This window comes from Leopardus geoffroyi, chromosome A1, assembly GCF_018350155.1.
Source record: "Leopardus geoffroyi isolate Oge1 chromosome A1, O.geoffroyi_Oge1_pat1.0, whole genome shotgun sequence".
Lineage (NCBI taxonomy): Eukaryota > Metazoa > Chordata > Mammalia > Carnivora > Felidae > Leopardus > Leopardus geoffroyi.
In genome coordinates this window covers 30138956-30211044 of record NC_059326.1, presented here as the reverse complement: position 1 = coordinate 30211044, position 72089 = coordinate 30138956, and the positions used below count along the sequence as shown (strand labels likewise).

General features: G+C 43.2%; 1 protein-coding gene across 1 annotated transcript; it reads right to left on the bottom strand.

Annotated features, from left to right (window-relative positions):
* Nucleotides 1-17326: 17326 nt before the first annotated feature.
* On the bottom strand, nucleotides 17327-60167 carry LOC123598257 (protocadherin-8-like). The gene is given in 5 exon segments (XM_045478346.1): nucleotides 17327-17366; nucleotides 47677-47816; nucleotides 55049-55184; nucleotides 55953-56750; nucleotides 56753-60167. Coding segments are annotated over 2 exon segments (1725 nt in total). The 5' UTR covers nucleotides 58119-60167; the 3' UTR covers nucleotides 17327-17366; nucleotides 47677-47816; nucleotides 55049-55184; nucleotides 55953-56391.
* Nucleotides 60168-72089: the final 11922 nt, after the last annotated feature.

Here is a 72089-nt window from a genome sequence, read left to right as displayed (position 1 = left end):
CAAGAGCACACAAAAGCAGGGGTCCAGCACGTCATCAAGCCACTGGACCCTGTACCTTGGGTCAACGCAGAAGGATCTGGGTAGCATCCAACCGGCCTCTGCCAGTATGCGCAGAGAGCGACAGCACAGCCCTTCAACTCTAAAGAAAACACGAACGGTGGAAATAACATTCTTTCTCCGGCAATTTCATCCTCTGCTAGAATGAAAACCAGCACAGCACCGCACAGCACCGAAAGCAGATTTTTCAACCTCTGTAAGCCTCAAAGACAGGAACCTGATTGCTTACAAGATTCACTTGGGCTCACTTGCACATCCACGGTGGCACTTGAGTCTAACAGCCTCCTTCCCGAGTCGAAGGCTGCTTCCCACGCAGCCAACCTAATGAGTGATATAAGAGTACTGTTAACTATATCACTTCGTTAATTGCTCAATCTAAATTAATCAGATATTCGGAAATTTCTCTTGTTTTTCCAAAGGCTCTTGTTAGAACAGACTTAAAAGAACCAGGGTCTCTCTTAATGAGAGCAATAACAATATTCTGTTTTTATGTACTGCTCTAACGCCTACTAACTCAAAAGCTTACGGTGTCCGCACAGGCAAAGGGAAGTCCGGGGCCAAGCAATTGCCTGTAAATATAATTGCTATAGAGATTTAACCTAGTTCAACCAAGCCGAAGGAATATTTTTCCACAAATAGCAATTTAAAATCTGAATTATATTCATAATGACCTTGGCTCTCAGTGCGTTCCTTGTTTCATTATATCTCAGCACCCCAGAATGATAATGCCAAAGAACCATAATGCTTCTTTTTAAAAGTCCCTTTGCTGCCTCTGTGCCGGCCAAAATCGTATCTCCAGGAAAATTTTTTCTCCTGAAGAGGTGCCAAAAGGAACAGTCTGAAGTCAGGAATAGTCTTCCAGATTTAGGCAATGATTGGGACTGGATTTAAGAACAGGCCAAACAAGCTGACCGTTCATCCGATGTGATGCCAAGGAGACCAGATGAGAGCCCCTGACCAAAAAATTGCTTCCCTTAACTTCATTTGATCCTGAAATTATATAATTACTCGAAGGTGTTGTACTTTTTGCGCCATAGAATGTTAGAGGAAAAGCCTGGGTGAAGAATCAAAAGACCTGGGTTCAAGTCCCGTCTCTGTCACTTACTGGCTGTGTGACATTGGCAAGCTGCTTCACCATGCTGAGCCTTAATTTCTCATATGTAAACAGCAATCGTACTAACTTCATGCTAACACCATGTCAAGCATCAAACGAAATGTATGGCACTTACATAGCCCTCAGCTAAGTTCACGAAACGTTGGCAACAACCCACAAATGTTAACTCTTTTGTCTTTGATGGTGATGGCATCGATGTCATTATTACAAATAAATGGAGGCAGAGTAAGAGGTTAATCCTTGCCTGCGGACTCACAGGTGAGATTAAGAATAAGGAAAAAGACCAGTGATAGATTACAGGCCTAGTGCCCTGGACAGCTGCCTTAATAGGCAGATGGGTCCGGGCACAAGAATGAAGAGTACTATCCGCAACTATCTCCCGCCGTGAAGGGTTTGCCAATGGCCGAACTTTCAGTACCGTTTCATGGACAGAGATGAACTATTTCTCCCGCAAGTTGCTCTCACTGTCCCTTCCGATTTTCCCGTGTCCTACTCCAAACCAACAAGGACACACTCAGCAGAGGGGAGGCCCTAGTGGACACAGGATCAGAGATCAGGAGGCAGCGGGGGAAGTTGTCATCCAGAGGAGCGGTAGACTGACACAAGAGCCTCCGAGGAGCTTGTAGGGGCCCCACAGCAGAGTTAAGGCGGAAAGTCAGAGGCATGACCCATCTCCCATCTGGCTCTGGGTCAATGATGCACATCTTGGCTTCCACCCCTCTCCCACCAACACACCCTCATTTTGGCCAATTTAGAGAAAAGAAGCAAAGTGGGGGGGGGGGCAGGGTGAAGGGAGGCAGAACATAGGAGAAAAAAATCCAGATTCCATATTCATTAAGTACTCTTCTCTATCACTCCTGTTTTGTTTTGTTTTTTTTAATATGGCATTTATGATTACTTACGCACTGCAACCAAATGATAAAGATAACAAGAAAATGTCACATAGAGAGATATACCAGAAAAGACAATTCCAATAAAATGTTTAAATGCTGATAAAGATGGCACAGGTGCTTGGGCATAAGGAAGGAGCAGTCAAAAAGTCAAGGAAGAAAGGGGCACCTGGTGGCTCAGTCGGTTGAGCATCCGACTTCAGCTCAGGTCACGATCTCACGGTTCATGAGTTCGAGCCCCACGTCGGGCTCTGTGCTGACAGCTCAGAGCCTGGAGCCTGCTTCAGATTCTGTGTCCCCCTCTCTCTCCACCCCATCCCTGCTTGTGCTCTCTCTCTGTCTTTCAAAAATGAATAGACATAAATTTTTTTTTTAAATAATAAAAAAAATCAAGGAAGATGTCTCTGTAAGAGTGATGTATCATCCGGGATCTAAATGATAGGAGGGAGATAGCAAGAGAAGCTGGAGGGTAAGAGTGCTCCAGGAAGATAGAACATATATGCCCAGGACCAATAAAGTTCTTAACAGAAGGACAAAGAGAATTTCATTAGTCAAAGGCAGAGAAATAAGAAATAAGAAAGACCACATAATGTAGAACCTTGTAAAGTAGAAACATGTCATTGTGGGGCACCTGGGTGGCTCAGTCAGATAAGCATCTGACTCTTGATTTCGGCTCAGGTCATGATCTCATAGTTTATGGGTTTCAGCCCCACATTAGGTTCTGTGCTGATGACAGTGTGTAGCCTGCTTGGGATTCTCTCTCCCTCTCTCTCTGCCCCTCCAGCTCCCCCCCCCCCGAGAAATAAACTTAAAAAAAGGAAAGAGCCTATAGAAAACAAATCACAATAAAATTCCCACGTATCAATCAGAAGAGTCTAGGTTTTGCAGTGGTAAAAAAGAATCCCAAGATCTCAGTAGCTTGGTACACAAAAGTTTACTTCTTACTTCTACAAAATGCCCCAACATGGAGTTAAATACACAACACAAGGTGGGAAGGGGGCTTTGCTCAGCATGATCCCTTTAGGCACTCAGGCTGATGAAAGTTCCATCTCTAAAAATTCTTCAGAGTGACTTAGGTAAGGGGAGCAGAAAATAGCCTTTCAGACCACGCTCTTAAAGCAACAGCCTAAAAGTGACACCCGTGTTTCTTGAGCCAAAGGAAATCATATAGCCATATCTGACTTGCAAGAGGCAGAGGTGGGCACCCTACCCTGAGCTGGCAGAGAAAAGAACAAGAAATACAAGGCAAACTGCCCTAATGGCATTTATGCCCCCTTTCTCCTTCCCTGTGGTTAATTACAAACTGATACCTCCTGTCACTGGGGATAGCAAATAATTCTCATCGAGATGCTCTCACAAATGTCCCTGACCCATGCATTGACCCCTGTGAGAGACGGCAAGCATTATCATGCCCACCTGATCAGTAAAGAAAGTGAAGGGCAAAGAGTTTGAGGAGCCCTCGCCAATCCCGTTCAGAGGTAGAAGGGAGCCGAATTCCTTGGCCCCTACCTGTTGATTCATCCACTTGGCAACCACCTTGAAGAGCAAGTAAACAGAACCAAATAAAGCAAATTCCTGCAGGGATCAGAGATGCCCTTTTCCCTGTTCCAGCAATGAGATAGACACCTGGGGCACGCACCCTGGTGTCTACGCCTATACACGGGCAAACAAACATTAACTCCCTGGCTCTGAAGCATGCTAATAAGATGAAGTTCTACAGTGCCACTGGGAAAGTTCTAGGTCCTCCGGGAACGAAAGCAGTTAGAAAAGCTGATTCTTTGCAGATTCACAACCCTGAAAGTGATTCACTGGGGTTTCCCTGTCTCCTTTACAATTGCAAAGTTTGAAATGGAAGCCCGTGTAAGGAAAACTGAACCACAGCAATAGGATTCCCTGACAGAGCACTTTACTAGTGAATGCCAGAGGCTAACCAAGTCAGCCGATTGGATGATTGAAGTATTTTCCAGACATTCAAGGAAACTCACAGCACATCAATCCCAATGGATTGGTTGGGCCGTGATGGGGCTTATAGGATTCTTAGGACCAATGCAGATAATGGACTTCATGCTTCATAAGCTAGTGCCTACCAAAGCATTTCCTGAGCCCCTTTTCACTTCTTCAATCATAGACCCTCTTTGTGGGGAAGCAGGTGCAAATTCTGTAGACGAATATATAGTAACTGAATACAGAATACCATATAATGTAGAATGGACTACTTCCTTTCGAGCACCAAAGTTTGTTCTCATCATTGTAGCAATTATTATTCCCAACTGTTCAAAGCCTGCTGCAGTGATTAACTTAAAAAAAAAAAAAAAAAAAGCAGGTTATCCCAAAGATTGTGTAGTTATCCAAAAGACTGTGACATAAACTCACACATACATGAGCAGGCATTTGAAACATCAGGGGAAAAACCAAATGTTCCAACATGGTTTTCCAAGGAACGAGATAGGCTGTGGCAAACACCACACGCCCACCCAGCACTTTGCAAAGATTTCAGATGGTAAATCCAAGTAAACGTCCAGCGATCCTCCCTGAATAAAACTGAAAGCCAGAATCTTAGGCTGGACCTGAACATTTTACCACTGTTTCCCTATACCAGCTGAACTCAGGGCGTGACTCAGACAAAAAGAAGAAGAAGAAGAAGAAGAAGAAGAAGAAGAAGAAGAAGAAAGAGAGAGAGAGAGAGAGAGAGAGAAATGTGCTCAGCCAGTGGCCTGTTCTCTAAAGTCTCATGGGTGGCTTGGAGCAGTCTTCATTTCCTACTTTCTTCTCAGGGTGATTTAGCCTCAGGTATTTCTAAAGGCTTGGGAGCAGAGATAAAGATTATCTCTCTTCCTGCCCATTTCTCCATCAGTTCTGAGCTATATATCTGGGGTCCAAGACGTATGTGTCCTCATCCTGGATATTGAATTCTGTGTTCACCTTATATATCACTCACTTGCTGCATTTCCTCACCATTTTTTTTCCTTTCTCCCTTCCTTTCTTTTCCTTTTTTTTTTTTTTTTTTTTTTTTCCTCCCTCCATTTGTAAGAGGATGCCAGGCCCTTTTAGAGCACAAAGCTGAAAATGAATCTAACTTGAGTAAGGAGGCTACTCTCTCTGGAATATTTAAATGAGATAAATGATGCCAGTCAGAACACCCGTTCCCTGACATATTGGAGTGCCAAGAGCCATGTAGAGCTGTCACTCAGAAGAATGACTTCCTAGCTGCCATCCTGCTGTCCTGCTCCCCCACCCCTGACACCTTCCCCATGAATGTGTATTTCCTGCAGGAGGTGAGAAAGCAAGCTCATCCACACTGCTTGGGGCCAAACCAAGAAATGGATATTCCCTTAGAATAAGCGAGCACAGGGGCGCCTGGGTGGCGCAGTCGGTTAAGCGTCCGACTTCAGCCAGGTCACGATCTCGTGGTCCGTGAGTTCGAGCCCCGCCTCAGGCTCTGGGCTGATGGCTCGGAGCCTGGAGCCTGTTTCCGATTCTGTGTCTCCCTCTCTCTCTGCCCCTCCCCCGTTCATGCTCTGTCTCTCTCTGTCCCCAAAAAAAATAAATAAACGTTGAAAAAAAAATTTTTTAAAAAGAATAAGCGAGCACACACTTACCCCAGGTGCGGGGGGGGGGGGGGGAGGCGGGGGGCGCAGGGGGAGGAATTGAAACTATGGCAGTGTCCTCCACAAAATGGACGTGGTTTTGCATTTATTGCCAACGCTCCCAGTGGCCGGCAAACCTGCCTAGGGTACGTGAGCCCTCTGAATTGGACTATTGTATTCAAGCTGTCATTTTTCATTTTTAAAACCAGGATCCCTTCAGGTAATCAGTAACCTTGAAAAGAACTGAACTCTAAAGCGCCGGTCTGCTGAAAGTCCTCGGGGAGCCTGGAAAAGTTGGCGGAAATATATAAACATCAGCACCCACACTGCTGTCTTCTGCCTCCTCTGGTGTGCCTCGCTATCTCCTTCCATCTTCGCCTTGAATGTTCCACAAAGTTTAGACAGGTTTAGGTTATCACTCAAACACCATGACTCAAACTCGGGGAAATTGTTCCTGTAATGGAGTTCTCAATTTATTGGTCAATTTCACCTTGATTTTGTGTCATGGGAAGTTTGCTGGTCCTTCAGCTTGTAGTACGGGCTCTAAAAAAGTGTGAAACCGTTTCAAATATTTTAAGTATCACAGATGATTTTATTCAGCTCATAATCGCTCCTTCTGGAAAGATAAATAAAAATAATTTTTCTAAAAGGCAGCATTGTTCTTTCACTGTGCTTTCATAAATAGCTAAAATCTGCCACCTTCTGGATTTTCCAGGACGGCTGCGACCTAAACTAGCCTTATTTTCTTTATCGCCCGACCAGATCTTCTTCAGCTGTGCGGTGACACTGCCATCTAGTGGGTATTTCCCAGGCGGCTCATTCAGCAGAAGTGTGTTGGAGAGCAGGGCTTTCCAAGGGGCGAGCAAATATTCACTTGGAGAAATTTACTCAAGCTACAATTACTAAGAGAAAATGAAAGGTAGACGCTCGATATTTGCATCTAAAAGTCATCACTTATTACATAAATTTGCAACATTAAAATAAAAGGATACGTAGGCTCAAATCCATACAGCCTCGTATGAAAAATGCATTTTGACTTCACATGGCAATACAAATGGAACGATAGCCACGGCAGAACCACGGTAATTTCACTCATCCTCCACGGGCACCTGAAAGAAGCTGAACACATTGACCTATTTCTCAGTCTTTTTATCTCCTTCGTCCGAGGAACGGATTAAAACAAATCGGTTGTGTCATACTCAGCCCTAATATTGCAAGGAAAATAAGGTCGATACTTTCGCATTTTTAACAATTCCTTGGCTCTGCCCTTTAAGCTCTTCCTGGAATTTCTTCCGTGGCTGAGGAGAACGCATTTTGGAGCGCACTGGAGACCCGACTGACATTGTCTTCGTTGCCCAGTCTCATCCCGGGAACCGGGAACTGGGAACCGGCTGCAGGGAAAGCAGAATACGGGATCAGATGCACCCCTGCCTCTCATGTTTCGAAAGGTGTGATTTCATTGCTCTCTCCTCTCCTATGTTTTGAAACCTCCCCCAGAGTCCTCCTTCGGTAAGAGGAAGGGACTTGGGGGGCACTGTCCCCCAGTGTCAGAAACAGTCCCTGCATGCGAGCTCCCCTTGGGAGGTCGTCGGCCAGTTGACGAACTCATTCAGCTGCTGGAAGTCTACCTTGTGCTGAAACACGGGCACGTGTATACTGTGGATTCACAATGTGCTACCAAATTAACTTTCTGAAAATCAAAATCAGTTGAAAGCATTTTACCGACTGAGAGGAATGGGCACCACATGTCTCCCATCCATTCCAGGCATCCGGCCCGCTGCGTCTTCGCACAGCTCTAGCCCGGCACGGCGACCTGTGGGCTTTGCCCCTCGCCCGGATCATCTGATGCCGAGGTGGGCACTTTATGGATGTACAGGTAGCCTCAGGTCAGCCCCATAAAGGCAGCTCCAGAGAAGGCTTTCTCCCTGGTGCCGGCTCATCAAACCTTGTTGTCTGGTTGGTTGGTTGGTTGGTTGGTGTTTATTTGGGGGGGCGGTGGGAGAATTGGGCTTGAACTTAGAAACTAAGTTGATCTGATCACCCCGGAAAAAGAAATTCGACATCTGAAGCCAACCTCCAACCTCACAGCACTTTAAAATTTGGCAATACAAACAGCAGAGGCCTGGTCTGGCCCAACTCCCAAGCTGTTTGGGAACCAGAGCAGAGGATTTCGGTAATGCTTCTGGCCAGGTTATTATTAGTAGGGCTGCCTCCAGGCAGATATTGATCACAGGAACCACTACCTGGTGTTAATCCCTGTCTGTCTCCTCTCTCCCCACTGCAGGTGAGGTGGCCCACAGCCATCCTAGCCAATCCAGGGCCGACTTGAAAGGGGATAAAAGTCCCCACAGCCTGGGGTGGGAGAATAAGGAAGAGGGCACACAGCTAGACAAGCAGCCTCAGGACTTTGGCAACATTTTAATTGCACATAGATGAAGTTTATGTTTGTAGCTTCTGCCTCTGGGGTCCTTCCCAAAATGGCTCTACTTTCCTGACCTCTGGAGCCATAAAGGGCACCCTTACAAATCCGTATGTAATAATAAATTACATACATAACTAAACAGGTACAATTCATAACGCAAAGCAGAGGTCCAAAGATTATTTCAGTTTGCTAAATCTTGAGTGCTACTCTAGCTACTGGCTGGTTACCAGGTCAATTCGCTGTTGTGATAGATATCAGGGGACAAACAGGAGGCATGGATATGTTCTGCAGATAAGGTGCGACAACAGCAGCTACCCACAGTGGACTAGCCTGGTGGCAAGAAGAGGAGTTAGGAGCTTAGAAAGTGCCTTTGCTAACGAGTGCACGATGGTAAGGGTTACCCATTTCTCATGGATAACATAATACGCCCTGACAATTCTACACCAAACCCTGTGCTAAACGGCAAGATGGAAACCTTGCAGGTGCAAGAATGACTGGGGAGATTGCCCGAGATGGCAAGATAAAGCTCATACAGACAAGGAGTTCGAGATAAGGTAGATTCTGATGACCCTAAGCACATGTCTTGGGTTTAAAGGGCTCTCAGGCTAGAAGGAGACACAGCACTTATATAACTAACTATGTAATGATGCAGTAAGTGGAAAGAACAAAGACTATGGAAGTAAAAAAGACAGAGTAATTAATTTTGGTGGAAAGGGTCAGGGAAAACCTCACAGAGGTTCTCTGAAGAGCCTTGGCTGACAAGAAAGGGGGTAAGGGAAGTGATGGTAATCTTGGGAAAGGGCCTGAGCAAAGGCCAGGGGGCTAGGGTGGTTATGCAGGTGCAGAGAGCAGAGGTAGAAGGGCATCCAAGTCTATCGTGAGTGTTGAGGCTGCAGAAGCCAGGTGATCCATTTCAGTTGGAAACCGAATGCCCTGCCAAGAAGTGTGGCAATGGGGAGCTGGCAGAGTTCTTCAAGCAAGGAAGTCATCAAGAGATTAACTTTGACAGTGGTGACGAGCGAAGGAAAGAAGGTAGAGACAGGCAGACCAGGTAAGGGGCCATTGCACTGGTCCAGTGACAGAGGCTGAGAGCCTTACCTGTGGACAGAGAATGCCAAATGGAGAGTAAAAGAGATATTTTGGAGAGACACCCAAGACAAAATCGAAAGAATCTGATTGGAGCTGGAGAGAAAGGAGAAGATAATAGAACGTGGATAAAACTGGGGGGTGATGCCATACCTGACAAGGGAGAGATGGGTTTGCGGTTTGAGTCCAATGGTTTTGGGCTCAAAGGTGTTAAGCTTGTGGGGCTCGTGGGACACCCAGTGGGAAACCAGAACTACAACTCTGGAGATCCAGTGCGGAGCTAAGAGCACAGATTTGATCCCCCCAAAATGTAAGCTCCATAGGGGCATGAATTCTTGAGCATCTGTTCACTAGTTCATCCAAGCCTACAACGGTGCTCAGCACATATCAGATGCTCAATAAATAGTTGTTGATATTTATTCATTGAACGAATTGTTTTAATGTTTACTAATTTTTTTTTCAAGTTTATTTATTTTTGGGACAGAGAGAGACAGAGCATGAACGGGGGAGGGGCAGAGAGAGAGGGAGACACAGAATCGGAAACAGGCTCCAGGCTCCGAGCCGTCAGCCCAGAGCCTGACGCGGGGCTCGAACTCACGGACCGCGAGATCGTGACCTGGCTGAAGTCGGACGCTTAACCGATTGCGCCACCCAGGCGCCCCTAATGTTTACTTATTTTGAGAGAGAGAGCGTGCAAGTGGGGAAGGGGCAGATAGAGAGGGAGACATCTGTGTCTGTGCTGTCAGCACAGAGCCCGAAGCGGGGCTCAAACTCGTGAACCGCGAAATCATGAGCTGAGCCACCCAGGCACCCCTGTCATTGGATGAATTTGATGATCACCAACCCGTGGCAGATACAGCTGAGTGCACGGGAGATGGGCGAGAGCTCTCAGAAAGTGAAGAGCGAGGATGTGGTGGAACCAAGAAGGATGCCCTAAGTATTTAGAGAATGTTTGCAGAAAGTTTGCGGTTAAAAAAAAAAAAAAAAAAAAAAAAAAAGGAGAGAGAAAGGATGGTACCTTGAGGTCTCTTTAAGATGGATGCCTTCGTAGGGTTCATCAGTCAATGTCCGGGCAGGCGACAGACTTCCATCCAGATGAAGAGGCTGGATGAAGGGGCTGTTTGTAGAGGTCTGAGCACAGTGAAGAGAACTACAGAGCGGCAGGGCCCCAAGAGATTGACCACAGCAGGCAACCATTTCCATCCCTAGGTCTGAAAGGGCGATGGCAGTAAATAGTGTTACCAGAGTCCAAAGAGTGCTAGAGGCTTGAAGCAAGGGCCATTAGGCAGGAGCTGTAATGGTGGAGGGATAAAGGTGGGGCCACAGTGGGGAGCTTATGGGGAAAAAAATCCCCCAATCTACCTTCTCTTCCACTCTCTGATCTCTTTCCCATGCCTCCCACAGGCAGAATCCAACTGGAAACCAAAGGGCAAGGGGGTAGGGGGAGACAGGATGTGGGGGCCAGTTCTCCAAGGAACACAGAGTAGGACAGAGAAAGGAAGGAAAGCCATCTGGTGAGGTGGGGCAAATAGAGAATCACCAACACAGAAACTAAAGAAAAAGAGCCAGGAGAGACGGAAACCTTGCAGGTGCAAGAATGACTGGAGATGTGGCCCGAGATGGCAAGATAAAGCTCATACAGACAAGGAGTTCGAGATAAGGTAGATTTTGACGACCCCAAGCACATGACCATCCAGAAGGCCCTTTCTCCAGACTCGAGAAATAATTGCTCCATTGAGGTAGGTCAGCCTCCTTGTGTCCAGGGATGACCCTGAAGCTGTGAGTTTCAGGCATTGGGTCCAACTGGCCCACCCCATAGCCCCTTTGGGCATATTCTAAGAGTCTCTCCTTCCCTCTGGTACAATCACCACCTGCTATCTCTCCAGAGGCCACGCGTGATGAATCTTCAGAGTGAGGCAGAAAGAAGCAGAGACCTCCTAAGGCATTTCTGTTGCCACAGATCCTGAAGCTGAGGTTCACCTAGCATGCCCACTCCAAACAGCTGTCTGTGGCACCCAGTGTGCCAGATGTGGAGATCGGGGCCTTGCTTTAGTTGTTTTAGATGTCCTAACAAGAGTGCCAGAAAATCATTGTATTATCATCCCTATCTTAAGGACAAAAGAACCGCTGTTGAGTATCGCTGAGAAACTCATCCGAAGTCACATTTAGTAATCTGACCATAGAGCCCACGCTTGGAACCCTTTCTGTCGTATAACTCACATTCATGGAGGTTCTGTGATGTGTGTAGACACTGGGAATTAAGCAGTGAACGAGGCAGACAGATCCCCTCCCTTCTAAGTGGGGTGGACAGACAGCAAGCGTATAAGCAAGCACAAATCAATATGATCATCTCCGAAAGCGACAGTGACTTTTCCCAGAGCCTCGCTGTACAGCTTTTGGACGCCCTCCAATGCCGAGCTCCCGAAATCCATGATCACAACACAAAACCCTGATTGTTAAGAAGGCAACACACCCACACAGCGGGTCTGTCTGCTGTTTGTGCGGCACCTTCCCACCAAGCACTTGAAACGTGTTAAATAATCATTGCCATTCCACGGCAAGTGCATTTCTCTTTTATTTTAATCCTATTATAGAATTTTTTGATGGCAACCTGCTGTTAGAGTACATCTAACTATGTTAAAGCTCCCCAGGCCCCGAGCATGAAAGAACCCCTTCAGAACACACGCTAGGACAGGTCTACCTTGTTAGCATGGAAATGAAAATAGAAAGCACCGCTCTGGGGCACGGGGAGGAGGACGGCTGTTCTAATACCAACGCTTAGGAGGTGATCTCTCCTTGTTCTCTCCTTCATGCTTCGGGTGGTAGTGGCTCCATGGTAAGGATTCTTTTCTGTATTCTGTCCCGCGCCCGGTGCTTGGTGTTTGAGCAGCGATGACTGGTAATATAACGTGCAACCCTTTAGCTAAAGGTCATCTCTGTTGCTCCTCATGCCCCAGTTGCTTTTTTGGTGCAAGGGAATCAGCAGTCAGGTCGGCTCCTGAACTTTGGTGGTGTTTCATTAACGAAATGGAAATATATATAATTTAAATATTGCCGGGCGAACCTCTCCCTCCGCCTGCGATTATGCAAAGGCAGAGCAGCCCTGGCGTGGCAGGAAGAACCGCATCCTCGAGAACACAGAGTTCACGTTCCCTCAACACAGTTTCATTTACGGGTTGCCGCAAGAATTTGTAGTTTGATTATTTCACTCTAGAGAATAACAACACGTAGGTAATACTATGTTGGTAGTCAAAGTTAGAAAATACCCAGGACACCTGAGCTTCCTGGGCCTTATGTATGTCCAGCAGAATACATAATGGGTGCTGTGAGTAAAATTAATAATTGAAGCCCATTTGAATAAAAGATAGACACATTCGCTCCCCAGAGTGGTGGTGGCAGAGGTCACAATCGTTAGGCATCCCTCACGTGCTCCGAAAGGCCAGTTCCTAGAAAAACTGTACGGCATGATCAGGATCTCTTGTAGGGATGATGTCTTATTATGATCTTCGGGGCCCGTGATACCATGTTAGGTCTCAATGTTATGGTCAGGAATCAATAGCGTTAGAATCATTAATACCTCACAAATCTTGTTTATGGATTCTTTTGATATTAACACCTCAAGTGGCACTAAGGGGATAAGAGCAGATCATTTTAAAGTGCAATTTTTAATTTTTTTAATGTTTATTTTTGAGAGAGAGAGAGGGAGAGAGAGAGAGAGGCATGAGCAGGGGAGCGGCAGGGAGAGGGAGACACAGAATCTGAAGCAGGCTCCACGCTCTGAGCTGTCAGCACAGAGCCCAATGTGGGCAGGGCTCAAACTCACGAACCACGAGATCATGACCAGAGCCGAAGTCAGACGCTTCACCGACTGAGCCACCCAGGCACCCCAAGAGCAGATTATTTTAAAGAGAGTTTGGGCAAGCCATTCCCATGTCAGCGTGGGGTTGTGTATGCGTGTATGTGACCACAAGATTCCTCACTGATATCGGAGAGTGATATATACTTCATCCCCTTAAAGAACAGTCTAGAAAACCATACTGGATGAATCCCTCAACTCGGGGGTTACATGTAAACTATTGAACGGCCCGCCAGATACGAGAGGTCACAATACCTGACTTTCACAATGCACTTGTCATGCACAGAGGCCCTGGGGTAGCCCACACGAGGCTCTCCTGCAGATGGGAGCATCTATTTACTTACTTGCTAAGTGCGCTCCATGGACGTCAAGGACTCTGGCTAAATGCCAGTGATTCATAGAATAAAAAGTTACAGCCCCTGCCCTCAAGGAGCTCAGAATCTTGTAAAGAAAAGAAAGCACATATAAAACATAATGTACAACAGAAAGCATAAATGTCTAAAGACAGGGGTGTATGCAAAGGGTTATAGGAGTTGAGAAGAGGAGAAATTATTTATACTTGGAGGAAACAGGAGTCTCCTCTTCATAGAAGAGATTGTATTTTAAATGAAGCTCGAAGAGTAGATGGAATTTAGACATGGTTGTGGGCCAAACGTTAGTGTTCCCCCAGAATTTATACCTCGAAACCCTGACCTCCGACGTGACGGTGAACGGAGGTGTGGCCTTTGGGAGGTAACTCGGTTTTGATGAGGTCATGAGGGGGAGGCTGCCATGATGGGATTAGTGCCCATAATTATAGGAAGGGGAAGAGGCTCCCTCTCTCCACCTGTGAGGACACAGCAGGAAGAGGGTCCTCACTGTGGAACTGAGTCTGCCGGAAGCCTTGCTCTTGGACTCGCCGGCCTCCAGAACCGCAAGAGTAAGCGTCTGCTGTTTAGACCGCCCAGCTTATGGTGTGGTTACGGCAGCCCTCGCTGCCTACGACACACATGGACAGTCAGGAAAATGAGCACCCCAGAGGAAGGAAAAATGTAAGTGACTACAGAGGTGGGAAAGCACGGGACAGACTCACGGAGCAGTTCAGCCTATCTGCATCCCAGGGCTCACGAAGCCCGGTAATAAGAACTACAGCTGGGACGGTAGATTGGGGTCAGACCATGACATGCCATGAATGTCCCAGGGAGGCGTTTGGACCTGATCCTGTGGCACGGGGAGCCCGGTCAAAAATTATTTCAGTAGGAGAGTAACACGATCAGAGCCTCATCATCAATCAGCTCGACGATATTTTAACCTTAACAGGTAATGGTGGCAGTGAGCCGGCCCCGGATGCCAAGCTCAGCTGAATAAGGTCAGGCAGCGGGCTGCGTGTGCCTCTTACACCTGAGCCTGGAAAAATAACTGCTTATTCAGGCTGTCAGTCACCAAGTCGCTCGAAGCACCCTCTGTGCGGGACGACGATGAACTTCGTACTTAGCCGCAGGACTTCGCCCTGCCCCACAGCTGTCATCTGGGACCAGGACAAAGAAGAGGCTTTAGAGGATCTGAAAGAGGAGCCTGTGGGCGCTCCCATTTGTACCGCGTATTTCCGTGAGCTTGGCTGATGAGCCTGGTCAGTGTTCATTTTTCTGCATGAAACGGAAAAGCAAAACTCTGTTGATTTTATGTTTTACGGCTGATCGATGGGGGTCAGAGCGAGGGCTTTGAGACACGCTGAGGGGGAGGAACTGCGGGGCTTTTGATGGCCTCATTTGTGTTGTGTCTTCTTCTGGGAAAAAGGAAGGTCAAGGTGAATCCCCTTTCAGACTCAGATGGCTCCGGCGGCATCACCCCTGGGCTGAAAGAGCCAATGTTGGGGAGGGCGGGGGCAGGGCGCGGGCGTCGCCAGCCAGGCCAGGCAAGGAGAGGTGACGCTGAAGGGCTTTGAAGAAAGGCTGCACTTTTGGCAGAGGGACCCCAAACTGCACCTGCGTTTCTGCAGGCTCTTCAGTTGCTTTTTATATCCTCACAGGCTGGCTGGCTCTGGAATTGCTGAAAGGTGGAAAATCTGCACACTCCTTGGGTGCTTGGAGAGACAGCAAGGGCAGGGAAGAAGGCGGGGAGAACTCAGGAGACCTGGCTCTCCAGGAACCAGGCATGTGCAATTCCGGCCCTGGCCATGGTGCCTTCAGCCAAGCCTCGTAATCTGTATTTCTGTAACACTGCCACTGATAATAATAGGTACCAGTTGTTATGAAATGCTTCATTTCTGTATGATTGCATTTAACCCTGGGAATAACCTCTAAGCATGTGATGATTGTCCTTATTTTACAGAAGAAGTCAGAGCTCTGCCAGGGTAAGGAGCTGGTCCAAGGTCACACAGACATAAGCAAGAGAACAGACCGGAGCCCAAATCCTACCCTCTTAGTGATTGGCCGTGCTGTCTTCCTCTGTGTTATGGGGAAAACCGTCATAAGAATCAGAGCCCGGCTAAGCCTCAGTGTGTGTAGACAGGCCCTGTAAACCAGGAAGGGCTGGGCAAATGTAAGACACCAGTGCTGTCCAATCTGCTCGGCCTCCCCTTTGTTAGAGACAAGATTTAGATGCAGATGTGTTTCCAAAGGCCAAAATGTCGCACAGACCGAAGCGCTATTATCATGAAAATTTCCCAGAGCCGATGAGGCCCCGTCATTATGTTACCACTCAGGCATCAGGGAAGTTGAGCAACAGGAGGGGCTACCCTGGGATGCACAGGAAACATGTGACTAGGTAAGGAGGCTAAATGGCCACTTGAGCCCAAGCAAGAGGCAAGAGACACACGCGGAGATACATCTGCTCTATTCCACGGAGCGAAGACGGGGACGTCGTCCCCAACCCAGCCCCCAGCATCGCTTTCCTCTCTTCTGCCAATTTAAGCTTTTTCCCATCGTTCTGCTCCCACCCGGTTTGCGTGTAAAAGCGGCACAGTGTGGACATCATTAAAAGTATCGTGACTGGAGGCTGCAATGAGATGCTGATGGTCCTATTAAGCAACAGATTTCATAAACAAATGCAACTCGTTCTGCCTGCAGACTGACCACTGTCTGAGGAGCACTGCTGAAAATAATGCACCTGCTAGGGTGCTGCTTGAAGTTTCCGATGCCACGGAGCCCCAGCAAGTCACAAAGAACCAGGAGCTCTGCCAAGGGCTTGCTGTGGCCACATGGTGGTGAATGAGCCCCCCCCTTTCCCACCCCGCCCCACGTCGCCCCCCCAGCCCACCCCCAGAAAGCCGGAGCGTCCCAGTTGCTGTTACTGCCTTGGCTACAAAGCCATCGGAGCAGCCAACCGGGGCAAGGGCCTCCCGAGAAATGACAGATTGAAAGGAAGAAATACTGTGCACTTGCTTGAGGCGAGTTATTTTAATATAATGCCGAGATGACAGCTCTCTACATTTAATCATCAGACTCCTGATTTTTTTTTTTTTTTTTTGCCACGACATTCGAATTTCTCACAATTTGGAAAATGTTCCTTTTCTACCCATGCCTGACAGTTGCATGTTTGCAAAAAAAAAAGTCTGTAAACTTCTCCAATTATTTTTAATAAAATGTAGATGATTGTCTACCTCAGCCCTCTGTCTCCCAACAGCCCCCCCACCCACAGCCGTTGGAAGGCGTGGGCCATGCCCCCCAGGCAAGGTCTCTGCCACTCTGTAGTTTGCCCCGAGCTACTAACTTGCCACTCAGAAGGCTGGCCTCTCTCTTAGTCACCTACATTATGACCATTTCTTTTTTAATGGTGTCTATGATCAGCACTGTCAGAGAGAGACTACACATTTGATTATCTGTGCCGACATGGGCTAAAGCAGGCCGGCTGGCCCCCGGTCACAGCGACATCTCAACGTGGGGCAGACATGAAAATGGACATCAGCAGAAGTCTCTAGTTTGCTACTTCCTAACAAGGTGGGGCCGTATTACTTCACACCCATTTCTTCTGAACAGATAAGAAAGAAGCTGAAACAGGGACACACGGTATCTTTGTTAAAGATGCGCGGCAGGGGGCGCCTGGGTGGCGCAGTCGGTTAGGCGTCCGACTTCAGCCAGGTCACGATCTCGCGGTCCGTGAGTTCGAGCCCCGCATCAGGCTCTGGGCTGATGATGGCTCAGAGCCTGGAGCCTGTTTCCGATTCTGTGTCTCCCTCTCTCTCTGCCCCTCCCCCATTCATGCTCTGTCTCTCTGTCCCAAAAATGAATAAACGTTGAAAAAAAAAATTAAAAAAAAAATAAATAAAGATGCGCGGCAAGATGGGACGGCAGCCGGGACCCCCACTCAGTGTGCAAGTGACTCGGCACGTGTGTTCTTTCACAAACTTTCAGGGAGCGTCTCCTGTCTGGAGGCCCTGGGGATGAGAAAATAAATAAGATATGGGTGCTTCTCTAGAAGAGTTAACAAGGCAATAGAGCAGACAGACAGGTAAATAAATAATTTGAGCACAGTGTGGAAGGCGACACAATCCAGAGAAGCTCAAAGAGAAGGGAGGAGGGCCTCTGCCTGCTGCCAGAACCACGCAAGTGACAGGAAAGATCCAGGAGTGTCTCAAGAGCAGGCTGTCTTTGGGGAGGAAAAAGCACAGCCATTGAACGGAGGCGGCATCGGGCAGGGCAGCTGGAAGGGACGATGGCGGTGAGAAGGGAGATGACTTTAGTGGTTTTCTGACTATTGAGGGTCTGACACGCGGCCCAAAGCAGGCTGGATGAAGTTCTTATATGTCCCCAATCCTTCTCCCCCTGGCCTCCACGAAAGGACAACCCCAAATCAACAACCTCTTGGGGCAACACCACCCCACTGTGTGATAAACCAACCGCGGTGCCTTCTACAGGGCTGAGGAGCCCTGAGGTTAAGGAACCCACTGCTGGTGCCCGAGTTACAAGAGTGAACTTTGCTCTTCTAGGAGGCAGCTACAGACACTCAGCCTGTTCCTGGACTCGTGAAATACGTCCCCACACGCCCAGCAATGCTTTGTCCACCTTCAACCACAGCCTTCCCCACCGGGCCACCGGGCTGCACTCATTAACTGCAGCGGGGGCCTCTCAGAGAGAATGAGGCCATCATTAGTCCCCCTTCCCTGTCACCTGAAAGAGAAGTGCTGACATTCGTTCCCCTGGAAGAGTGACAAATCACAGCCAGGGAACCGGTGCCAGGAGAGAGCCCCGAGAAGCCACCTCCCTCCAATCTCATTTTCACCTATTTCTGAAGTGCAAAGCTGCGACTTGAGAATGGGTGGTTGTGATAATAACACGAGGCACTTTGCAGATCTGGGTTAGCTTCTGGATGGTATTCGGAGTAAATAATTAGCGCTTCTTTTCAGAGATCTGAGCTCTGAAGCTCCATTCACTCACCAGAGACAATGGGCGGGGGCACTGGAGTCCTCCCCAGGATGTCCATGGAGATAAGCGGCATCCCCTGCTTCATCCCCAGGATTTGGGGGACTGTATTTGACACTCCGCACCTGGCCCCACAGCACCGGCGGTGCTAAGGGGACAATTCCTGTACTCAGCCCTCTCAGAATTCCTGGGCAAGTCATTGCTTTGTAAATGCAGGGCAGGGCGTTGTTCCCAAAAGGGCGGTGCCTGCTTCTTTGTGAAAGATCTCGTTCCTTCCAGCACCTGTCCTGTCTTTGCAATTTCCCTCCCTTCTCCTGCCAGGTGCTACCTTGAGATACAAATGAAGCTAAAAGAGCCCAAACTCTTTTACACGCTATACACTTCAAAGGGAAACTAAAATCTCTTGAGCTGACTGTATTTATTCTAGCACAGCTCGGTATCACCACTGCTATACCCCCTCGCCCCAGGTTCCAAATGAAAAATTTTGAGGGCTATTGAACACACCGCAAGTTTTCGGAGCAAATCGTGGAAAGTTACTTAGCACAGTTGTCTCCGTAATTGTGATCCATTAGAGAAGCGTGCGGTGTTCAGCAGCCCTCAGCCTTGCACTCGTTCGGGCGGCGGGGCAGCGGGGGTTAGGATTCCGCACCGCAGTCCATTAGCACCAGCAGGGAGACGGCAGCCTGACGGCCGCAACCCAGCGAGGCAGGCTCTGCAGCTTCGTCCTATTTGGTTTAATGGATCTGTTTCCCATATCAGAGGGTCACAAATAGATGAGGATAAAACCACCGCCACGGTGATGATGCCTTTGAACTGGCCTGGCGTGCTCATCGAGAGGGCTGTCTTCCTCTCTTCCACCCACATGCCCAGGATGCTGGACTGCAGGGTCCGTGTGCATCCTCCGGGGTCCTTCTTAGCCTGGAAGCAACTACAGTGTTTCCCCTCTACCACTTTCATGGCCCCGGTCCCCATGGCCATGCCCTGCCTTCTAGCGTCACGATCTACGTCAGCAGCAAAGCCCCCGGATATAAAAAGGGCCGAAGACGTTCTAACATACGCGTTTTGTCTTCAGTTTCTCATTCGGCTATGCACGTGTGTGCTCCCTAATTCACTCATGGGAGGAGCATGGCACGGAAGAACGAGAAGAACCGAAAGTTATCATAAATCCTGTGCTAACTATGGGACAGGCAGACAAAAAGTACAGATTTGTAAACGTTGTTTTTATTCTTCATAACAACCCTGTAAGGGACCTCTGATCATTATCCCCGTTTTGCAGGTAAGCAAACTGAGGCCAGAAGAGGTACTTATTAAGCAGATATTCTTGACTGCAGAACTATGTGTATTATTATAAAAACTGTGGTAGTGGCCAGAGTTGAAAGCCTGGATGTTATCTTCTGCAGCAGAGGAAAGAACTCAAATTCCAGAATGAGACAGGCCGGGGTTAAAATTCCACCTCCCCTACTGATTAGCTATGAAATTTTATGCCATTTTCTTAAGGTATCTGGGCTTCAAGATAACTGTACCTAAGATTGATTTTTGTAAGAATTTCATATAAAAAAATATATCATGGGCTGAACACAGGGTAGGCCCTCAACATAGGCCTCTGTCCTGCCCCTAACTCAGCTGCACATCTCATGAACCACAACATTGGCTGGTGAATTGCTCATGATCACCCAGTGTTACCTTGTGGTTATTTTATTTCTCACCATTAAGATGTACAAATGAAAGTGGTAGGGGCAACATGCCTACCTTCACTTCTACTCAAGGAAGGGCATAAAATAATGACACGAACCACCAAAATACCTAGAATGATTATCTGTGCATAAAAAATGTTTACAGAGAAAAATCTCAGTTAACCAAAACCAAAGCAGGATCAGTTAGCTAGGATTTCTTCTCTCTTGGCCTAAAGAATTGTGAAACAAAGAACAATACAAGCTTTCCTAAAATAGAATGTGCTACCTGGTAAAGTAATGAGGTCCCCGTCACTGGATGTAATCAGGCAAAGGCTGGACAATCAACTGTAAGAGATGTCATAAAGAGGATTCATGCAAGGGCCAAGGGTTTGATGAGATCAGCGATTTTCAAACTTTTTAGCAACAGAGCATAAAAGAGATATAAATGGAATTGCTTGAGGTAAAGAGAGGTGGGAAGGCCTGACCCCCCATGAAGGTGCTGAGGAATCCCTATGAAATATCAGGGCTCAGGCATCAAGCCAGTAAGAAAAGCCAGTATCTGATAACATCTTGCAGTTTGCAAAGTCTTCCTGTGCACGCATGTTATCTCACAGCAGAGTATGTTACAATGTGAGTTCACACATGCTCTATGGGACTATATGCTTGGTAGCCCAAATAAGGTGGCATGAAATGATTTAATTTTAACCGGAGTGATATCATGAGGCTAAGGGAGAAAGATGCTGGAGGATCTGGATGGAGGGGTTGAGGAAGGGACGCAAGACATATTGGCATCCTAGACCTTCTGCCCAGGAGAAGGGGTATGTTTCCAGGAACAACTGAGTCGCAGCAAATACAGCCTTTAAACTCTCTACCAGTTCTGAGGCCTCAGAACAGCCAGGCAAACAGCCCAGAAAAAAAAGTAATGCAGAACACAGAGTTCATTTTTGGCAATAAACACCTGCCACTAGAATTTTGCAACGTGCACCCTATAGGAAACTGAGGTTCTAAAGTCCAACCTTACTGATAAATCTGTGCAATAATAAAGTTGAATTGCAGCGTGGCAAGAATTACAGCAATATGGGGGCGCCTGGGTGGCTCAGTCCGTTAAGCAGCCAACTTCGGCTCAGGTCATGATCTCACGGTCCCTGAGTTTGAGCCCCACATCAGGCTCTGTGCTGACAGCTCAGAGCCTGGAACCTGCTTCAGATTCTGTGTCTCCCTCTCTCTCTAGCCCTCCCCCCGTTTATGCTCTGTCTCTGTCTTTCAAAAATGAATAAATGTTAAAAAAAATTAAAAAAAAGAATTAGAGCAATATGGTTCATGGAAGCTCATACTTGAAGTAGAAATTGTGTGCAACGACCAACAGATAAGCCAAGATTTTTCTGCAATTTGCAAATTAGCCCTTCTTATATAAAGAATTTCTCATTCCTCTAAGAACAGTCCTAGGACTCTGAACCGCATTAGCCCAAGTTCTTAATTGCCATTACAGAATCCAGTAAGAGTAAACAAAAATAAATTTCATACTGCATACACATATTGTTCACAGAATCACTGGGAGGCTGCAGAAACAGGTAAACAGATGATTCTGGGCTGAGCTTTCAAGAATTATCCTCAAAATTCAGAGCCCAGGAAAGGACCACCAAGGCAGCTGCTGTCACAACGACTCATTCCTGAACCATGAAGCCTCCACCATGATCTGTGACAGTAAAAGGGATCGATTCCAAATGAAAGCCTCACATGTATGCATCTAATGAATGGAACATAAGCATACACAGAACCCGAGCCACAAGGGAGTCTGGAAAATGTGACTGTCAGTTTTCTATTCTCTCAAAGACAAGGAGGCACTTTTAGAAGAGGGTTGGAGTGAGTAGAGAGCAAACCAATCCATAGTATCCACCGACCCAAGACAAAAATTAAAACAAATAGGATCTGGGAAAGGACTGAAAACTTCACAATTCCCTTAGCCACATTTGGCTAAGAGTTTCAGTTGTCACTTACTGAAGAGGGACTGGAATTAACATGAAGTCATACTATGGAATATATCCAGTTGGCTGTATTATGTATGTTTGCTCCAATTTTTATCATAAGCTGGAAATATTTTGCTCTAGACTATATGTGTTTATCGATTCTTATCTGGTCTCAAATCCAGTCTGAAATCCTGAATTGAAAGAGCCCTTCCAGATGGAGACAGCATGGTGAGTTTGAAAAGAGAAAGGCCTTCAGAGTCAGAAAACCCAAAGTCTGAGTTCATCATCAGCACTTCTATAATCTAAAGACAGTTTGTTACTAACTCTGTAGAAAGTTCTATTTCCTCTTTCATAAAAATGAAGATGTTGTTGCCCATCTTCAAAGTCATGGTGGTAACTGAGGGAGATGTGGTCAATAGTTTTTAAAACAGTCTGGCACAGGGGCACCTGGGTGGCTCAGTCAGATAAGCATCAGACTTTGGCTTAGGTCATGATCTCACGGTTCTGTGAATTTGAGCCCCACATCAGCCTCTCTGCTGTCAGTGTGGATGGAGCCTGCTCCAAATGCTCTGTCCCCCTCTCTCTGCACCTCGCCCACATGTGCTCTCCCTTTTTCTCCCTCTCCCAAAAATAAACATTAAGAGGAAAACTTTAAAATAGGCTGCCACAGAACAGGCTCTTAGTAAATGTTTGGTGTTTCCCCATCCCTGTTCTTGTTAGTTAACCAAGGAAGTCCCAACTAACAGTTGTACAGAAGTCCTGTGTGGCCCCAAATAAACCAACCTGGTAAGTGGTAATCCTTACGAAATGATAGCTAAATTAAACCTCTTTTCAGTTAAATGTGTCTCTGACGGAAAAACAATCCCTTATGTCCCAATGAACACCCAAAGATTGTTTGAGATCTTTTAGGCAACAAAAAGACTTCAAGTAACCTTTTTTTGTTAATTAAAATGAGAAAGTGGCCCCCAATATTTTTAGAAAGATTTCCAACAAGAGCATGGACCCTCTGAGAAGCAGATCATAGGACAGGATAGAAATGGGGGGACGCTGAATTGGGAAATTGCACCTGTGAAAGGTAAAAAGAGAAGGAAGCTGGGTGGGGCAGGGAAAGCTTTCAGTCTGTGATGCAGATCTGACCTATGAGAAAGTAAAGGGCAGAAGAAGTAGGATTGGGTAGGGAAAGCCTCAGAACATGGTGCAGTCCTGACAAAGTCTTGACCCACAGAAACTCCAAAGCAAGGATTTCCCGGTAGATGTGACCTGGTATTCCCACCATACTTAGTCCTTGACTGGATGCCTACACAGGAAGAGTTGGTCTCACTCTACCAAGCTGAGGAGGACCCCAATGGCACTAACAACGGAAGCCAGTCAGCTAACGGCATGCCTTCAACTCAAGGGCAGGCTCTTCTCAAAGCATCATCCAAGTAGCCCACCTCTGTGACTGCCACGACTTAAAAGTGATCGAAAACTGATTATGCAAACACCATCATAACAAACACTGCCATATTCAAACACTGTCATATAAGAACTGAAGGTTTACCATAATTAGAAGCTGTTGATTTCCTCACTCAATAAATATCGTAACAAGTATTTACTCTGAGTCAAAAGCACTAGAGTTATAACAGAGATTAAGAATAAGATCCCTGCTCTCACGGTGGCTTACGTTTTCGTGGGGAAGAGGCCGAGAAACAAGCAATGCTATGTATGAACAGTGACTGTGTGAATACTTTCATTTGGTAACTTTAAATTGGGTGGTGATGGAAGGAGGTGATAACTGAATAATGAAAGGAATGACAACCATGTAAAGTTCTTGGGGGAGCTTAATGCCAGCAGAATTAACAGCTGGTGTATTAACAGCTGGTTTCTTTCCTTCTTTCTTTCTTTCTCTCTTTCTTTCTTTCTCTTTTTCCCTTCCTTCCTTCCTTTCTCTTTCTCTCTCATTTTCTTTTCCTTCCTTCCTTCCTTCCTTCCTTCCTTCCTTCCTTCCTTCCTTCCTTTCTCTTTCAACCTACTTAGAAGCCATCCTCCAAAGAACGGCTTCCAAAGGCCATCGTCTTTGGATAGGGTATAAAACTAAGGACCCATATACCAAGTGACTCTAAAAGAAATTCTGGCACCACAATCAAAATGAGACACAGGCACAAGCAGGAGAGGCACTGAATGCTTAGTTGAAGACTTGAAGTTTCTGAGTCCTCCCTACAGCTATTCCACTCTTCAGAGGTTCAGATTCAGTGGAGACATGTCAATCCCAGAGCTGCTAAACCTCAGGCAGCCACCTGCTACGAGAGTCACTCATCCCATGAAGTCATGAAGCAAAGTTGGTAGCAGGCTCAAATATCAGCTGCGGCTTTGCTTTCCATAGAAAGGGTAATAATAAGCACAGCTCCAAAAGCTCATCAGCCATATCCCTTCCCATTGCTATCCATGTGTACTCAGTGTGCCAGGGGACTGTCTCCCTAACCTTTGAGATTATGGTGCAGAAATGCACATGAATCCCATTCATAGGTAAACCTGAACCTGTCATTCAGACCATGGAAACCCGCCCATAACAGACCAAGGGATATGTCTTTCTGATTAAGAAAGTATGTGTTATATTTAAGTATTTGAAGAGAAAGATTTCTCATGTTGTAGTATTCTCCACCTCCCCCTTCTCTTTATGCTTATTTCCATGACATGAGTCCATAGTAGAAACCACTGACAGACGAAGACTAGTGCTTCTCAAGTACAGCAGCTCCACGAAGCTCTGAACTAAATATATGGGAGAAAAATAGTGTACCTACTCCATCCTGGGAGAATGATTTGACCAGCCTGTCGAAATGCATAAACCCCGCTTACGTGAAAGTCACAGACACCTATCTTCGTGGTTATCTGTGGTTGAGTTGAAGTTATTTCTAAAACCAAATCAATCCAAGTGATGACTGGACTGCTCCTTTCCACAGCAACATTTCAGTCTTCTTTCCCAACCTTTTCCAAGACATGAGATTCTTAAACCCCTGTGTGCTCAGGTTACTCATGACAGAGGATTATTAATTCTGATCCCTTTACAATTTGGAACTTCAATGAAATCTTCCCATTTCTCACCTCTTTAACCTAGCACAGATTTGACGCCTCTCAGATTAATTTTGGTGATGAATCCGATTTCAAAGAACATTCATCCAAAGTTGAACCCGTGCACCTGCTAATGTATTTCAGTACTTTTACTAATAGCTTTAGAGAGCTTTTTAATTTATATTTCACTGTATATTAAGATATCCTCCTTCAGTTCGCCTGCCTTTCTGTGAGAACATTTTTCATATTTCAGATTAGGACACCAAACACTAGGACGAAATGGATGAGATCATTTTAAATATTATGCAGATACCCACGCAGGTCAGGTATTTTAATATTTTCTCATCTCTAATTTATTTCTGTACTTGTTGAATGTGGCTTCTCATATGTCCTTTTAAGTATCTTCTTAATTTTACTGACATTTTAGAAAATTATTTGAGTATGTTCTGTGCGAAGAACTTTTTATGTAATGGGAAAAGGCCATGGGGGTAATGAAGTAGAAACTATTCTGGTCTGGAGTTTTTAGCACAATAAAGACACAGAATGCTGTTATCAGTATTTTCACTGGCCTTGGGCAAATCACTTAACCTCTATGTAAAATGGGTCAGTTGATGTTCATCTCATAGCCATCTCCTAGACAAACCTCAGAGTCATCATCTAGTCTGCATTCTCCCACATCTCATGTGTCTTTTTCAGTTCCGTTGTTTTTCAGTTCCGTCCCCATCATTTCTTCCCTATGGGCCCTTTCCTGTTTAAGCCCCTATCACCTCAACAGCTGCTACAGCTTTCTACTCGGTCTTTTGGTCACGGGTCTCTTCTCCTAAAACTCACAGTTCCTCTAAGACTCAGATCTGATCATAACATTCACCTTCCAACAAACAAACAAACAAACAAACCCACCCTTAGTGGCTTTCTTCCCTACAGGAGAGTCCATTCAATTCAATAACTCCTTCTTGAATATTTCTCAAATGCCAGGAGCTCCTCAGCTAGACAATGAAAGACCTTCAAAAGCTACTGGATGGACCAAAGTTAAGAATCAGATGCATAGGTACTAGGAAGTAACCCTCTGATCAAGTACCTGTTCTCATTAATTTATATGTATTCAGGGATTTTTTTTTTTTTTTAACTGACAAAAGAAAGGGGAAGAAAATGAAGCATAATAATGGGCCTGTGTAACAGTAGAAGATAAAGTCAGAGAAGACAAAGGGATGGCAAATATCTCCCCTCTGGGCCTTGTGGATAATTAGGCCTTTGAGTTTGGGATATAAGCTGAACTGTGTTCATAGGAGCCTGTAAGATTCTGATCTTGAGAAATATAGCCTTATGGGCATCTCTCTCCCTCTCTCTCATGCACACTCACGTGGAATGGAATGGAAAAATGGAATAAAAAAGAGAGCCTAAGCTATCCACACTGCCCCATTCCCAGTCACAGATCATAGGACAGCTGTGGCACCCTGAGAGTTGAGGGTGGCCACCTGCCAAGGTGTCCTGGCTAGGCAGAGAATATTCTGGAGGAGGGCACAGTCAGCACTGGCAAGCTCAAAGAGCCTAGATGAAGACACCAGAGCAGAAGAATGGAAGCCATTGATCCTGAGTCCACAGGAGACAAATATCTTGCTGTTGGAAGTGGCAGTTTGCCCAGAAATACCTGAGAGACAATTTAGGCATAACCTGAAGGATTAGATAACAATAAAAAAGCCCTCAGAATCCAGACAGTAAGTGTTGACATGACCCCCTTACACTCATCAGCAGGAAAGGTCTGGAACATTCCCACCGCAGGCTCATCTCCCCCTACACTCCTTCCCCAGTCTCTTGTGTATAGCCTGTGTCTCCGGTACCTGGAGCCACGTGCCATTAAGCCCTCCCTTCACCCTATTTCACACCTCTCCCCAAACCCTCTAGGCAGAATCAATCACTCTGTCTACTGGCTCCCTACCATTGTACATATGCTGCACTTTCCAATTAGATTCTCAGGCGCTGTTTATGTGGCAATTCTGCCCCCTGGTTAAAAGGCAGAGGCCAGGCATATTCAGTTTTATGCAAACAAAGGGCAACCTGGAGTTGGGCCACATACTGTCTCCAGTTCTCCATACTTCCTGACCCTGCAGGCCTGAGTTAGTCTCCTGTAGGCTCCCCTGCTCTTTGTAGGTTTATCCCCCCTGGCACACTTATCACACTGGCCCAACTCCTCCACAAAGTTGTTCCACCCCCAGGGCCCCTAAGTGGTTGTCACGTGACAGGCACTTAACGACTATTTAGTACGAGAAGGAAGTCATCGAATGACTACATGATAGAACAAATAAACAAGAAGTGGGGAAAAAGAGTATTCACCATGTTATTTCTTGGCATGAGTTTCCGCAAACATTCATAAATGACTAGCAAAGTTTTGATGAGAGAAAGTTGATTTTGAACAAATAAACCCCTCTCATTCTTTTTGAAATAGAAAGCAAATGCCTCCTTTGTGGTTTTGTCTGTGTAATCTTAGGCAAGCCACTTTTCCCTCTAAGGCTCAGTTTCCTTATCTGCAGGGTGAGAAGATTCGACCATTGGCCAGAATTTATTGAGCCTTCACTATGTACAACGAACCATGTTAACCACTTTAATTGCATTGTCTCACTTAATCCTTAGTAAAGCCCATGAAGTCCATACCACATTTTATATTCAAGAATTTAAATAATCTGCTCAAGGTCACAGAACTCTGGGAGCCCTAACCTAGGTGTGCCTGATGCCAGAGCCCAAATGCTCAAGTTCTACGCTTAGCTCTTTCAAGATGCCTTCCATTTCCAAATTTCATAAATTCTATCATGTTAAGAAATGTCTATGGCCTTAACTAAACATCATACACCAGGCCAGCTGTGAGTTTCTTTTCTTACCCCAAAGCTTATGAGTTTGCAAAGAAAACGTATCATATGTCATTACATTGGTAAAATAATATGCAGTCTACTCCTCTGTAACACTAGGGTCACACATGGAACAGTAATTGTTCCAATCTTATCTTGAGCATGCACTTTGGAAGGGCCTGTGCACACCCCAGATGGCTAATTAAAAAGAAAATAGGTAGAAGCAATGCAAGAGTCTATCACTGGAAGAATGGGTAAATAAAAGGCAGTATATACACACAACAGAATACTACTCAGCTTTAAAAGGAAGTGAATCCTGTCTCATGCTACAGTGTGGGTGAACCTTGAGGACATTATGCTAAGTGAAATATGCCAGTCACAAAAAGACAAAGAATGTACAACCTCACTTAAACAAGGTATCCAGAGGAATCAAACCCATGGAGACAGAAAGTAGAACAGTGGTTGCCATGGGCTGGGGGAGTGGGGGAGAGCTGTCGTTTAAGGGGTACAGAGTTTCAGATTTGCAAGATACAGTCTGTGGATGGAGGGTGGGGATGGTTGCACAACAGTGCAAATGTACTTAACACTCCTGAGCTGTGTACTTAAAAATGGAAAAAAAATGATAAGTGTGTATTTTATCACACTTAACAATATTAAAAAGAAAAAAAAAAAACAAGTATACCAATTATTCAAAAAAGGAAGGGGGGAATTAAAACCACCTTGCGTCCGGGAGGAGGTGCGCAATATTCCCATGTGTCTGGGTTTTTTGTGTTTGTTTTAATTTAGAATTAACTCAGTTACCTCAATACCATGTACATGCAATCTAAACAAAGTTAATTGGTTCAGGAGCTAGATTTTCTTTCTACTTTTCCATTCTTCTCAGTAAATAACTAGATGTGTGATCCCAAGCAAGCCACTTAACCTCTCTGGAGCTCCATTTCTTTATGTAAACTAGGAGGGAACAAGACGTGAGGGCATCCAAGTTTCCTCCCAGCCATAAAACCCTGATTCTATAACAAATTACCCGATTTCATTTCCTTCCCACCACCCAACCAGCTCACCACCACCCCAAAATATAATTTGACTTACTTTTCTTCCTTTCAATATTTCAAATTTTCCTTAAGCAAACTGTCTCATTAAGTGGGAAGTATTTTTCTGCATTGCGATGGGTGCATTCTCCTACTTTTCTTTCGGCCTAAGACCCATTCCTTTCATTAATACAACCAAATGCTTTGTTTCAATTTAAATGATAAAAGAAAAAACCAAATTATCTCCTTGCTTCTATTCCTCTTCCTCAAAAGTCGCCAAATGTTTCATTACCCTGGAGACTTCCTTTGAGAAAAAACAAGGAGTGTGATAAGATGAGATGTTTTCTAAGTTCTTTTGTAACTTGAAAGGAAATAAATTGTACTAAGAAAAAGCCTTTCACTATGGTCTGTTTTAAACATCTTGCAACAGAAAAAAAAAAAGCAACTTTTAAGACGAAGAAAAATATAGTCTGTTCCATAAATAATGTGATCTACGAGGCAACAGACCATAGGGGTAGGAGAACGGAGTTTCAGCTTCTTACTTGCTTACTTCTTCCCTTAAAATTAAAAGCAAAGCAAAAACAAAAACAAACAAAACCAAAAAACAAACGGCAGCCATAACCAGTGTTGGGATTCAGCTGCTCTGCTTAAGTATAGCCATGTCTTGTTCATGGCGTTCATGGCCGGCCCCTGTTCCGACCAATTGAGCCACCGGTTCTGACTGATCCATGGCTGTTCTGATTGATTGGTACCCATGCCAGAAGGTTGTTAAATATTTCACTTTTGCCCCCGCCCGTAACTCAGCAATAGAAATACGGTGGTTGCTGACTTGTTTATTTGGAATAAGTAACAGAGTGATACGTGATGAGTCAAGGAAATGAGGAAGGGAAATGGAAGGAAGGCATGAGGAGAATTATTGCTGGCACACTTTGCGATTTCACACCTATCACATACACATTCTATGAAATTCGATTTTCGAATTAACATGCTTTGTAAGCTACTATGCACAGGACTCTATTCCCTAGACAAATAAACTGAATTAAATAATACCTTGTTCTCATTCTGTTTACACTACAGTTTATTGTATTTGAACTAGCACAGCCTGGCTGTCAAAAAACCTAAACAGTAGAGTGCTCGGGATACCATAAACCTCCCCTCTGTCAGTGAATTGTTTGTCCCTGATATTTAAATAGCATTTTCCAGGGCATCAGTGAACCGTTTGGTTTCTGGGAAGGAATCATTTATTACCTGGAAATCCAAGTTTATTCTCCTCCCACAGATGATTATTTTGCATTTAAGTTCATCAAAAGATTTGACCAACGTTACCTTCATTTTGTTTAAAAGATTGCTTATGATTAGGTAAAACATCAACTTAGACACATCAGTTAATATGTAAGAAAGAGTCCTCTGTGGCCAGAGGGGAGGTAGGGGGTGGATGGGGGAAAGAGATAAGGGGGTTAAAAGGCACAAACCTCCAGTTATAAAATAAATAAGTCACAGAGATTAAAAGGATAGGGAGTATAGCCAATGATATTATAAAAATAACATTGTATGGGGGTGCCAGGTGGCACAGTCGGTTAAGTGGCCTGACTTCAGATCAGGTCATGATCTCACGGTTCATGAGTTCGAGCCCCAAATGGGCTCTGCACTGCAGAGCATGCTTGGGATTCCCTCTCTCCTCTTTCTGCCCCTCCCCTACTTGCACATGCACTCTGTCTTTCTCTCTCTCTCTTTCCCAAAATAAATAAATACACTTCAAACAAAATTTAAAAATAACATTGTATGGTGACAGATGGTGACCACACTTATGATGAGCACCGAGTAATGTATAGAATTGTCAAATTGCTATTTTGTACACCTGAAACTAACATAACCTTGTATGTCAATTACATTTCAATAATAAAAAAAGAAGAAAAAAGTCCTCTGTAACGTCTGTAAATCCTGTAAGTCCTCTCTAAGCTTCGATGGACTTCCTCAACTTCCAATTCAAAAAATTTATCATTATTTCTTAATTCACACACTACCTTATTCCCAAATAGATTTTTAAAGACTACAAAAATACAGTGAGTAATGAGAACAAGGCCAAATGTAAAGCCATCCCCCACTTCCCCAAGAGAAAAAAAAATGTATCTAATAAAACCCCAAATATTTGTTAGAAATAAGATAGAAATGCAAAGACGGGAACACAATCAGTTACATAGTTCACTTTGTCTGCTTGATAAAAATCCTGGTTGGAAGAAGCCCTCTTCTTGGAGCTCAGGCTAGAGAGAAATTCTTTGGGGGCATCTTTTAAACGATAGCAGTGTGTGAATGAACCACATTCTCAAACAACACCCTCATGAAAGACTTGGACTTCTCAGACTATGACAGAGTAGCTTTCATCAGACCAACCTTCCTACTAAGAACTTTTATAAAACGGATAAAATGCAAAAATGTCTGCTTGTTGGTATCAAAAACAATTGGAACAGCCACAACAGGATCTTGGACAAGACAGGTATAAGGAAGGAAGCCAATATTTTGCCACGTTCCCCCTAAGATATTTGCTGATTTCTAAATTTCTCAGTACGAGAAGCCAAGCATACTGCAGTATTGAAATCAGGCCAAATGTAGGTAAGCTTGGGCCAGCACAAATCTCCAAGGCCAACATCATCTCAGTGTGACCGACGACCTGTGAACTAAAGACACAGATTATCTGCCCCCACCCCCTCAGCAGACAATAGTAGTGCCAAGGTACCATAACTGCAATAGACACTGACGTTCGAAAGTGACGGTCAGAGGGACGGGGTGGGAGACATAAGGGGACAAGAGTACATACAGCCACTGGTCCAAAGCAATTCTGAAATCCATTTGGGCATATGTTGCCAGTTCCTCGATTAGGGCTCAGTTGTAGGAGTTGTTTTCCTAGGCTCCTGGTTCTACCAATCTTGTCTCCTCCTTCTTGGGTATTAATTCAAATTTCCTTTTCCACAAGAAATAGCCTGTACTTGCAGCTAAGTAGCTATCTCAGCCTGCTTCCTGCCCGTATAAGGTTAGAAACCCAGAGGTTCTTTATATCTTGAACTACCTCCATCGCTTTTAGTCCAAGATCATGATGCTCTATCAGTATAATTCTCTCAAAGATCACTGGGATTCCTACAAAGAGCAGTGGGATCCACTCCACTAAACAAAAGGCCCACTCACAGGTCTTTTGGAGAGAGACCCCCATCTGTATTGTGTTGAAAGTCAGGGTGCTGAGGACCAACACCCTTAAGATTCTCAGGAAATTTTTGTCCCGTTCTAACAGTCTGTAACACACATTTTCTGAAATCTTAATAATCTTACAGCTGCACCCTTGAGATAATCTTTATCCTGAGATCAGGTCCTATATTAAGAGCTTTTGCAAAATGAGGAGGCAGGGAATAAGATACAGCTTTATTTTTACACTCAGTAATCCCTGGATCCTTTATATTTTCTCGAGTTTCTCCTTGAAACCAGAAAAGTTTCTCCTTAGCATCTCTCTCTTTGTCTTTCTCTTGTATAAAACCTCATCATACATGACTAAAAATAACCAATTAGCACTTTCGACATTCTTGCTGGAAATCTCCTTACACGGGTTCATGATTTCATTAAGTACATTTTCTGTTGTCCATGTTACCTCAGGCAACAGTTTCCTATATTTTCTGCCTCATTACATGGGTTGCCTTTCCTTCAGCCTCTTGTAATAGCCTCCTCACTGTCCTTTCCAGTGCATCACAGTTCCCATGAGGATCCTCTAGTGTCCTCCTGCATCCTGGTCCCAAAGCTAATGCCGCACACTTTAAGGTTGTGTTTCAACCACATGCTACATCTAAGTGTTACCTTCTTTTGCACTTATCTATGTCTTAAAATAATTTATTCTCAGCTCTCATAATTCTGTGGATTGACCAGCTGAAGCTATACAATTCTTGCTTGAGGTCTCTCACACACTTGCAGTCAGACGGTGGTAGGGCTGCAGTCATCTGAAAGCTTGACTGAGTCAGATTTCCAAGGGCTTATTCACTCTTATATCTGGCATCCCAGATGTTCTTTGTCTTTCTCTCATTCTCTCTCTGTCTTTCCAATGGAAACTTATCTTCCAGGATCTTTCAGGGCCTTCCACGTGGCTCAACTGTTTATGGCCTGGTGGTCTCTACATAGTTGTACTTCCTGACAGCGAGATTCTCACAGGGAGCATCCCAAAAGCGAGTGTTCCAGGAAGTCAAGTGACCAGCAAGACTTATGACTCAGCTTCAGAAGTCAAATAGTGTCAAAGATGATGTATCTATCGGTCAGGAGTGAGTCACAGGGCGATTCTCAATTAAAGGGGAGGGACTAATAAAAGGGCAAAAATACTAGAGGCACAATTCATTGGAGGCACATCTTTGGAGATGAACTCATATAGTAAAACCATTGAAAAACAAAGAGAAAACTGAGAAAAGCAGTCAAATAAAATATGACATATTACCTTCAAAGGGCCAACAATACAACTGATGCCGACTTTTCAAAAATAAAATGATGGCATCCAGAAGATAATAGAATTGCATTTGTAAGTGCTGTGAGAAAATAGCTGCCAACCTGAAGTTATATATCTAACAAAAATGTCTTACAAAAATGAAAAATGTAAAGAGATATATTTTACAATATCATCAAAGAACATCAGATTCCTAGAATTAAATCTAAAGAAATATGTGCAAGACTTCTCCACTGAATAAGAGACATTTTTTAAAGACTTATAGATTCAGAGCAATCAAACTCAAAATTCAAGCCAATACTTGATAAAATTCACTGATTCTTCTTATGGAAATGAAAAGAGCCAAAAATAAACAGAGTGATCTAGAGAACACAGCTGGGGTCTTATTCGACTATATGTCAACTCCTATTATAAGTTCAGGGTGGTGGTGATGCAAGAATAGACAAACTGACCTATGGAACTTGAGAGAGACGTCAGAAACAGACCCACGTATATATGGTCACTTGGTTAATAACAGTTGCAAAACTGTAAATTCAGCAGGAAAGAATTTATTTGTTCAATAAATGCTGCTGGATCCATTAGATGCCCATATGGGTGGGGGTGGGGGGTGGGAATGTGACTTGAGCCCTGTTGTTGACTGAATTGCTTTCCTGCAAATTCATATTTTGAAGCCCTAACCCCCAATGTGATTGTATTTGGAAATAGGGCCTTTAAGGAGGTAATTAAGGTTAAATGAGGTGATAAATGTGGGTGCCTAATCCAATGGGACTAGTGTCCTTAGAAGAAGAGGAGGAGACACCAGGAATGCTCGTGCACAGAGGAAAGGCCATGTGAGGACACGGTGAGAAGGCAACCATCTGAAAGCCAAGGAGGAGACCTCAGGAGAAACAATTCTGCTTAGACCTTGATTTTGGACTTCCAGCCTCCAGAACTGTGAGAGAATAAATTTCGGTTGTTTAAGCCGCCCAGTCTGTGGCATTTGTAATGGCAGCACTGGCAGACTAATATGGATTTGGATACTGTGTAGGGGGGAGCTACCCAAATGTATGGAAGTAGCTTTGGAACTGGGTGCTGTGTAAAGGCTGGAAAAGTTTTGAGGCACAAGTTAGGAAAAGCCTGGAGACTGTCGGTGGGAATGTGGACATTCAAGGTAGGTCTGGTGAGGTCCCAGAGAGAAATCAGGAACATGTTCCTGGGCAATGGAGAAAAGGTGATCCTTGTTATAAAGTGGCAAAGACCTTGGTTGGATTGTGTTCTAGTGTTTTACATAAAGTAGAATCTGAGGGGATGAAGATGGGTATTTAGCTGAGGAGTTTTTTAAGCAGAGTACCAAAGGTGTGGTCTGGTTTCTCCTTACTGCTTATAGTAAAGTGTGATAGGAGAGAGGTAAATTAAAGTAAATGTAAGGAATTGCTAATTAAATGGAGTCAGAAATGGAAGATCTGGAAAATTCTCAGACTATCCATATTTGAAAAAATGAGAAAGCACATGCTGAAGAGCCCACCAAGGGCGTGGCTGGACAATCACCGTATCAAGAGATGATCTGCATATCTAAGCAGCCACTTCAGTGGAAGCCAGGACCAGAGATGGGATTATACCAGGAGAGACACTGCCAGTTTGGACTAAAAGGGACAGATTCCCAGCAAAATGAAGGAAGGCTTTCAGCCTCCTAGGATTTTACAGGAGGGGACAATAGAGCTATGTGACTGTAAACATGCATTGTCCTTCAAGGTAAGGGATGAATGGTCCCAAGGGTGATTCAGAGATGGGCAGACCTGTCACCACAGGCTCAGAGGGCACCAGGCCTAGAGGGCAAGGCTGTCTTCTCCTTGGCTTTGGAGGGCCAGGTTGCTGCCACCTCGTGCCTCAGGGAGAAGGCTGTTACCCAGAGCCTTGGTGGGCTGTGGAGGGGATGCTGCTGACCCAGGGGACCCAGAAGGATTGTTGTGGAGCCTTAAGGTCTAATGGAATTTGCCTTAGTAGGTTTTGGACTTATTTGGGATTCATTATCTCTTTCTTTTTATCCATTTTTTCCATTTAGAATGGAAATGTGCCTATCTCATGCCTATTGACTATCTATTTTTTTTTAAGTTTATTTATGTTGAGAGAGAAAGAGAGAGAGAGAGTGGGGGAAGGGCAGAGAGAGAGGGAAAGAGAATACCAAGCAGGCTCTGCACAGTCATCACAGAGCCCAGTGTAGAGCTCAAGCCCATGAACAGTGAGACCATGACCTGAGCCGAAGTCAAGAGCTGGACATGTAACTGGCTGAGCCACCCAGGTGCCCCCCACCATTTATTTTAGAAGCACCTAACTTGCCTGGTGTCACAGGTCCACAGCTGCAAAGGAATTTTGCCTCGGGATGAATCCCATCTTAAGACTCACCCACACCTGATGTAGATGATGTTTAGATGACACCTAGGACTTAGAGTGGATGCTGGGATGGGTAAAGACTTTTGGAGCTGTTGGGATGGAGTAAAGATATTCTGCATGTGAGATGGACATGAATTTTGTGTTAAAATATTCATAGCTGCGCTATGTGTAATCCACCAAAATTGGCAACTATCCAAATGCCCATCAACAGTAAAAGAGATAAAGAACATTGGTGTATCCATACAACGCAATACTATACAGGATAGCATCCATTCTCCATAACTACACGCGGCAACAGGCATGAACGTCAAAATCGTGGCTGAGTAAAAGAAGTGAATCACAAAACAGCACGTCACACATGATCCCATAGACAGAAAATGCAGAAACAGTCAAACGTAATTTATGATCTTAGGAATCAGGAAAGCGGACACCCTTGGGTGGGAATAGCTGTGGAGAGGAGCAATGAAGGGCTCCTGGAAGGCCGGTCACATTCTCTTTCTCGAGCTGGGCCCTGGTTACACAGGTATATCCCATTTGTGAAAAATCATGGCACTCTATTCTTTTTTTTTTTTTTTAACGTTTATTTATTCTTGAGACAGAGAGAGACAGAGCATGAACGGGGGAGGGTCAGAGAGAGGGAGACACAGAATCCGAAACAGGCTCCAGGCTCTGAGCTGTCAGCACAGAGCCCGACGTGGGGCTCGAACTCACAGACCGCGAGATCATGACCCCAGCCAAAGTCGGCCGCCTAACCGACTGAGCCACCCAGGTGCCCCATGGCACTGTATTCTTATTATGTGTGCACTTTCCCATAAGTATGTAATGCTTTGGTAAAGTTCTTTTTAATGAAAAAGAAAAAAAGATGTTTTCAGATCAATTAAATACAGAGAATTCATAACCAGCAGATGCAGAGTAAAGACTGTGAACTCTTCAGGAAGAAGAGAATGATACCAGATGAAAGCATGGAAGTAAAAGAAAGTTTGAAGAATAACAGAGGATAAATAAGAATGTCAAACTAGGGGCACCTGGGTGGCGCAGGTGGTTGAGCATCCAACTCTTGATTTCGGTTCAGGTCATGATCCCAGTGTTGTAGGATCGAGCCCTGCATCAGGCTTGAGCTGGGTGTGGAGCCTGCTTAAGATTCTCTCTCTCTCTCTCTCTCTCTCTCTCTCTCTCTCTGCCTCTGCCTCTCTCTCCCACTCACAAGTGGTCTCTCTCTCTCCCTCTCTCAAATTAAAAAAAAATGAATGTCAAACTAAATAACTATTGACTACATAAAACAATAAGAATATTATCTAAGGAAGTGTAAAATATATGTAGACTTAAAATATATGACAATAGCACAAGAGTAACAAGGCAAACTGTTCTCCATTCTTACATTTTCCAGGAAATGATAACAAGTATTCATTCATAATAGATTCTGGTAAGTCTAGTGCATATATTGAAATCCCCGAGGCAAACACTAAAAGAACAGTAAAATAATTTATAACCAAAGGCAAATAAATAAAAAGAGGAAAATGGTATAGTAATAAATTAAAAACTTGATTAGTTCAAAAGAAGGCATGAAAGAGGAAAAATTGATGAAGGAAATCAATAGCAAAATAGTAGGACATAAGCACACGAAATAGCAATTTCATCAATATACATGAGCTAAAAAATCTAAAACTAAAATTTTCAGACTAGATTTTAAGAAATCTATGCTGCTTACGACAGACATACTTTTAATACATGAACACAGAAACAGTGAAGTAAGAAAAGGAAAGCAGTTATGCCAGGCACATACTCACTGAAAGAAATCTGTGGGCTACACTAACATCAGACAAAGTAGACTTTTTAAGAAATAGCAGAATACGACTGTACTACACACTTAAAAATGGTTATAATGGTAGGAGCACCTGGGGGGCTCCGTCAGTTAAGTGTCCGACTTCGGCTCAGGTCATGATCTCATGGTTTGTGGGTTCAAGCCCCGCATCGGGCTCTGCGCTGACAGCTTAGAGCCTAGAGCCTGCTTTGGATTCTGTGTCTCCCTCTCTCTGCCCCTCCCCGACTCACACTCTGTGCCTCTCTCCAAAATAAATAAACGTTTAAAAAAAACTTCTTTTTGATGGTTACGATGGTAAATTTTGTGTTATGGGTTTTTTTCCCACAGTTCAAATTTGTAACAATTAAAAAAAGAGAGAAAGCAGCATTGCTAGAGATAAATCAGGATTTTATGATAAATGCATCAATCCACAAGGAAAATAAAGTAAACCTAAATTTGCATTTATATGGCATAGCCTCAAAATATATAATGCAAAAACTGAAAGAATTAACAGGGGAAATAGACAAAAGGACCCTTTTGGTAACAGATAAACAGAACTGAATTTCATAACTCTTGTCTCTCATAATGTTCTCCCCATGCGGCCTCTGGACCCAAAGCAGGGTAATTAATTTCAGATATGCAGATCAATAGTGGCTTGGCTTGGCCTACAGATACCTTTTAGGGTATCTAGAAGAATGCACAGTGTGCACATGCATCAGATAGCCAAAATCCTCTAAAAGGAGAAAAGTAAATATTAAAATGAATCACATCCAGCTTGCCAGGTAGAGCACAGACATACAAGCTTTCTTTTTTTTATTGCTGGGTGTTTTGGGGTTTTTCATACCTGACCATTTGCAACACAACTAGCCACGATTCCAGAAGAGACCCTTAGGCACGGGGGCATACTGCATTTAGTAATATTTATGTGAAAAACTATATTTAGTGGCTCAGAGTTTATGTGTAACTGTGTTCGGTGATACATGTGTGAAACACTTTGTTTAATGGTGCGTGGTACATTTGCTACTGTGTTTATTGATATACGTCTGAAACACTACCAGATCCAAAAAGCGTGACTCTCGGCTTTTTCAAAAAGGCAGAAAGGTGCAATGAAAAATATTTGAGCTTTCAAACCGAACATACATGGATTACAATCCCAATTTGACAATTTTATAACTTGTATCCTGGGGCAAATCTCTAAACTTCACTGAGTATGTTTCCTGTTCTAAAATGGATCTCCTTGGGGCGCCTGGGTGGCGCAGTCGGTTAAGCGTCTGACTTCAGCCAGGTCACGATCTCGCGGTCCGTGAGTTCGAGCCCCGCGTCGGGCTCTGGGCTGATGGCTCAGAGCCTGCAGCCTGTCTCCGATTCTGTGTCTCCCTCTCTCTCTGCCCCTCCCCCGTTCATGCTCTGTCTCTCTCTGTCCCAAAAATAAATAAACGTTGAAAAAAAAATTTTTTTTTTTTAAAATAAATAAAATGGATCTCCTTTCAGATGTTTTGGAGGATCAGAGAAAAGGACCAGAAAGCATCGAGCCTGAGCCTGCTGCACATACTGGCAGTCACCAAAGTCACCTCTCCTTGTGGAAGACCTCAAGGTTTCCAAGTCAAGTTCATCCCACCCAAATTCGAGCACATCTGATCAATTCCTAACGCAAACTCTGCAGGCCTTCAGAACAAGGTCTTCTCCATAGAAACAAACTTATGCCTAAGCTTTTGCAACACCAACAATGGGCTTCAAACGTACTGATATTCAGAAAGTGGCTTAACCATAGAAGACGTCATTTAAATTTTCCTTTATCCTTTGCTGAAGAAGCGGTAAAGCTTGACTGTTCCTTTTACCCAGAATTAAAAGAAAAGAAGGGTGATCTTAGTATTCTGCACGCTCATATTGTTTTTTTAAGATGTTTTATTTATTTGAGAGAGAGAGAGAGAGAGAGAACAAGCAGGGAAAAGCAGGACAGAGGATCCAAAGCGCGTTCTGCACTGACAGCAGAAAGCTCGATGCAGGGCTCAAACTCACAAACCGTGAGATCGTGACCTAAGCCAAAGTTGGACCTTAACGGACTGAGCCACCCAGGCACCCCTCATACTGCTTTTAAGATAAAATATAGATATAATAGTGTGCAAATTCTCTTTAAGTGAAATTTTAATTTATGTACCCCTTTTCTCTGACAAATCCTCTCATTATGTAATGAGCATTTCCTAAAAATCAGCTGGTTTAAAACAAGATGCTCCGTAAGGCCCTGGATACGGGGGGAAGGGAAGAGTTGCTGTGTTTTTGTTTTAGATTCACTGCATAAAACCCAAGCTTTTGCTATTTCACCAGGTCTTAAATATAAAAAGAAAAAGGAGAGGGAAGTATGAGTAAAATATGATCATAGTATATATTTTCCATTTCCCAAATCACCTAGCCCAGGACCCTACAAAACTAAGAGTGAGAAATCACCTCAGCCATAAGGGACAACCATCCCCACTCTCAGTGACAGTGGAAAATCCATCATCTTTCCAGGCTGCTGTGCACTCAGGTATTTCAGAGAGAGCTCACCAAGCAAAGAGCAGATGCTACAGAAGAGATCACTTCTGGCAGACAACTGGGCCCCAACTGTCCCCAGGCTCAGCTGTCTCCTTCCCCTCAGGGCAGAGCAGATGCTTAGCAAGAAGGAAACCTCTGGGAAGTGGGTTTCCAAGTTCAATTTGATGTGGACAAGCTTCAGGCCTGGTCAAACATGCATTTTATGACCTTTTTCTCATAAAGTAATCTAAGTAACTAAAATTACTAACCCTCGGTCTATGAAACATTTTTTCATTAAAATTTCTTCTTTGGTTTGCTTTAGAAAGCATGGGTTCTAGCTAAGGTAACTGTTTAAAACAACAACAGAAACTCGTGGCACAAAACTGGGTTCTTTCCATTTTCAATGGTTAAATGTAGTCTATAAATGTGACTCTTATAGTTGATAATCTTGAAGCTTTTTTGTGTGTGTGTGAGAGAGAGAGATGAGAGAGAGAGCATGAGCAGGGAAGGGGGGAGAGAGAGGAAGAGAGAGAGAATCCCAAGCAGACTCCATGCTATCAGTGGGGAGCCCATTGTGGGGCTCGAATTCACAAACTGAACCATGAGATGATGACCTGAGCTGAAATCAAGAGTCGGACGCTTAAGCAACTGAGCTACCCAGGTGCCCCTATTTGAAGCTTCTTTAAAATACAAACTCGGATATCTAGTTCATTTATCTTCCAAGTTTTATTTTGGTCGTTTTGAGGGAATGTGGGCAACTGGCTGCATAGTATTATCATTATGACAGTGTGGGATCCCAGAAAACAAAATATAGTAGCCTTATGGGAAGAAGTCATATGAGGAGCAGAAAGGTAATACTTACATCTACTCCCTGTTCCAGTTTACTCCTAGTCTCCAGAAAAAAAAAATTATATATATATATATATATATATATATATATATATATAGCATACATACATATGTGTGTGTTTCCAATATATATATATATTGGGAACTATATATATGCATAATATATGTATATATACTGGAAACTACAGCTCCAAACTTTGTACTTGTTGCTTGATTTTTTTGACCACTTGTCTAAAACACTGGTTTGGTCAAATCACAAAAGAAGTCAAACTTATATTTGACTTTCCTCACTCTCTTCTCATTGTTCCAACACCAGAAGAGTGTTAATGAGGAGAAACAAGTGGAAGCATTCACATGGCAAAGAAAGAGGGCTGGGGGAGAGGAAGAGATTCACATAATCCAGAAAACTGAAATACGTCCCAGAATGAATGAATGAATGAATGAATGTAAATTATAGATACATTGAGTTAGGTGAAGACTGGGGCACTAAGATATAAATATAGAGATAGAGATAGAGATGATAGAGATAAAGATAGAGATAGACAAAGATAAAAAAGAAGGCCACACTATCATTGGAGACATTGTAAAGCTGCTCAGGTATATAATACACTCTCTTAACATAAGTTATTGTGCATTAAGCATTTTCAAAACAGATTTTCATGGTTTCTTCATCTATAGAAGGTTTTGTTACTTTCAGGGAACAGTATAAAAATAACTCAGATGGCATTATCATAACCAGAGAGAGAAGGACAAAAGAATGCTAACTACCTTAGGTGCTTTATATTTTTAAAAGAGGTTTCTTTTACATTAGAAATCTAGTTGCTTGTGGATTAGAGAAGGGCAGAAGAGGTTACAAAAGGGTTAAAGTCACCTCGGAGAATCATTGAATTACAAGCATAACCCATGACCAGGCCACTAACTGTTTTCTAGTGTTTTATGTAAAACTCAAAATTGAATTTGCCAACAGACATGGAAAATTAAATTCCCCTGAGAAAGTTGCAAGAGCCTACATTTTGCTACAGGAGAAATAGAACATTAATGGAAGTTGCACAATATCTGTCTTTTTTAATCAAAATCTCAACAGGCCCCTGAACAGTAGCATGCCTCAAAGGAAGCACCACTGAGAGAGGAAGAAAAGCTCCCTTCCGTGCAAGACCCACCATGTCTATTAGGAACATGCATGATGGATGAGGGGCGCTCAGCCAGAGAACAGATCACATCTTTGAGTGGCTGAACATGCATTTAGATTGTTCATATGCTCCTAGTGATTTGAGCAAAGGAACTACCAAATGGTTTTTTAAGTACTTTGATTTCTAGACCTGTAGACCCAATAAAAGAAGAACTAACAGGCTAAAAGAAAGGCAGTAAGGCAAGGCGTAACATGCACCAAACCCAGAAGAGGTGTTCTGGCACTGAAGCTTGGCCACGAACCATTCTGTGACTTGCATAAGTTAACCTTGATTTTCTTACATGTAGAAGAAAGATAATAATGCTACCTGCTTCGTAGGATTGCAGTGCCACTATACACATGAAGGGCTAGACTGACATTGGTTTTTAGTATACCATCATTCCTGATGCCAACATTTAATTAGGAAATGCTCTGGTGTGTCCAGTACAGGAATCAGGGTGGCATATTGCCCAGGGAGGGACCAGAAGGCTGTCCTCTCAGAGGCTTCAGGGAATTTTGTCCATCGTCTTTGTCAATTTATTATAATACGGGGGCCAGCCCTCAGGTAGACTCAGTAGGTAGACTCAGATCCCTGATTTTTCAGCACCATGAAAATAAACCTTTTCCTGAATAGTAAAATCACTTCAACCAACCTCATGGTACTGCTATGTAAAACCAAAATCCCTTTCTTCAGCAAATGGTGTTGGGGAAACTGGACAGCCACGTGGAAAAGAATGAAACTGGACCACTGTCTTTCACCATACACAAAACTAAACTCAAAATGGGTTAAAGACCTAAATGTAAAACCTGAAATCATAAAAATCCTTGAAGAGAGCACAGGTAGTAATCTCTCTCTCTCTCTCTCTCTCTCTCTCTCTCTCTCTCTCTCTTTGACACTGGCCATAGCAACATTTTTCTAGATATGTCTCTTGAGATAAAGGAAATAAAAGCAAAAATAAATTCTTGGTACTACATCAAAATAAAGTTTCTGCAGTGAAGGAAATAATAAATGAAACTAAAAGGCAACACAATAAACGGGAGAAGATATTTGCAAATGATACGCAATAAAGAGTACCCAAAATATATAAAGAACCGATACAACTCAACACCAAAAAACAAATAATCCAGCTAAATAATGGGCAGAAGATATGAACAGACATTTCTCCAAAGAAGACAAACAGATGGCCATAGACCCAGAAAAAGATGCTCAACATCACTCATCATCAGGGAAATGCAAACCAAAACTACAATGATAGGGCGAACTGGGAGGTTCAGTCGGTTAAGCATTCAACTCTTGATTTCGGCACAGATCATAATCTTGTGGTTCATAGGTTTAGCCCCAAGTCAGGCTCTGTGCTGACAGTAGAGAGCCTGCTTGGGATTCTCTCTCTCCCTTTCTCTCTGCTTCTCCCCCACTTGCACTCTCTCTGTCTCTCACTCTCTCAAAATAAATAAATAACCATTTAAAAAACCACAATGAGATATCATCTCTCACCTGTCAGACGGCTGAAATAAAAAATATGAGAAACAGCAAGTGTTGGCTAGGATGTAGAGAGAAAAGAACCCACATGCACTGTTGGTGGGAATGCAAACTGGTGCATCCACTGTGGAAAACAGCATGGAGGTTTCTCAAAAAATTAACAACAGAGCTACCATACAATCCAATAATTCCACTGATGGGTATTTACCCCCAAAATATGAAAACACTAATTCAAAAAGGTATAGGCACACCCCTATGTGGATTGCCGCATTACTTTCTGCAATAATTACTTATGGAAGCCCCCCAAGTTCCCATCAATAGATGAATGGATAAAGAAGATGTGAGATATATAGATATATATACATACACACAATGGAATATTATTCAGTCATAAAAAGAATAAAATCTTGCCATTTGCAACTACATGAATAGAGCTAGAGAGTATAATGTTAAGCAAAATAAGTCAGCCAGAGAAAGACAAATGCCGTATGATCTCACTCACATGTATGTAGAATATAGAATATGTAGAATTAAAGAAACAAAATGAACGAGCAGAGGAAAAAAACAGAGAGAGAGACAAACCAAGAAACAGACCCTTAACTATAGAGAACAAACTGATGGTGACCACAGGAAGGATGGGTGGGGGGTGTGGGGGAAATCGGAGATGGGGATTAAGGAGTATACTTATCTGGGTGCCTGGGTGGCTCAGATTGAGCATCTGACTCTTGATTTCAGCTCAGGTCATGATCTCTAAGTTCCATGAATTCAAGCCCTGCATTGGGCTCTACACTGACAGCGAGGAACCTGCTTGAGATTCTCTCTCTCTGCCTCTCTCTCTGGCTCTTGCTCTCACACCAAATAAATAAATAAATAAATAAATAAATAAATAAATAAACTTCAAAATAAAAATCAATAAAAATAAAGAGTATACTTATCACGATTAAAAAAAATCCCAATTTGAGTCATTTCCAATGAAAATTCTAATTTGCACAGGAACAGAATGCATGCTTCTATTATGTGCAGCCCATTTTCTCCCCGGAAATAAGACCTATATGCAAAACCAAGTCATAGGCAGATGGAGGAAGGTTGTCTGTAGACAAGGACTCAGGTGAGTAGGTATTTGGCATATTTTAGGAGCCCATCTCTCTAAGGGCCCTCCATTGTATTCTGGCCCCAGGGCTATCTGAGAGGTAAGCCTGGCTCCTGAGATCGGGCTTGGCTTTATAGTCTATGCGGATGTTCCTTCTCCATTTTAAGGAGTCAGAGCACAGACACTGGTACAGGGAGTGCAAGTAGGAAGGTGGCAAGAGACAGAACTGAAAAGTGAGCATGCCTTAGAGCCCATGCCTTTTATTAAAAACATCTACCAAAATATCTATGAATGTGAATGCCTTCTGGTCCTTAAGTGGGAGATGCTCTATTGGTTTTTCTGGCTGCAGGTTGGAAGGAAAAATACTTTTCAGGTTGTGTCCTTTCTGGAAGACCCTCTCCCATTATTTAGAAATGCCTCACTGTCAGTCATCTCCCCAGCTACAGTGACCTGAGCTAGAAGCTGATCATTTACCATTTGATTACTTCATGCCTCCTGTGGGGTATTACAACAGCAGCATGGGCTCATGGGAACATACCAGGAGCAGGGCAGGGGATCTACATGCACGATTAAATGGCATATTAGCATTCAGCAAAGCAGGTAAAAGTGGGATACCAAGTTTTTGTGGGTTTTCCCAAGGATTCTTGAAGTAAACAACCAGTGCGTTTATTATTACTGGGCTCCCACATTTCCGTTTAAATACTCCCACGTGACTCTCAAGCTCATGCTGGCTTGAATGCCATATGACAGCCATATGACAAAATGGCTGACTGATCAAACTTTACAAGAACTACTGTAAAAAAATGTTTCTACAGAAAGGTTCTCTTTTCGAAATCAGAGGTTCATACCACGGTCAAAAAAAAAAAAAAAAACAAACAAACAAACTGTAATCCCCAGGGGACTTTAACTATTATTGTTTGCCTATTTGAAAAGTTAGTTTAAAAAATAATGGCCAACCAAAAGAAATGGAAAAAAAAATACTAATCACACCAAACAAGAAGAAAAAAAAAAAAACCATTTAGGAATACTTGGAATAACAAACTACGTCACTTTAAACAAGGAAATGGGAAATGAGAAATGTCTCTGATGATAATAAGAATATTTAGTAAGTGATTTCTATGTACAAGCATTGCTCTAAGCATTTTACATGGACTATCTCATTTAGCTTTCACAAAATCCCTATGAAGTAGATGCTAATATCCCACCACACGTGAGGAAACCGAAAACAAAGAGTTTATGGTATGTCCTCTGAAAAAGAAGACATGATTTTCGCTGTTACCTCAGGCCATGTTTTAAATGAACAGTTGTATTCAAGCACAGTGTACGATTACACATTCCGTGTTACTCCAGGTCGGAAGACATCACAACTTGTCAAATTGTGTACAAATCCTGTGTGACCAAGGCAGCACGGATTACTCTCTCAGAAAACCAGCGCCGTGGAAGCCTGTTCTATAATACAGTCAAGTCGTTCCCTTAAAATGTGATGCCATGCTGTCAAGAGTTCAAGAAAGCTTGAGAAAATTCAGTTAGCCCGTAAAGTCAGTTTTAGCCCAATCTCCCAACACCCTGTTACAAAAGGGCTCCTCTGTACAACATCCAACAATAAGGATCAATGGGCATTAAATTAAGATGAGTAAGAGTCTGAAAGAGGGTGAGAGAGCAGGCAGCTGGCTGAGGTTTTTCCTTCGACCAAGACTGAATATTTCATCTTCCTCACGCAAGTGAAACGGCTGGCCCACACCTAATTAAACTGCACAAGCGATTGTGCTGTGCTACCTGTAAAGAATGACAGACAGATGGCCTCACCAGTAGTAAGCCACAGAAATCAATAGCTGACATTTACTCGATGAAATACAAATTGAGATTAGCTAGCTTCACTTTTTATTCAGAAAATTCATGTCTGTAATCAATGCCTGTGCATGTGTAGACTATGGAAATTGGTTTTAAATTGATTTGTTTCTTCCTTAGCTAATTACGGTGTACAAGCAAATGAACAATCAATTGCTAACTCTGCCTCTACTGTATACATTTCAATGAGCAAAACAAGTCTGTCAAAAATGGATATTATTATGGTCTTTTCAAAGAGAAGCTACTAAGCATTCCACATACACCGTAATACATCAGCTATTTAATGATAATTTAAAAGACTGTCTTATTTGTTGAACAAATATAAAACTTCCCCTGCTGTTATTAGTAAAGCTTATAGAAAGTTCTCAATTGATCAAGCACCTGCTTAGAAAAATAGAGCTTATCAGAGTATCTAGCACATAGAGAGTTCTCAGTCAATATTAGCTGTTAATGAGGTAGTGGGTGTTGCACAATGGAGAACAGTGGACTCAGAAACTTGAGGTTTAAATCCTAAATCCATCACCCTTTGACACAACAATTCTATTTCTGGTTAGAAGGCCTTATTTCTGTTGAAATAAGGGTTTCTGTCTACCCCAAAAAAATGTGTAATTTAATTCACTATTCACAAAAGCTAAAAACTTGGAATCACCCTAATGTTCATCAATGGTAGAATGGATAACTAAATTGTGGCAAGTTCACAAATGAAATACCACACGGCAGCGAGAAAGAACGAACTCCTAGAACACACAGCACGGACGTGTGTACGAAAGCTCATGGACATAAGGCTGAGTTGGGCACCGAAGAGGACATACTGCATGATTCTGCTTCTATGAAGTTCAAGTACAAGGAAAATTCACAGATGGTGAAAGAGTTTGAATAGTGGTTACTTTGAGAAGAGTCATTGCCTGGCAAGATGCACGAAGGAGCCTTCAGGGGAGCCGGAAATGTTCCATTGATCCGAGTAGTGGTCACATAAGTATGTGCATACATACTGTCATCCAGCTGTCAACCTAAAATTCATGCGCTTTAATGTTACATCACAATTCTTTCACTTACCGTATGACCTCAGACAAATTATCCTCTCTAAACCTCCATTTCCTCATCTCTGAAATGGGGATAATAATATCACTATTTCCCAGGATGGTTATGAGGTATAAGTGCAATAATTCACATAGAGCACTTACCAAAGAGCTTTGTATGCAGCAAGTATTTGATTCGTGTTTCCAATTACTGTCTGTCACTGAGAATGCCGTCATAAAAGTCAGGAAAACTGCTTGAGGAATCATAATTAAGGTAGAAGCGACCATTCCAAAACCATGTGAACCTGGTTTTAAGAAAAACAAATCCATCTAATCCTATGTTTATAAACTTGAGTCAAAGTTTTAGGTTCTTGGCTTCTAGAAACAACGTTTCACACAGAATGCACTTCCATAACAAATCACTCTAATGAAGTTGAAGTATTATTCAACATAACCCAAAAGGTAAGTGTATTTTATTTGAAAGGCGTGTCTCAGGTAAAGCTAGGTATGTTCTCATTAGCTGCAGTTTCTCTGGGGCCTAGACCCCCCCATTCTGGAAATCTGATACTTGGAATAGCACACTGATTCTAAAGACCCTACTGGACTTGCAAACCAGTATAATGTAATGTATAACTAAATTGTTATACATTTCTACAGCAGTGATTTTCTATGGGAGGCCAGTGACCAAAGGAGTTTAGAGTACTTAGTGGCTTCTTGCCTGGCCATAGCTAAAAAATGAATTACTGGTCTTATAAACTGCTGCATTATTTCTTGGGAGAGCTGAGGAGGATGAGTGGCTTGGTTTTATCGTGAATATTTCTGCAAAATCCCTAAGGTTATAGGACTGGACATGAGGACTATAAACTTGAGGTGCTAGCTAGAATGGCACAGGAGCCTTCAGAAAATCCCCAGGCATACGGGAAACCTTGTACTATTGGGAATTCTTGTCTTTAGACATTTTTCAAATATTTTCTAATAAGTAATATAATGTGTCAATCCATTTTGAAATATTGATATGAACCAATAAAAGACTGTCGCCGACCAGGGAAGTGTGAGCATGGAGAAAAGAGAACACGCAGTCTCCCGTATGTGTGCTAAGCAAGCATTGTGGGTCACTGGCTGCCTTCAACACCCCCAGCCCATGGAGGCGGTCCTCTGGCCTGCTTCTTCTTCCACATCAGTGCTGTTCAGTAGAATAGTGATGATGGAATGTTTTATAGCTGCTCTGTCCCATACTGTAGCTACTAGCCATGTGTGGTATTCAGCAGCTGAAATGTGGCTAATGTGACCAAGGAACTGAATTTTTCATTGCATGGAGTTTTCATTCATTTAAATTTAAGCAGCCGCATGTGGCTAGTGGTTATTGTATTGGGAATACAGTTCATGCCCATCGGATCTTGATGGACCCAGACTCTTCCACTTGGGGAGACATTAGTGTCCTGTCCTTGCAGACTCAATCCTTCCCACAGTCTGAGCCAATCTTAAAGAAAAGAAGACACAATCCAGCTGTTTCCATCCCATCACCCAGCTTGGCTGCCCCTCCAATCTGGTCAGTCACTCATGAGGCCCAGCTGCTCAGGTAGCCTGCGTGTCACTGCATTCCAATCCTTCCTTCCGCCCCCCGTCTCCTGTCCCAGTCCTGCTGGGAATAGTAATCCAGGTGGCTGAGGCCTGAAGACTCTCTGTACTCCTCCCACTGCTGCTCCCTGCAGCTCCACCTCTGAGTGAGCTGCTGTGATGAATGGGTTGAATGCCCAGGAGCATGACATGACCAGCCACCTGCATTTGATTTTCATACACTATCAGAATCTGCCACTGTTCTGCCCATTAAGCACTCAGCAACCACCTCTGATTCAGGCTAGAGAAATTATTCGGGTTCCCAACCCCAGTGCTGCCTGAACTTTCTCCTTCACCCCAATGCTGCTTCCTCTTTCTCCCCATCGGGTCTGTGGTTACAGCTGGGGTCCAGATTCTTAATCCAGCCTAAAGTCATTCCAAGTTAAATTGTGTTCCCAGTAGAATTGCAAATACCCAAACATCAACGTACAGCTAAACTGAAGATTTCATTTAAATCCACAAATGATCTTAGAATATAAAATACACGTTCACTTATTATATCTGGGTCTTATATCTAAGACTTTATGGCAAAATATCCTGGATTATATAAAAAGCATCACGTGCTCTGACATCGACTGTTCACATAATTTAGGGCAATGTCTATCAAAAGTAGGAGGCTCGTGTATGCAACTTGGCTTATAAATACTTGACAGAAACATAAATGTGTATATTCCCAAAATATAACTGTCTATATGAGTTGCAGCATTTCAGGGTGAAGTGGCGATTTCTGAAGTATGTGAAGGTGATCCATCCACTGAAGGGTGATTTAATTCATCATTCTGTCTGAGGATAGGGGGAGCCGACAGGGCTGGCCTGCAGGTTTGAACTCTGCCATACACACTTTGCAACCCTTCACTTTGGGATTCACAGGCTCGAAAATAACCTCTTTTGAGTTCTGAGTAGACTGGTTGGAAATTCATATTTCTCAGCTGGGGAATGTGAGGGTAAAAGATACTTGAAGAAAGTGCAATCCCGTGGCTATTTTCATGAGGTGATGAAAGTCCTGCTGCTTTGAGATGCCTCGATGAATCTTTCAGGATCCCTAAATGTTTTTCACTCCGAATGATCAGAAGCAACTTGGAAATAAAATGGAGTCGTGTGAAATATTTAAAAAGTCAGAATGCTATTTGGCAATGTGCTTCAAAATGCAAACAATATTCAGTTGTTCAGGGGCTAGTGTTTTAGTCGTTTATGTATTTATTTTTCTTCCTTTGGATCTTCTGTCAATGACTTGTACCTCCACCTGCTGGTACACTGATGAAATGAAATGGAAATAAAATTCAAGCAGCTAAATTAAATAGTTTGCTGGAATTTCTAATATAGCTTTGGTGGGAGGAATGGTAAAAATTACAATCTAAACTGAAGTGTCTCAATAGGTGTTGGTGAGGATGTGGAGGAAGGGGAATCCTCTTGCACTGTTGGTGGGAATGCAAACTGGTGCAGCCACTCTGGAAAACAGTATGGAGGTTCCTCAGAAAGTTAAAAATAGAACTAACCTATGATCCAGCAATTGCACTACTAGGTATTTACCCAAAGGGTACAAAAATACTGATTTGAAGGAATACATGCACCCTGATGTTTATAGCAGCACTATCAACAATAGCCAAATTATGGAAAGAGCCCAAATGTCCATCTACTGATGAATGGATAAAGAATATGTGGCATATATATATACATATATATGCACACACACACACACACACACACACACACACACACACACTGAATGGAATATTACTCAGCCATCAAAAAGAAAACTATAGCCATTTGCAATGACATGGATGAAGCTAGAGTGTATTATGCTAAGTGAAATACGTCAAAGAAAGACAAATATTTGATTTCACTCATATGTGGAATTTAAGAAACAAAACAGATGAACCTAGGAAGAATAAAGGTAAGAGAGAGGCAAATCATAAAGCACACTCTCAACTATAGAGAACAAACTGAGGGTTGCTGGAGGGAGTTGGGGGTGAGATGGGTTAAATGGGTGATGCGTGTTTAGGAGGGCATTTGTGGGGCTCCTCGGGTGGCTCACTGCTTGAGTATCCGGCTTCAGCTCAGGTCTTGATCTCATGGCTTGTGAGTTCTATCCCCACATGGGGCTCTCTGCTGTCAGCACAGAGCCTGATTCGGACCCTTTCTCCCGCTCTCTCTCTCTCTCTCTGCCCCTCCCCAGCTCACTCTATCTCTCAAAAATAAACATTAAAAAAAAAGGAGGGCACCTGTAATGTGGTGTTGTATGTAAATGATGAATCACTAAATCCTACACGTGAAACTAATATTATACTGTATGTTAACTAACCAGAATTTAAATAAAAACTTGTAGGAAAATAAATAAATATATAAAGTTAATTTCTGAAGAATATCAGCGTATTTATTAATCCGTTTATTCTCTGCATTAACTATTAAGAATGAGATGAAAAATTAATAAAAATAACTTCACTAAATGTCTTAGCCCAAGCTATCAACATCTAATTCAATTATCTTGCCATCACCCATGTGTCAGCTTTTCAATAATCCCACTAAACATTTTACAAGAAAATGCAGCAGAGAGCTGGAGTATAAACCAAGCCATAAATCAGAACATCTCACTTAAAGCCAAAGACAGAAACATCCCAAGGAAGGTAAATCAGTCCTAAATCTTTAGAAGACCCATAAAGTAAGTATTTAAAAACCCACTGAAAATACACTACAGCAGAACATTAAAAGCATGAACTCTGGAGCCAGACTCCCAGAATGGAAAACCCACCTCTGCCCTTACAGCTGGGTGGTTTTGATCAAAATACTCTAACAACTCTACGCCTCAGTTTCCCCCTGTGCAAAATGAGCTTAAGTGAGGGTACCTGCTTAAAAGCATTATTATGAGGATTAAGTGAGTTAGTATTTATGAAGCACCTAGCACAGTTCTTGGCACATAGTAATTGTTGTGTAACTGTTTAATAAGTAAGTAAATAAAACATTGCTGTTGAGTATAAGAAGAAATGTGGTTGTTATTACCAAGTGACTAGACCCTCCCACATTGAATGCATTGCTTCAATCACCTTATGGTTGGCCACAGCAGCACCTGGAGCTACCAAGGGACTCAGAGAGCCTGCCTACTACTACGAGAAGGGAACTGTGTTATGGAAAGAATAAGCTGGTAATTCTCTAAACAGAGAATAAACACTAGAAGCTCCAGGAATTTGATCTTTGTTTGAAAAGGACGATTTAACATTAAATGATCCGAAAAGATAAACTTGCTATAAAACCTTCAAGCTTTGAGATGACACTAAAATATTCTAGAAAGGAAAGCAACACAATGGAACTTCTAAAAAAACACCAGCAGTTTTACCCTAGTCTAAAATGCAACATGATCATAAGAAATGGTCATACAGTTGCAACATATAAGCAAGTTAGACTATACCTTTCATTCATTCATTCATTCATTCACTCATTCATTTTTTAAGTACATATTTGAGGTTTGATGATTCAACATGGAATACGGAACAAATAATAAACAAATACATAAAGTAATGGAAAATAAAGCAGGGTGGAGAGTGACAGCCGGGGGAGACAGCTTGAGGTATGGAAAATCTCTTTGAGAAAATAGACATTTGAACACAGGCATAAATGAAGGAAGGATGCAAACAATATGGATATCTTGAGAAAGAGCATACCAAGCAGAGGGAATCGCAAGACCCTGAGGTCTGAGATGAAATATGTTTGGTTTGTTCAAGAACGAATCAAGAGAGCCAATGTAATGACCCAAATTATCAAGCGGAAGAGTAATAAATCATTTGGAAGAAGCAACCAGGGGCCAGATAATACAAGACTTTATGGGCCACGTGTGGCTTATTTACAAATATGGCCCCAAAATTCTTTAATAACTTTTCAGTGTAGAGATGGGGGACTCTTCCCTTTCCCTTTGAATCTGGGTGGGTTTAAGACTGCTTGGGCCGGTAGAACATAAATGACAATGTCATTTCAGAGACTGAGTTATAAAAGAGGATGTGACTTCTATCTTATTTGGAGGAACATTCATGCTTGCCTATGGCTGCCATGGTGTCAGAAAATCGAACCACATGTAAAGGGCACATGTAGCCCCTCTTCCCACGCCCAAGTAAGCAATCTTAGACCCTGAATAATCCTAATCCACATGCCAGACGTGTCTAAACCTTGAGATGTCCAAAATGATCCACTGAATCCATGAGCATAATAAAATTGTTGTTTCGAACTGCTACATTTTGAGTTACATTTTGTTACACAACAGTAGTAATTGGGATGCCGTGATAAGAATTTTTGGCTTTCATTTTAAGTGAGAAATCTTTGGAGAGTTCAATTATGTGATATGATTTGGAAAACAGACTGCAGGAGGGCAAGCATGGAAACACAGTCCAGTTTGGATCTATCCAGGCAAGAGATGATCGTGCCTGGGGAGGATAGCAGCAAAAAAGGTGGTAAGATGAGCCCAGATTGGGAATATATTTTCGAAGTAAATCTAATCAGATTTGCTGATGGACTGGAAATTGAGTGGGAGAAGACACAAATCAAGAATGACACAAGGACTTTGGCCAGGGCAAGAAATTAAGTGAACAGAGTTGTCATTTACTGAGGCACACACGTTGGAGAAAGAACAAATTTGTAGAACAGAAATCAAGACTTCAGTTTTGAACATGTAACATGTCTACCAGTTACCCAAATGGAGACATTGAGTAAGCAACTGGGAATATTAGTTTGGAGCTCTGGAGAGAGGCTGGTTCTATGGTTCTGTATTCAACTCTAAGGGTCTCATTTTAGGAAAGATATTTACACACCAGAGAACATTCAGAAGGGGACCAGGATGTAGATGCGTCTAGAAGTCATCTTGTTTAAAAAAAAAATGTTGAAGGAACCAAACATAGGGCGAAAATATCCATAATGTGAAGAAATATATGAATCAGAAGGACATACCATTAGGACGCATCTTTGAGAGTAAGGTATCTGCTTTGAAGGACTAAAAGATCTAGTGCTCACTTCCACGGAAACTAACACCAAGTCCATAATCAACTTTCCCCCATAGAACTAGACACCATTAGAGAGATTTTGACCTAAAATGAAATTCCCAGACATGACAGGAGCTAGACTGAATAGCATGATGTTGTGTGGGTGCAAGATTCTACAAACAAAGCATGGCCGAAGAAAACCACAAAGTCATATGTTCCCAGCAAATGGCATCCTGACCTATAAAAAAAATTTACCTATTCATATGCTATCCACTTCTGAAATCCCCATGTATGGGAAGTTCTCCTTAGTGCTGTGGTACAAAATTATTTTAGTATTACTAACCAAAATATTCTGATTTTTTGTGTTTTAATAGTTTGCATTAGGGGCGCCTAGGTGGCTCAGTCGGTTAAGCGTCCGACTTCAGCTCAGGTCACGATCTCGGGGTCCGCGAGTTCGAGCCCCGCGTCAGGCTCTGGGCTGATGGCTCAGAGCCTGGAGCCTGCTTCTGATTCTGTGTCTCCCTCTCTCTCTGCCCCTCCCCCGTTCATGCTGTGTCTCTCTCTGTCTCAAAAATAAATAAACGTTAAAAAAAATAAAAAAAAATAGTTTGCATTAATAGAGGCCACTTAGATAGGATGATTAAGAGGAAGAAATCTATAGCTGGAATCCTGGGCTGAGACCTTACTTCCAACACTGGGGCAAGTCCCTACCCTACTGGATTTATTATGGGGGAATAAATAAGTCAGTTAGCGTAAAGTATTCAAAATACATAGAATCAGCTAAATAAGAAGCGTTCAAAAAAAAAATTGTTAGCTCTGTTCAGTAGCACTCGGCATACCCCCTCTATGACTGCACAGTCCAGACCACTTGTCTGTTTGTTTGTTTTTAATTCATTCAGGCATCCAGAATTATCAGGGCTTTGTGAGGAAGAGCTTCAAAGTCACAGGTTTGAACTTACCCTCTCGCTTTGCAATCACTGGAAAAGACGCTTTCTTGAAGCCCGCTCTATACTGATGTCAGAACTGCTGTCATTCGATTCACTGTCTCCTCTTCCGCTATCTTTCTCACTAAATTCATCTGGATTTGAATGTGTACTGGGAGTGAAAAGGACAGATTCACTCTGTTATCCATAAACATGTACAAAACGTCAAACACGTCGCTTAGACAGAGCCGTACGTACTCTGAAATTACCTTAAACTCGCAGCAGATTTACCCTCTCCACACAGGGATGGGGAATGGAAAGGACCTGAGTCTGAACCCTATTTAAAAAGAGGGGTGAGAGCAGCAGTTAATTTTTCACGCTCAGATATCAAAGCTGCCAGACAGGGCACAATATCCCTCCTCTGGAGTGCTTCAGAAAGATAGCATTTAAACCCTGAGGGACGACGATGTTCCAACTGGACCCAGAAGAAAGTTACCAGGGGCAAAAACAGCACAAAGAGACGTGGGCCTCCTCGAAACATGACCACCATGCCTCCTTCTGCCTTCATCTGTGAAGAAATTTTCCTCTCAAATAAAAAATAAAAAGTCCGGAAAACTCAGTCCTTTGAAGTCCCAGACCAGATCAGGCTCTGAATTTTCCTAACGTCTGGGCAGGAAAATCGACTAACCGTTCATGAGGGGCCCTAAAACTGCTGGGGTGCTTTACCAGGGCCCACAGGATCCTGCTCCTCTTTCGAAGGGAGGAGCACAAGAACACCCCACTGCCCCCAGACCGGGAAATCTCCGCAGCCTCGCCCTCCTGGGCCTCTGCGTAAACGGAAAGGGCCAGTGTCTCCCCGAAGAACCTCAACTCAAAGCCCCCAGAGTCAGCCCCGGATGCTCTGCGACTTGGACCAGCCTGGCCACTCCTCGCGTGGTACCTGCTCAAGCTATGCCCACAAAGCTTCTTCTTCTGCGTCCTGGCCTCGCCTTGGCTGGAACAAGTCTCGATGGCAATGGCCACCAGCAGAAGGCCACAGCCGCTAGCCAAAACACCTGCCAAGACAACCAGGAAGCCAGGCTGTCACCCTGCTCTCTGCGCTGTGCGACTCCAGGCGCGTCCCTACCCTCCCTCTTTTGGCGGCGGCGGCGGCGGGGAAGGCGGCACCAGCATCACTTCTCCGCCAGGTGGCGCCAAATCCGCGGGCACTAGGAGCAAAGTGGCGGTGCGCGATAAAGGCCCACTGGCCTCGGTCCCGCACCATGACGACCGCCGTCAGCTGGTTGGTGGGCTGTGGGGACAAGCGGCGCTGAAAAGACAGCTCACCCGTGAACGGGTGCGGCGCTAGCGCCGCGGGGCCGCCGCCGCTACGGTGGAAATTAGCTCTGTGTTGGGGCCTTCGTCTGCATTTGGGTCACCAGGTAGCCCAGCCTCGCGCCCTGAAGCAGAGGCAGCTGGGCTGAGCCATTGAAGAGTGGCAGTGTGACCAGCTGTTCTGGCAGTGTGACCAGTGAGTGCCCGTTCTGGTCCTCCACATGCAGGCACACCACGGCCCAGCCCCAGAGCTGCATAGAGCCGCCGTCGAGAGCTTCCAGCCCCAGCTGCAGCTCAGCCAGTTACTTGCGATCAGAGCACCGTTGTGCACACAGCTTCCCAGTAATAGGGTCCACAGAGATGTAGGGGGACACGGCGTCCTGGGCGCGACCCTCTTCGGCCTCCAGCAGTCGGTAGGTGACCGGCCTTCGCGGCCCAAGTAGGCGCCAGGCGGGTTGTCCTCCCTCACTGACACGTCTTAGACCGGTCGCGTGAAGAGTGGCGCTTTGTCGTTCTCGTCGCTCACGCGCACCGTGTAGGGCCGCACGGTGCGTAGAGGGGGCGCGCCTCTGTCCTCGGCCACCAGCGTCAGGTTGTACTCAGCGATGCGCTCGCGGTCCAGGGACGCCGCGGTCACCACCAGGTAGCTGCCCGCGAAGGCCGGCTGCAGCCGGAAATGCTCATGCCCGTAGAGGGCGCAGCGCACCTGCCCATTGGCGCCCGAATCTCTGTCCGAGGTGCTGACCAGCGCCACCAGGCTCTCGCGCGCCGCCCCCTCTGGCACCAGCGAGATGGCGCCGGCCTCCGGCGTTCCAGGTCCGGTCGGCGAGGTCGCGTCCGCACCCCCGAGAGCGGCGGCGGCGGCGGCGGCGGCGGCGGCGAAGGGAGAGGCGGCAGGCGCGCCCGGGGCGGCCAGCGGGGTGATGGTGATGTCCGGAGCGTTGTCATTGACGTCGCGGATGCGCACGATGACTTTGCAGGTGGAGGCCCGAGGCCCGGGACCGCGGTCCTGGGCCCGCACGTCTAGCTCATAGGTGTCCTGGCGCTCGTAGTCCACGGGTCCTGCCAGGGTGAGGCGGCCCGAGCGCGGGTCCAGGCGGAAGAGGCGGCGCGCCTCGGGCGGGGTGCGGGCACCGAAGGCAAACACCACGTCGCCGTTGGGGCCCTCGTCGGGGTCGGCTGCGTCCAGGTCCAGCAGCAGGGAGCCCACGGGCGCGTCCTCCGCCAGCTCCACCTCGGCCACGGCGCCCTGCGGGAAGGCCGGGCTGTGGTCGTTGGCGTCCAGCACTCGCACGCTGAGGGCGGCAGTGGCGGAGCGCGGCGGGCGGCCGCCGTCCTGGGCCACTAGCTCCAGGCTGTAGGCGGCCTGGCTCTCGCGGTCCAGCTCCTGCAGCAGCACCAGGTCCGCGCACTGGGCGCCGTCCGCGCGCGTCTGCAGCTCCACGCGGAAGGGGCTGTGAGGCTCGGCCAGGCGCACGCTCTGCAGCCCGTTGGCTCCCACGTCCTCGTCCACCGGCACCTCCAGCGGGATGCGCGTGCCCACAGCCGCGCCCTCGGACACCTCCACGGGGATCTGGGCCCGGGGAAAGCGCGGCGCGTGATCGTTGACGTCCCTCACCTCCACCTCCACGTGTATCAGCCGGAACTGCTCCTGGGAGAAGCTGACCACGTCGAAGGCCAGCACGCACTGTGGTGCCTGGCCGCACAGCCGCTCGCGGTCCAGGCCCGCGTCCCCGACGGTCAGCTGCCCGTCGCCCTCGCGCACTCGGAGCAGCGAGCTGTTGAACTTCATGAAACAGAACTGGCTTGGCACTTCGAGCTGGGAATTAAACAAGCCATGGTCAGACAGACCACCGATGTCGGTACCGTGGGCCCCTTTTCCTCATAGGTGCGGAAAGTTGACAGTTGCAGTGCAAAACCCAGACACCAGCTGCAGCCACAGAACCAGCAAGGATTCCAGTTAGGCCCAGCATTAAGTGTCAGCGGGAAATCTGAGCTTCCAATGAGACGTCATTGTCCCTTAAAGAGAAAAAAGCCAATCAGAAGTTCCCGCTGAGACTTCCAGTCCCACAAGCCCTCTCCTGCAGGCAGTCAGGAGACACTTGCCCTCCTAAATACATCTGATCGCTAAACCCTCTCTGCTGTGTCATCACTTTTCTGTGCTTCAGGCCTAAGCTTGCCTCTTCTGAACCTTACTGGGGAGGTTACACAGAGAAGAATGTGCAAACAAGCATCCATCCTTCTGAGCCAGTCTGTAGAGTCGCCGGGCCTTGGGTCACGTGGTTCCCTAAAAGAGCTGGCAGAAGGGCCTGGAAAACTGAACTGTGGCCAGGGAAGTGCAGGGGATCAAGAGTCCTACAGACGTTTGCACTGTAAGAATGCACACGCTTGCTTTTCCAGTGTGAGTGATTTCCACACTGATGGCAGGAGCAGGGAATCTGCAGCCTCTGTATCCCTTCTAAACACATTTACATATTCCTCAGACAGAGACACAATTACTCTTCTCTACCATTTTTAAACCAACGCCTGTGTGCATCTTTTGCCACTCACAGTTATCCATCTACGTGGGGTTATCAATTCCCGTATTGAAAGATTCTGGGGGAACAGCTTCTCCAGGGTCAGGCAACGTCTAATCAGGGAAGAACTGTTTTCCGAAGTAATCGTTTCTAAATAGCTTTACTGTAGCAAAGAAACCATTAATGATGAGATTTCAGCCCCTTCATCTCCTTTTATGTCAGTAATTACTTATATGTGAGGAATCAGTGTCAGTCAGGGAGGTTTGTCAGCCACAAACCACTGTAAGGGATAGTTAAGGGTAGGAAAAAGATTTAGGGAAATAGATCGCAGTCAGTCTTGTTAGAAAATTGCTAGAGACCAATTATTTCTAAAAAGCCCTTGGCTGAAGAAAACCATGGGTGGCCTGATAGGCTGAAGGCTAAAGAAACATTAAACCATCTGTCTAAAGCACAGTAAATAGTCTTGTGTTGAGTTCTCTTTATGTGTGAAATGTTCCAAATGCCAAACGGTCCACATGTTAATGATGACATTCTTCCTCATGCCATGGAGTCATCATCAGTGCCGTGTTCTTTAACCAGTCATCTTGAATAAAATCAGGGAACAGACTGAGTTATTAATATGCCCCGGCTATTCTTGGCTCCTACATGATCTGTAATGTTATTGTTTCCTGCAGGGACATGTCAGTAAATGACTATTTTTTTTTTCTTTCACTCTTAGGAGAAGGTTGCGTCTATTTTAGTGCCAGGATTTACGAATCCAGTTCTGAAACTGAGCCACCTTTGATGAGATAATTAATTTGCAGGAATTTTAATTTAGTGGAACATTTGGCAATGACTCTAATTATAAGTACCGATAACCCGATGTCGGAGAAGTTTGCAGTAGGAAGCATGAATTGATTTGGGTTGGGTACTCTGAGATCCTAAAAAGAGAAAGTGCTTCATCTTGTTTACTGTAGGTTTTTAATTTTGCCTGATGAGGCATCTGTCTGAGGAAGGGAGCGACTCTACTATAGTTTAGCTGGACCAGATTCTTGTTAAGCCAGTATCCTCACGGGCATAGAATCAGTTAGCTTTCTTTCTTGGCAGTGAGTATCCTGAAGAAGGGCCTGGTTATTCAGCCTCTGGGTCTCAAGGAAAACAAGAGAATCTGACCCTCGATCCAGCTTCTTAATTCCTACATTCCCCTTAACTGAAGCTTGAAACCTGATTCAGCTGATGCCGTTTAAAAGGCACATGCTTCCATACACATTAGCCAGGAGAGGGACCCATTTAACCACAGTCTGAGTCTCATTTCTTCCTCTTCTCCCTCATCTCCAGCAATCTCTGCCAGGCTTGGCCTCTGCCAGTCTTCAGCATTATTGTCTCCATTCATGATGAGCGAAAACTGCTCAGCATATTGAAAATGAATAGTCATGACTCTATCCACAGAACATCAAAAGATCCGGATAAAATATGAAAAAGGCAAGCAATCAAACACATTACCTCCACAATGCTAAGCATCTGGATACTTATGTTTGGAAACATCCAGCTATGATGTTTAAATGCTCGATTGCATTTTCCCCCGCGTTTCCTCCAGCTGTTTGGCAACAAGTAGACCATCTACGATAAGGAATATGCTATATTGTTAGTGATTCATTATTAACATTAGCATTGTTTTCCTAGTAAACAACCACCTTATTAAAACACTGCTTTATGAATGAAGGACAGCTGGAGTTTCAGGAAAGAGACATTTTCTGAGGCGAAAATCAGTTCTGTGCCAGTAGAATGACAAGCCACATAATATAGAAACTGTATGATCTGTCCCCCCCCAGGGATGTGTCATCAGGAAGCTGTGTTTACAACCCTGAGCTGCGGGTGCTCTCATGTTCCATTCTGTTGGCTCTGTTAGATAAAAGTCTGTCTCAATATTAAAAGCATTGTGGCAGAAATTTGGTTTATGTTGCTTGTTTTCCCATTTGCCAGCATATTGCCAAACCGTAAGTCCATAAAATGTAGTTCTGGGGCGCCTGGGTGGCGCAGTCGGTTAAGCGTCCGACTTCAGCCAGGTCACGATCTCGCGGTTCCTGAGTTCGAGCCCCGCGTCGGGCTCTGGGCTGATGGCTCAGAGCCTGGAGCCTGTTCCCGATTCTGTGTCTCCCTCTCTCTCTGACCCTCCCCCGTTCATGCTCTGTCTCTCTCTGTCCCAAAAATAAATAAACGTTGAAAAAAAAAATTTAAAAAAAAAAAAAAAATGTAGTTCTGATCTCTGTCAGAGTCAAACATGAAGCAAAACAAACAATGGGAGCAGAGAACTACCACCACCCCGGGATGACCAAAATGTGGATAAAGCAGCAATTTGGTTCTCTTGCTCAGTTTGGTTTTAAAGGGGGTATCATGCAGGATTTTGGTAAACTCCCTACAGTTTACTTTTGTTTCTAAAACAAAAGCACCAGATATATTAGCATCTGCCACCCCCCACCCCCCAAATGCCAGGAAACCAGATCTAGAAAATAGCATTTGCGTTCTAATCATTTCAAGGGAATATTTTCTGTTTTGCTGAGCACATAACACCAGAGTATCCCTTTACACAAAAGCACACTGTACATAAACAAATTTTCATCGTAAACATGGGGAAAAATCGGTCTCTTAATTCAGAATAGTGTCTGTGCCTTTGCATATTTCCTCTTTCCTACTATGTGAAACTAATGACATATGTTGGAGGGGGCGGGAATGAGCTATAGGAAAGTCCCTAATGTGCAGATTTCACTAGACCATGGTGTCCATGCATCAGAATAAGCATCAACTTTCACAGGACCTTGAACTAATACTTTCCTGGCCCAGAAACTGTTTTTGTGCCATTTAGAACAAATCACTCTACATAGTATACTGAGACCCATTTTCATTTCTCAACTGAACAAACATCTTATAGGCGAATGAGCAAAATATTATCGCGTGCAATGTTGCTGTCTTCGAGGAGTTAAGTTCCAGAAATTGAAGCTATGAAGACTGTTTGAAAGAAAACAAATTTACCTAACAGCTGGATGTTTTTTCTTTTTAAAAATCATACCTTGAAAAAACTAAAGTTAATCTTTAGGAGTATGAGCCCCCAAAACAGAGAAATTGTTTTAAGTCATCACATAAGAAGTACCATTATCTCATTCCTATTACTCCATTGTGTAATCAATGTGTTAGTATGTCTTGACTGTGTAGTCATTTATAAGAAAACTTATCAGCAAATTGCTGGCCCTTTTTGTGAAATGATTTCAGGGAAAATAATTCAGCCCTAAAGTCAGCCAAAATACTGTCTACAAGCATCACATAGAAACAAATGATGTTTTATCAACTCTTTAAGTGCTTTAACCTAGAGAAAATCAGAGAGAACCATGATAGAGTATCAATACTAATCACAAATTCCCGTGAACAAAACAAGGATTTAAATGACACAATCTTCTCTTAGAAAAATTTTCCCATAGGATCATTATGTTAATAAACATATCGTCAAAACTATATAATCTTAAAATACCACATAAGACTAGTTTTTAAATTGCTGATTTTATTATTCTAGCTGCATGAAGGACAGTAAATCAATGCATAATTAAAAATACCTTACCTTTTTATGGGGCGCCTGGGTGGCGCAGTCGGTTAAGCGTCCGACTTCAGCCAGGTCACCATCTCGCGGTCCGTGAGTTCGAGCCCCGCGTCGGGCTCTGTGCTGATAGCTCAGAGCCTGGAGCCTGTTTCAGATTCTGTGTCTCCCTCTCTCTCTGCCCCTCCCCTGTTCATGCTCTGTCTCTCTCTGTCCCAAAAATAAATAAACGTTGAAAAAAAAAATACCTTACCTTTTTGTTTCAGGGATGTCTCAAACCCCAAGTGAGCCAACGAAATTGACTTTGGTGCTTGACTTCAGTCATTGGCTCAAGGATCATAGTTTGTATTCTCGTCACCCTGTAGAGAGAAAACCTGCCCCCCACCCAGAGATTGTAGCAAAGCAAGAAGAGAATAAAAGAATAAAGATCGAGAAGAAACTTTTTATCTGTGCCTTATTTTATCTTCCTCTCTCTCCCTCTTAGCTGAACCTCTCTGTCCCTACTCTACACAGACGCTCAGGCTCACAGTAGTCAAAGCACTTTCGGGGCCTTTACCAACAGATATTGGATCAAATATTGGTAATACGATAAAGCTCACAGCTTTGTAGAAGAATATAATGAAACATTTAAAAAATAAAACCATCAGAGTTCAGAGAAGGTCACAAGTGCCAAATGACAAAGAGAAAGTTGTATCAAGCACAAACAAGAAACGATCTCAAGAGTTTCTGGGTACAATCACAAGCAGCCAGAACTGCCAAAGACACACAAACCCTGGGAGTTATGTGAACAAACTGTGGAGAAGGACAGGCACAGAGCCTGTTACAGAGACCTAGTAGACTAGTTCGTTGGAGTAGATGTTTTGAGGACACTATGGAGATGCTACGGGCAATGGCCATTGTGTGTGTTTTTCCCTTTTCCAGATGGGTTTTTTTTTAATTTTTTTAATTGCAGCTCTTTGTCATTAGATGTGTCAGGGGATGTCAAGTGTATCAGATGGGTTGTCAGATCATGAGCCGTTATACCCAGCCCTGACTGGGAGAAGTGCACATCTTTCCAAGATCCTATACCAGTCTTTCAGCTTCCCCATGGGACCTGATTAAGTCACCAACTGGTGGAAACAAAAGAATATCCTACTTAACAGGGCCCAACATGCAGGAACAGAAAGTTTGATTCATTTATCTTTCGCCTTTTCCCTCCAGCTCACCCTCCCTGATAAATGCAGCCACTCCAACATGAAACGTCTTGCATCCAGCTGCACCTATCCGTCCCTTGTCCTTTGTCTCTCAACCAACCACTGGATATCTTTGTTGACTCATTTTGTCTCTGTAACACTGCTGTCAGCCTGCAGCTGAAGATTCCATCAGTCGACTCAGCCCCTCCTTCCAAAATCCTCTTCCTTTCTGCTTTTAATCCAAGGCAGACAAGGCTTCCCCTCGTTCCAGAGAATTCACCTCTTATCTGTTTCTCTTGTTCCTGGCTGCTTTATCTATTTCCCTGATTCAGGACAGCTGACAGCTTTACAAAATAGCTTCTGTCTCTCCCAGAAACCTCATCAAAGGAGGCTGGAGGAGGGATTTGAGGTCCCTTCTCAGCCTGAGAGCAGAGTGCCTGACCAATGCAAAATACAGCAGGACAATACTTCATCTGCTCGCCCCATCTATTCCTGAAGGACAACGTGCTGTACGCTTTTAAATCTCCCAGGTCAATTTAACCATCCAACCCTTCACAGTGAATGGGCGATGGCTATAGAATTCTCAAGTGTTCCTGCTTGACTTCAGGATTTACTCCATTGTCTTTTTTTTTTTTTTTTTTTTTTTTTTGGAGGAGGGGTGCTCAGTACTCTTGTATTACTTTATTTGTTTTTTCATTTTTTTAATTTTTAAATTTTATTTAAATCCAAGTTAGTTAACATACAGCGTATTAATGATCTCAGTAGAATTGAGTGATTCATGATTTACATATAACACCCAGTGCTCATCCCAACAAGTGCCCTCCTTAATGCCCATCACCCATTTAGCCCATCCCTCCACCCAGCACCCCTCCAGCAACCCTCAGGTTCTTCTCTGTATTTAAGAATCTCTTATGGAAAACTGCACCCCATTCTCTTTTAATAACATCCATAAACTTAACACCTATTAGTAATATATTTATTTGGGGGTTCCTGAGTCGGTTGAGCCTCTGACTCTTGGTCTCGGCTCAGGTCATGATCTCGTGTTTCGTGGGTTCGAGCCAGCATCAGGCTCTGCGCTGACAGCGCGGAGCCTGCTTGGAAGTCTCTCTCCCTCTCTCTCTGCCCCTCCCCTCCTCTTTCTCAAAGTAAATGTTAAATAATAACAATCATAATACAATTTGGTAGTGTGAAGGTAGAAGGGAATATACGAAAGAATCACATATGACACAAAAGTTAAGTTCTAAATGTATCACAAAACTTACTTTATATATTTAAAGAGGCTCTTAAATAAAAATTATCATTTCCTGATCAAAAATGTTTAGTTATCCCCACTACCTCTAAAACAAGATACAGCTCTTAGACCCTCTGTGAATTCAGCCCTACCTATCTTTCTACCACTCGATATCGTGTACTCCACTGTTTATGCTCCAGTGCAACTAGATAGGAGATTGCCCTGGAACTGTCTTATTTATTCCCACTGCTGTGCTTTGCTCACATTGTTGTTCTCTGTTCCTACAGTGTGGTTCCTTCTGCATGTGCTATTACCATGTTATGCGTTCTTTAAAGCAGTACTTTTAATACATTAATGCGGCTGCAAATCACCTGAGGATCCTGTATGAAAGCAGATTTAGATCTAGGTCTCGGGTAGAACGTGGGATTCTGTACTTCCAACAAGCCATTGATGTAGCTCCATGGCTGCTCTTTGAGAAGCAAGGCTTCAGAGCTTGTTCAAAGGTCAGCTCTTGGGGGAAAGTGCCTTCTCGCTGCCTCAGCTGTAATGCGTCTCTCCACTGCGTGTCTTCCAACACTGTAATTAGCTTTCCCCCACTTCTGCCATTCTGCCTTACTACAGAACTCAACTCCCAAATCAAATTATGATATGGCATAGTGTTTGTTGTAAGCTTGGCTGTGCACTTTCATGTCATAAGAAGGACCCATCATATGTTTGTAAATAGCAACAGTATCATGCTCAAAGTGGGTGTTTAGTAAATTTGGCTGATTCAGACTAGATTAGATAAGCCAGCGTTACTGTGGTGTCTCCCTTAAAGGGAACCTTTATGACAGACCCAGACCAGGTATCATAGGCAAATGCCTGGATGCTGCATAGAGCAGGGGTTAAGAGTGTGGGCAGATGACTTGGGTGTGAATCCTGGCACCACCATACCCTAACCATGTGGCTTTGAACAACTCATCTAAACTCTCTAAGTCTCAGTTTTACTTTTTTGTTATAAAATAACAGTGATCATACCACTTTGTAGGACTCTTCTAAGGTTTAAGTCAGGGAACAGATGTAAATGAGATGGTGTTTATAAAGCACTAAGCATTGTGCTAATTGCGTTGTAAGTGTTCTATAATAATCACAAATTTTTATTTTTACCTGGAATGACAGTTGTTTTCTAATTGCCATGACAATCCTTTTTCTTTCTTTTTAATTTGCATCCAAATTAGCATATAGTGCAACAATGATTTCAGGAGTAGATTCCTTAGTGCCCCTTACCCATTTAGCCCATCCCCTCTCCCACAACCCTTCCAGTAACCCTCAGTGTGTTCTCCATATTTATGAGTCTCTTCTGTTTTGTCCCCCTCCTTGTTTTTATATTATTTTTGTTTCCCTTCCCTTATGTTCATCTGTTTTGTCTCTTAAAGTCCCCATATGAGTGAAGTCATATGATATTTGTCTTTCTCTGACCGACTCATTTCACTTAGCATAATACCCTCCGGTTCCATCCACATAGTTGCAAATAATTGCCATGACAATTCTAAGATAAGTTTTAGATCCCTTTAATCATTTTCAGGCTGTTCTTCAACACCTCTACTGTGACTTGACTACTCTCTTTAACGCTGAATAGCAATCACAAATACAGTCTGTAAGGGTTAATACCACCGATCGTGGTCTCCTTCCTGTATGTTAAAGCTAAGAATATGCCAATTCCAACTCTAGAAATTGACATAAAAGATTACTAAATTGAGCCCATAAGGTTACCACAGCAACCGCTAGATGTCATCTTTAGAATGTCCCTGTGCTTCACATCCTATTTGAGTAAGAGCTATAAAGTATATACATTCACCCATCTACTAAATAATTGGCTTGCGCACAGTTTTAAAGAGTAATCATAACGACTCATGCATCAATATAACAAGATATGCAATGGCAGTACATATTTTAAAATGCACACTGTAAAAGTATAAGACTTCCTCAATATTTAATTTCTATTTCTTTTATTTATGTTATGATATATAGCCTTTTTATTTAAAATTAGTGAATCACACTTAAACTTGCTTTGTTTTCGGAAAAAGAGTGTTTTATTTTGACAGCTGTTCCTCTCTTATAACCAGTGTAATACATGCCCAATGTGAGAAACACAAGAAAACCTCACATTTAAAAAAACCTCTAATGGGGCACCTGGGTGGCGCAGTCGGTTAAGCGTCCGACTTCAGCCGGGTCACGATCTCGCGGTCCGTGAGTTCGAGCCCCGCGTCAGGCTCTGGGCTGATGGCTCAGAGCCTGGAGCCTGTTTCCGATTCTGTGTCTCCCTCTCTCTCTGCCCCTCCCCCGTTCATGCTCTGTCTCTCTCTGTCCCAAAAATAAATAAACGTTGAAAAAAAAAATAAAAAAAAAAAATAAAAAAACCTCTAATGACACTATTCAAACATAACAGCTGGCAACATTTTATATCATGTATTATTATTATTATTTATATTTTATATTATACATGTGTATATTTATATATAATGTTTTCTATATAGAGAGGAAGATAAGATATATGTGCACACAGAAAAACATCTATATATACATGTACACACATGTATATGTACATATACAACAAAAATTATATTTACAAATATTGTTCATATCCTGCTTTTGAATGTAGCCTATTGTTATGTCTTAGTCTTACATTGTGAAAATTATTTCATGTTAATAGAGTGTTATATGATGTCATTTTAACAATTACTTGGTATTATACCCTATGTATACATCATAATTTAACCGTTCCTTTGCCGTTGAACATAGCGTTGGTTAGATTAAGCTTGGCTATTTCTAACAGGAAAATGTAAATATAGTGCTTAAACTAAATTGGAGGTTATTTTCTTTCATGCAAATTAAGTCTCAAGGCATGCACGGACATTCCCACGGTACCCAGGCTCCTTCTTGTTATTCTGCCATCCTTAGAGCGTTGCCTTGTGTTCCAAAATGGTTCAGATCTAACCATTACATCCAGAATCCAGTAAGCCAAAGACAAATGGCCAAAGAACAGAGACTTCTTAGTGAATGTTGACTCACAACACTTCCAATAGCTGCAAGTTAGCTACAAGGGATGGCCAATATATGAATGCTTTACTGGGTGGCAATGTGCCCATCTACAAAACCAGAGTTATTGCTGAGGAAAAAAAGTTGTGATGATGGAAGAAAAAAAAAGTCTCTGACACAGACAGTTATCTTGTTTCCAATTTTTTTGCTATTGTTAATAATGCTGTGATGAACATCCGTGCACATAAACCCATACACATATCTCTGATAATTTCCTTGGGATAAATTCCCAGAAGAGTAATTGCTCAGCTCAAGAATATACCAGATTTTAAGAGTTTTGATGCCTATTGCCAAACTACCCTCCAGAAATACTGTATCAACTTCTACTCTCATCAGCAATGTAAGTTGGGGAGAGGAAATGCTTTATAAGACTCTATTTAATTTGACTGTTCAAAGATTCCATGCCTTTTGCAAGAAAGATAAAGATCCCCCGCATCTCTGGAAAAGTAATGATTGGGAAGATTTCTGGAAAAAAAACAAAAATAAAAACAAAAACTCAGTGTCAAGTGAAAAAGCCTTTTTCAAAATCTAATAACATCAAAGGAAATGCAACCTAAGGCCTAGCAATGGAAAAGACATTGCTAACTTTGGTTATTCAATATATTTTAAAAGGGATGCATGAGAAAACAAACAACATAGTATAGTGGAAAGAGCATTGGATTTAGTGCCAAAAGACCTGAGTTGGAATCTCAGTTTCTTTACTGTGACTCTAGGTAAGCTATTTAACCTCTCTTAGTTCATTTTCTCCATTATAACAATAGGGCAGTTAATATCTCTCTCTCCTTTGTAAAGTTTAAATTTGTTAATGTGAAAAGATTTAATCATCGTTGTATTTGAATCGAAATTCGCACTCTCCTTAAATTTTATGATACTACAATTCAGTATTTTATATCCTTCATAACTGAATAAAGATGAGTAATAAATTATTTTTCTTCAATAAAAAGAAAACTTAATAAGACATTCCTCATGGCTTACTATTGTTTTTGCTATTGGATTTTTTTTTGTTATTTTTATCACTAAAGGATTTGAAAATTTTAAATTAATTTTATTAAAGCATCATTTACATACAATAAAATCCACTCATTTTAAATGCCCAGCTCAATGAGTTCAGTCAAGATGTAGAATGTTTCCATCAACCCCAGAAAGTTCCCTCAGTATTATTTTGCTGTCAGTTACATTCCAGGCAACCTCTGATCTGAACTGTATCCCTGTTAGTTGTACCTTTTTTCAAATGTCATAGAAAAGGAATCATACATCATGTACTCATTTGTGTCTGTCTTCTTTCGCTCAGTATATTTTTGAGATGCATCCATGTTATTCCATGTATTTCTTTTCTGTTTATTGCTGAGTAGTACTCTATTGTATGAATATACAGGTATGAATATATCATTCACTTGTGTGCACATTTGAGTTCATTTGAATAGTTTACAATTTGGGGCTCTTGTGAATAAAGCTACTGTGAACATCAGTCTACCAGTCTTTAGTGGACATTTTATTTTGAAAGAATGGGGGATAAACACCTTAAAGTACAATTGCTAGGGCATATAGTAAGTTCATGTTTAATTTCACATGAAACTGACAAACTGTTTTCCATAATGGTTGTGCCACTTTGCATTTCACTAGCAATGTGTGAGGTATCCTGGTGTTCCACATACTCACCTACGTTTGATATTCATAGTCTTTTAAAAATTTTTGCATTCAGGTATGTGTGAAGTGGTATCTCACTGTGGTTTTAATTTGCATTTCCCTGATGAATAATGATGTTGAGCATCTTTTGATAGACTTGTTCTTGACAGTTTTCATATTTTTTTTTGGTGCAGTGTTTGTTCAGGTCTTTTTCCTGTTTTAATGGATTGTCTTCCTTATTATTAATGTGTATTATGTTCTTTATATATTTTATTTTGTAGAGTGTTAAGACCTTTTCCCATTTTTAATGGGTTGTTTGCATTCTCATTGTTGAATTATAAGAGTTGTTTGTATATTCTGATTATGATTTCTCTGTCAGATATATGTATATGCATGAACATTTTTTCCAGCCAATGGATTGCTTTTCATTTTCTTAACGGTATATCTTGAAGAAGTTTTTAATTTTGGTGAAGTTCAAATTACCATTTTTAAATTTGAAGATTAGTGCTTTTTGTGTCCTATCTAGGAAATGTTTGCCTATCCTAAGCTGACACATATTTTTTCCCACATGATCTCCTAGAAGTTTTGTAGTTTATCTGTGACATTTAGATCTGTGATTTATTTTGAATTAATTTCTCTGTATGGTATAGACTGTGGGCCAAGGTTTATTTTTTCTAATATAGATATTCAATTGTTACAGTACCATTTGTTGAAATGACTATCCCTTTCCCATTGAATTACCTTGTTACTTTTGTCAAAATGAATTGATCATATACATGTAGATCTATTTCTGGATTCTCCATTTTGTTCCATTGAGTCTGTCTACCCTTTGACTATTCCATATTGTCTTGATTGCTATAGCATTTATAGAAGGTCATGAAGCCTTCTATAAATCCTCCAATTTCTTTTTCAAAATTGTTTTTACTATTCTTGTTGTTTTACTATCCTTCGGCATTTCTGTGTAAATGTTAGAATCAGATTCTCAATTTTTACAAAAATGAGTTCTATAATTTTGGTTGTCATTACATTGAATTTGGTTGCCATTACATTGAATTCAACTTGGGGCAAATTAACATCTTAACAATATTGAATGTGCCAATCCATAAATACGGTATATCTCTTTATTTAGAATTTTAAATTTTTCTCAGGAATATTTATTGTTTTCAGTATACAAATCTTTTATGTTTTTTGTTACATTTATTTAAAAATATTTTGTTTTTGATATTATCCTAAATGTTTTTTAATGTTTATTTTGTAGTTGTTTGTTGCTAATGTATAGAATACAGTTGTTTTTTTTACTTGGATGCATCCTGAAACATTAATTCTAATTGTTTATTTCTTTGTTTTTTTATAGACTCAGGCTTTTCTATCATGTCATTTGTGAATAAAAACAGTCTTCCCGAATATTTGTTCCTTTTATTCCTTTTTTCTTGCTTGATATGACTAGCTAGGACCTCTAGTACAATATTGAATAGAGGTGGTGAGAGCAAATATTTTTGCCATATTCTCATTCTTAGGGAACAACATTTGATGTTTCATCAGTAACTATATTTGTTGCAGATATAGTTACTATGTTCATTATCAATGTTGGAGACTCTTTCTATTCCTAATTTGCTGAGAGATCTTATCATACGTGGTTGTAAGAATTTCATCAAATGTTTTCTCCAGTTTCTACTGAGATTATTTATTTCTCCTTTATTTTGTTGGGGTGATGGATTACATATATTAGTTTTCAAATGTTAAACCATCCTTATATTTCTAGGATCAACCTTACACGGTCGTGAGGTATTACGTTTTTTTCTAGCTATTGATGGATTTGATTTGCTAAAATTTTTATTTTTACATCTATGTTAATGAGGGGCATCGGTTGATAGTTTTTTTCTTGTAATGTCTTTGACAGTCAAACTAACTATTAGCTACTAAATTTGAACTTGTTAGCCTAGGTTTTAGGCTGTGGAAAACTCTAGTTGATCCTCATTCTCTATAACTTAGTGGAAATTTCCAAACTGTCTCTCTGAACACCTTGACAAAGCTTGGATTTTTAGGCTTTAATAGGGTAGATCTAGAGTAAGCCTTACTATAAGACAACATGGTCATTTCTTCTAGAGTAGGACCTCTCTGGTGTCTCAGATAAATGCCTGGGGTGCTAACAAGAACTCTCTCCTTAGGCTAGGTCAGAACTCCAACATCTTCCAGTAGCATTCAACCTCTGGTACCTCTGTTCTACCCTCAGGCCTGCCATGATAAGCTCTGTATAATCTTGCCCCAGAATATGTGTCCCAGTCCTCGGTGAAGAGTTCATGGGAACTCCCATACAGACTCCCCACTCTTCTTTCATCATCCAGCACAGATCCCTATTCCCCAGTGCCCTGATATGCAGTTTCCATCCACTTGAGTAGCCCCCAACTCCTGTCCCTGCCTCTTAGGTCAACTAGACTATCACACTCTGCGTGGACTCCAGCTTTCTGTACCACAGTTGGAAACTTGGGAGGAGACCTGGATGAACATAGGGAGTGAGTTTCCCTTCTTTTGGGGATTGTGCTTCTTGTTGTTCGATACCTGAAAATAGTTGCCT